Here is a 70257-nt window from a genome sequence, read left to right as displayed (position 1 = left end):
AGAAGTATGCCTGCCTACGTCCGGCGTACCCCGTCCCAGAATATGGGGGCGTCGCGAACCCGGCTGGATGCGGAGTTTGGTGTCGAGGAGATCCGGCGGCGCTGCACGATTTAAACGGAAGGTCTGCCCCTGGTCCGGATTAGAGTTACAAACAGGCACTGAGGAACTTGGACGACAAGTCGGTGGAGTACCTGACGGACGTTATCAACCAGATGTGGAACGATGTAAATACCGGAGATGTGGAGGTGGGCTGCCACCATCCTCATCCCCAAGCCGGGCAAGCCCCCTAGTCTCGATAACCCCGACCGATTTCACTCACTTCGTGCATTGGCAAGGTCGCCGAACATGCTATCTTAAACTGGGTCTCGCGATACTTGGAAGACCGGGATATTTACCCACACAATATGATAGGCTTCAGGTAAGGACTGTCAACGCAGGATGCCATGAAGCTGATCAAATATCAAGTCATTGACCGTAACACGAGGGACACAAGAGCCATACTTGGATTAGACCTGAAGGCCTTTGATAGCGTCGTGCATTCCTTTGTCTTGAGCCAGATATCTAGCCTCGGGTTGGGCAAGCACTTCCACGACTACACACGATCATTCCTTGCGGACAGAGAAGCCACTCTCAGGGCGGACCTCGTTTCGCGCTCGGTTAGGCTGGGTTTCAGAGGGACTCCACAAGGTCTGTCATATCCCGACCCTGTTTAACCTAACCATGATCGGTCTGTCGAGGAGACTCTCCGAAGTCGAGGGTATTAATCACACATATATGCAGACGACGTCACCATTTGGTGTACCGGAGGCAGTGATGGACGGTGGAGGCTGCGTTGCAGGAAGCCATCGAGATCACGGAGGAATATCTTAAGCCGACCGGCCTCCGGTGTTCCCTCGGAAATCAGAACTGCTCATTTACAGGCCCAGGCGAGGGGAGCCCAAACCGAAGGGTTGGAAGCCTGTAGAGTACGTCGACATCACTCTACGGACAAGTGAGGACGGTGTCATCCCCAGGGTGGACTCCCTGCGGGTCCTAGGTATGACTATCGAATCAAACGGCTCCAATAACCTGACGGTGTCTAAACTAGCCAAGAAACGGACAATGCCATCAGACTCATACGGAGAGTTGCCAACCGGCAGCAGGGTCTTGGAGAGGATAATCTTGTGAGACTGGTGCACGCCTTTGTGATGTGTCATTTTACCTACGTGGTGGCCATGCACAATTGGCAAAGGTCGGAGAGGGACAAGCTCAACACGTTGATCAGGAAGACTATCAAGAGGGCCCTCGGCCTCCCCATGCACAACACGGCATGTGTCTCGGCATGCACAACACGGCATGTGTCTCGGCATGCACAACACGCTGGAAGAGATCGCGGAAGCACAGGAGAGGGCGCAGTACGCCAGGCTGTCCACCACCCAAACGGGTAGGAGCATCCTGCGGGAGCTGGGGATTCCTCCGGCGGAAATCGAGTCCCGCTTCTGCAGTCTCCCTCGGGAACAGCGGGAACGCATTGTCGTCGCTCCAATTTCACGCAACGTTCATCCCGAACACAACGTAGGCCGGAGACGAGCTAGGGCCAAGGCTCTCCTGGTCAAGGCTCGGGAAGAGGCTTCCGATTGCTGTTTTGTTGATGCTGCCCGGTACCCCGACGGGACGGCGTTCGTAGCGGTGGGCATCGATCACGATGGGAAAATCACGAACTCTGCGACTGTTCGAACGAAGTCGGCCGAGGTGGCGGAGCAGGTGCCATAGCCCTGACCCTGCTGGACGACAAAAGGACCACGATCTACACCGACTCGCGGACGGCTGTCCGAGCTTTCACCAAGGGCACCGTTTCGGAGCAGGTTCTGCGCATTCTGCGGGACAAGGACATAAAGTCCCACACGATCATTTGGTTCCCTGCACACATGGGGCAGATCGAGGGCGCCCCGCCCAACCTCAACGAGTCGGCCCACAGAGCTGCGCGAGGAGTCGTTGACCGCGTAGCTACCGGGTGGCGCGACGCTGAGGTTATGGACAATCCGGACCCTCCATCCTCATATAACGAACTTACCAAACATTTTTACATGGCACCGAGACGATATCCTCCGTCACATAAGAAACTAGACAGACCACAGGCGTTGACACTCAGATTACTCCAGTTCGGGGCATACCCTAACCCCACACTGTTACACAGAATATATCCAGAGATACAATCGACCAATGCTTGCGAGCTATCCTCAGACCTAGCTGACTTGAAACATATGCTCTGGCGGTGCCCCGCGTTACACGACGGCGACGATGTCACGTCTACCAAATAGGAGGCTGCCCTAAGCAGCCCCGATCTTGAAGCACAGCTATGGGCTGTCCATCGGGCCCGCGACGCAGCAGAGAGGCTCGGCCTTTCTGTACCGACGTGGAGCGGCCCGCTACGTGCTCACGCGCGTTCCGAGGATCGTAATAAAGCTTTACCATACCATACCATAACAACGTCGAGATATTGATTTTCTAACTAATGCATTGGCGTGCCAGTCACTTTCTTAACAAAACGTCGTTTTATGCATCGAAACACAAAAGTATGAATAGATATATCAATTATGGAGTTTACGTGCCAAACTACGATCTGATTATGAGGCACGCCCGTGTTGGAGGACTCTGGATTAATTTTAGACCACCTTTGGTTCTTTAACGTGCACCTAAATCTAATGGCGAATTCCATGGGAGAACAGGAGCACTCAAAAGCACGCTGAAAGTGCTCGTTCCAGAGGCGACGTGTTTCAGTGGTCGAACAGGAGTGGGAGCGCCGTCATCCAGTGGTAGAACAAGAGCAGTTTCGCGGCGCCGAGAGCAGCTGGGAGCAGTCCGGACTGCTCTCGCTTGAAAAGCGGAGTACGGAGGAAGTCACGTGGCTTAAACCGTCATATCCTCCTCATTTCGTTTTATTTTGCTTCAGCCGGCGCGCGCGGCGGCAATGGCGGCAGCCTAGCGTGGTTTGTGTTGTGACACTGCTGATTTTGACGTCGGTGATACGAGCGAGCTTCGCAGCGATTTAGCGACAGAGCCTGGCATTTCTAGTCCGCCTTGCTTCTCGTCGGATGCGCGGGGGACAGCGCCAGCAAAGCGTCTTCGCCTTGCTGAAGTGCTTGAGACACTCCATGGTGACAGCAGCGAAAGCTGCTAGAGCTCAACTTGAGATGATCTTCGCAGGCGGAAACGTTGAGGAATGCGTCGGCGCTGCACAAAAGTATGTAGTACGTGGCCGCAAACGGTGACAGCGTTAAGCCCGACAGATTACAAGATGATCAGGCGTGTTTTGCCGCTCACCTGCAGAGAATGGTGGGACGTCGATTGCTTTAGTCACATGGTACATTTCTCCTCACAAGTCTCCCTCCCACCTGCTCTCCGAATGCACGCCGTATTCCAGTGGCGGGTCGAGTGTGCCTGCTCTCACTGCGCTGTCACCCGACTCCGCACTGCGCGGCGCCCTGCTCCTCTTCTCCAATGGAATTCGCCATAAGTATACGGGTGTTCTAGCATTTCGTCCCCATCGAAATGTAGCCGCCGTGGCCGTGATTTGATCCCGCGAACTCATGCTTAGTAGTCCAACACCATAGCCACTAAGCAACCACGGCCGTTTAGCACAAAAGTAACTGGAACGCCAGTGCATGTCTCGGCAATGTTCGGGAATGAATATCTCGAAACTGGTGCCATCCTGATAATTAGTTCTTAGTGCATCCGCCTTGCGAACTCCACGGCTTGCAAATTGCAACATTGGCCATAAGTTAATATGTTAAAAACCTCATTGGTGAATTTTTGTTAATTAGTCGATTATGCATTTGAATTTTTTGTGCAAGTAATGTCCGCCTCTGCATTGCGCTGTGGCGCCACCTTAGCGGACTCCGCGAGAAGCGAAATGCACGGTGTCGGGGCACCGCGGCATGCAGAGAGGCACGCTTCATGAAGCGAGCTAAAATTGTTTCGTGTATTTGTCAGTGGTTGTAATTTTCGCTTTGTGTCACTGGACGCTTCCTGGGTAGTACACCGAGGCCGGCAACGACTCTGGCGCGATTTACAACCGCAAGTCGTCGAAATATGATGACGGGCTTTCGTGCAGCTGCGCCGACAAAACCAGTCACCTTGCGATGTGCCTCTGAACGAATACATCGCACCGTAACGCAATTGCCACAGCGTTTTACGCTTGTATTCTTATTTAGTCGTACTCAATATCAACCCAAACATGCTTCGGGAGTTGAAATGCACGAAAATGAGCACTCGCCAGCCGCTCACATAAAGTTCGAGCTGGGGTCGATACCGCTCAGCGGAGATTAGCCGCATCGCAGCAGCCGAGTTGATGCATTTGCCATTGTTCACTAAACGTACGCCAATAGGATAATAAAAACTGCTTTTACAGCTCAGTTTTGACCATAGCTCTTTAAAGCAGAGTATTTATACAACACAAGAACGGCGCATTTTTTTACACCGGCACGTGTATGGTCATCACTCGGTTGAAGTACTGTAGAAACCATGCACCGCTGACACGAAATAATGACGAAGTGCTCAAAACATATTTGAACTTTTCTCATGCGCATATCAGAAGTGTTGTATCACACTGAGACGACAAGGCATGAGCGTCCCGGGCACTTCGGACACAGCGACGAGGTGGTCATGTCGCCATTTTGGGGAGGGCAGTGACTGCTGATAGTGAAAGTCCTCGCTTTTCGTGTTCTTCATCAGCCATACAGTTTGTGTGTTCGATAGCGTATTGCTAGAGTAAACTCTACGCTCATAAGCGCTCATTTAGACAGCGCGCACATACATATATATCTATCAAGCGCAATTACCGATGCCTGCCGTACTCTCGGGGCAACGAGCGATGTTGTTTACGCTGCAGTATCGAAAGAACCATCACTTGTTGCCTGATAGGCATAAGAGGCAAATTTGGCAGCATGACAATACACACAGCTTTACCACTCTACGTAGTTGCACTTTGTTATGGAAGCGCCGGCGAGTGCGACCGATCGACAGCCTTCGATCAAATACGGTCGACTTCCGCGCTGTTCGCACTGCGCCGTGTGGCCGCTTCCCACTTTTTGTGTGTGTGCATCCTACTATGATAAGAGTGTTTCACTGCAAGTCGGCATGGCTAGGACCGAACTATAAAAGCAATTTCCTTCGTCGTACTTGCTTGCCCTATATTTCAGGTCCGCCGGTAGTGGACGAACTCGTAGGCTGTGTTAATTAGGCCTAATGAATCTGCGCTTAACGAGATCGACGCCGCCTCAAATTCGATCTGTGGACGGCTGGGCAGGGTTTCAAATTGTGAATTTCAACTTCGGCAGTACGTTTCGCCTCAATTTGACCGTCAATAAATACATACATAAGCACAGTTGCTGCGAAATTGGCGTTGTCGGTGCGATGTTCTCGCTTGGCGGCGGATCGCAAGGCGATCGGCACACTGGTTGTGTCGGCGTCGTTGGCACAGAAGCACGTCACGCTACGATGACTTACTGTCGTCGGCCGCGTCGTCGGTCACGCCTTGGTCATACTAATATGATAACATATGTCTCCCGCTGACAGTCTGCCAACTAGTCACGGCCAAATGTTCGCGTCGGCTTCAGGTCGACTTATATCGATGTCGGTGTCGTGTCGGCCTATATTGCAACGTACCGCACGTTAACCGAATATCGTAGTGAACAGCTGAAATCTCTACCGAAACACAGCGTAAGTACCACGTCGTCGGCACTGCTGCGCCGACAATATACGAGTTCGTGTCCTCGTCGACAATGCTGCAGGCTGACCGCACTATTGCTATTAGCGCTGAGAGCCTGAGAAGTTGGAGTGGCGCCCTCTATGAGTGACCTCGCGGCCAGGTCGGCGCTCGCTCGGCTGCTGCGCGCGCTCGTTCCCTTCGGGCATGCTTGGGGTATTGCTGGCTCGAGCCGTACTTATTGAATGATATGCGGGCTTCTTTTTTTTTTTACTGTCATGCCTGAACGGCAGTTTCTTCATCAAAACCGCGAGTCACGAAAATTTGCGGCGTGGATATCGCAAGCTATGTAGCATTGAAGGCGTCTACTGGTTTTGCAAGGCGTATATGCGCAGTGTCTGTCCATAAACTTTGCGTAAAAAGAATGTCTGCAATTTCAACACACGAAGTTGTGTATGATGCTCCGGAACATACTTAACATTCCCTTAGTGCTTAGCTATGAAAGACATTGCATTTTACAAGGAAGAAAAATCTTGGTATTGGTATTTGATGTCAATATTATAAATGCGTGTTAGAAGGAAGCTGCACAGCGAATCTTTTATGATGATTCTTATTATTACGGTGAGTTGTTCTAGTGAAATACGGCTACATTAATAATGTGTAAAAGGAAGAGTTAAGCACGCATTTTGCATGAAAACATTTGCTAATATTTTCACCGTTCTCTGAAACAGGCACCCAGAAAACGCATTCCTCATGGCTGTTAACACGACGGCCCATCACGTATAGTATGTATATACTTCACGAATACCATAAACAACAGTTTCGTGGTTAAGATCGAGAGCCTATCAATTGCACACTAGAAAATGTTTCATAGTGACCTTTATGACAACAATTAAAACGGACACCGACCACAAAAGTTGAAAAAATATAATAAGACGTTTCGGCTCCCGCACGGGAGCCTTATTCACAATGAAGGTGAAAGCGGAAAACATTTCCGCTTTCACCTTTATTGTGAATAAGGCTCCCGTGCGGGAGCCGAAACGTCTTATTATATTTTTTCAACTTTCGTGGTCGGTGTCCGTTTTAATTGTTGTCATGCATATTCCCGACCAGACGGGTTTCCGTCCAACTCTTGACTTCAGTGACCTTTATTCATGATGCCTTTATCGACATCATGGCAGAGCCCTTACACAACTAAATCTACCGACTGTGGTTATGGCGAGGCACGCATTTTTCTCGAAACCCATCAGTTCACTACAACTTCGAATTGAAACCATGAAGCAGTTCTTTAAGCGCCAATTACATTGCCTAAGGTGTACTGGAGACTATACAGCGCAGCTTAGGCTGCACTGAAGAGGAAAATTCAAACGCCTTCTGCCTCACCATGTCTCGATCCTGCGTTGCCTAACTACACCAAACTGATGATTCGCTTGGTGAGTACATGGAAGAGAACCTCACATACCCACCTCATACAGAAGACACCACAAGCCTCAAATGAATTCACTTGATTTTTGACCTCCACAGGGGAATAATGATATCTTCAATAAGTCTCATATTGCTAATGAATGAGGCTTCGGCTTCTTTCTAGCTGCAGTCATCCGGTCCAAAATGCATATTTCGCACAAAATTTAGGCCGAGCAGCCTGTGTCAGTTCGCCAAACAGATTCGTGATGTCTGTTCCTCAAGAAACAAGCAGCAGTAAATTGCACAAGTGAGTTGAACGTGTAGCACGGAACAGTGAATAAACATTGGTACATTCCTTAGCCTATTCTGCAAATAGCTGTAAGCTAAATTAGCTTTACTTCAAATTACCGGCACTTGAAATTAAGCGGTGAAGAAAGGCCTAATTTTGAGAAGCAGTTAAATGAACAAGTGGTGCTGTTTGAATCTACACTGCACTGTCAGGTCCTCGAGTTACTGCCGAGCGTTTCTGTGAAAAAAAATGAAAAAGAAGATATTATACCATGGGAGCTACTCGTCATGAGCAAACACGTTTTATTCGGTTAAAATCGAGGTAAATGTACCAGTCATCAGTGGCGTAGCCAGAAATTTTGTTCGGGGGGGGCTCAGGTTGCAGAGCGGCCTCCTCCTTATAGAATTTGTCGAGGGATCAAATGCATGAATAATAACTGCATTGCCAATTCCATTGTATATTAGATGGTGCAAACGAAATATTGAACGCTATGCACTGTCCATTAAAACATGTATGTTGTCATAAAAGAATAAATTCGTATACCCCAAAAATTGTGGCAGGAATAACTGATATCAATGCTTCCGGTTTTTTTTTTTGTCTAATTAATAAGTAAAGAAAACATCACATGAACTTTAGAACTATTGACCCTTTTCGCGGAGCAGTTTGTTTTAGAGAAACGAGATGGCGCTCACGCCGGCGCGCCATACCTCTCCTCAGCGACCACGCACGAATACGAAACCATTACCGCTTCTACCTTGCTTCTATGCGATCAGCTGTCGAAAATGCAACTGAGTTTTCGCTAACACACTGTGCTCCAATCATGCTAGATTGAATAATGTGGATTGAAGACGTGTGCAGTAGTTGGCTGCAAGAATAGTGACTGGCATGTTAAGGAATAGAATGAATCTGTGTGGCGAAGTTCGCGGACCGCTGCTGCAACTGTCCGAACGTGTTACCGGCACTTCGTGATGTACGGCTTTCCTCGAGCATGCAGAAATTTGCTCATCCGCCAGCCTTGTATCGCTAACCTTCAAAGAAAGGGCTTCATCCCCAGAACGTCGGCAAGAATGAGTACCACTCGTTAAACAATGACAAAGGGAGTAGCGCCGCTTCCTGTCATAGTAAGGTTCGCGCACGTTATCTATACACATCTGTCCAAATGGCAGGAAAACTTACGCCCACTCTATCGCCGACGTATCAAGAATAAGTGAATGGACTCACACTTGAATATATGGGCACTGTATACACACAATAAATGGCGGACTACACCTATGGCGAACCAATGGTCGAAGCTGAATGTTTCGTGATGGTCCGCAAGAGTAAGCAAGTTACTAGCTGTAATATATATTTGCTACAAGGTATTACAATCTACAAAACAGCTACGTTTCAAGCCTTCTGCGCAGCAAGAACAAATCTATCGGATTCGGAACTGAGCACACCCGCGAGTGATTAGGCAGAAAATAATCAGATAGTGGCCCAGTAGCGCACCCAGGATCTTTGCCAGGGGGGGCGGGGGCGGGGGGCGGGGGTCGACAGTTTGCCAATACCATCTAAACAACACTAATTTCGATTTCTTCACGGGAAATTGTAAAAAAATGCGCTTTTTGCGAGTGTGCAGACGATTGCGCGTCTTACATCTTAGTTGCAGCACTCAAATGCGTAAGGAAATAAAAGTGGTTAAACAAAAGTGGGGGTTAAGTCGACCTCAGGGGGGGGGGGGGGTTACAACCCCCGAATCTCCCCCCGTCGGTGCGCCACTGTAGTGGCCGCACCGAGGAACTTCACTGAGTCAGAAACTGACAAGCCACTGCTTCAAAATATTTGCCGAATAAAGAACAAAGAGCAAAACACGCTAATCTTCACTGAATTCATAATCGGACAGCTTGGAATACATATTTAGCCCCGCTTTTAGAACAAGCACCGTATACGTTGCTTATGCCATATGGACATAGCTTAATCAGCTCCGGAAGCGCTTTTGCATGTTCTCTGAAGCTGTGATCAAAGCTTCGTGTCGTCCATCTAGTCACCGTCTATGATATCTCCGAAAACAGAGGTTTTCTAAGCCGCGCCGGCGTCATACACTTCCATTGTAAACAAGGAGGCAACGGAGGCATTTGAGGCAAGCAATGGACGCGTCACCACGTGATCAAATATGGCAGCGCCCACGGGATCGCCGCGAAAAGGGTCAATATCAGTTCGAAACCAGCAAAGCAGTACATGCAGCTTATATGAAAAACGTAAAGGCCATAAAATGAATAAGTTGAGGACAAATATTTTGATGAATCTTTGTCATTCAATAACCTTGTTTAGATTTTTCTACATATGCAACTCCCAGGAAGAAACCTCAATGACGCTATCCCTCGTTGCAATCGATTGCGCAGGAGCAGCTGTAACTAGTCGTGTATTGTAATTACACCGAGATAATACACGCAGCAGTGAGTACAAATAAAAAGTGGGAGTTCTGCAAATTATATATTACAAATTGCGAAGGTTGAATGGAACATACAAATGCGAAGATACAATTCGCTAGAGGGCAAAAAAAAAGAGTCGCTGGAAACAAAGTTCACTGCTTGTATACACAAAACCTCGCAATAAGATATTTAAAAATACGTATGAGTCTCCAATAAATCTACGTATTTAAGCAAACGTCAGTGTATATAATGCGTCAAAGAAGACAAATAAACATGTTGCTCAATCACAGATAGTAAACTTTGCGCACAGAAAGACAGATTATCTAGGCAAGAACATAACTATAATCGCAGAAATCGTGATAAGTACTTGGGCCATGCAGCGGTCGCGACAGCGCCATGTGGGTAGAATAATAGAGGAATAATGCATAAATCAGTACGAAAATGTGTAATTTCACTGCCTGCACAACGCCAACAATTATTCTGCACCCAAAATTAAAGGAGGGTATTCCTTCGTTTCAATAAAGAAATAAAAGCAGGTAGCTGAAAATGAAAGAAAAGGACAAACGAAGGCCACAGATGATGCGGTAAGTGGAACTACCCAATATCCGAGTGTGTTTTTGGCGAACGCCGCGTGGGCCGGGCTTTCAATGAGCAAGGTCGGTCAAAATTGGTTATTGGTATTCTCGTAATTTTTGTATTCGCGTGATAATTGTGATCATGATAGAATAAACGGCGAAAATTTCTGCGGTTTTAAAAGCTAATGAACGGTCATGCGTTTTCATAATTATGAACTTATGGACCTGAAGGAACAGTGCTTTTTACTTGTATTGATTTTTGCTGCTTCGCTATCTAAAGAACAAACTTCTCTCGGCGGGAAAGTTGAGCGAGGCGGTCAATGACTTCGGACACGTTGATGCCGACGTTTCTGTGGCTGTATAGAAGCGCCAGCCTAACCATGCGTTCCACAGACATTGTAGAGCGCAAGTAGTTCTTTAGTAAACTCTTGTTTAAAAAATATTCTCTCTGCGCTAGCAGTGGTCACTGGAGGGGTGACTAGAAGCTACAGCAGTATTTACACATTTACATATAACCTGCAGTCGCAATGAGAAAGAGCATTCCGGTTCTAAAACCTAAAACACTTCCTCGATGTCATTGGCATCCTTGTTTAGGTACCTTGCACAAACAGTAGGCTATTCGATTCCAGCGATGTCCGTCGTTTCGTCAGGAGGTATGGAGAAGCAGCCTGCTTTTGAATCTAGGCTTTCTTTGATAATGTCACCACAAATTTCTATAATTTGGTTTTGTGCGTCTGGGCTTAAATACGAGGCATTACTGGGGCAACTGTCCAAATGGTTCTTCAGATATGTATCTCCACAATCAGCTCGCACTCGAAGAAGCACTCTGAAAATGCCTGTGTTTTCAGCAGGGGCATTGCTTAAATCCATAGGGCCCCTGTCCCTGTGGCCACGGAGAGCCAGACCTTGTCACCCGCAAAAAAAATCTCAATAATAGGCCGTTTACTTTCTTCTGTTTTCTCATATTTTACTTTGTCTGCCCTGGTCCAGCTGATCAATCACATTAGGCACGCTTCCTGAAAATGTTTGGAGACAATTATCAGCTGCTAGCTGACAGTCACGGTGATATTTAGTATTTTCGTGTGTGTGGGAGATTGCGAGCGCGCGCTTCCATTTATGGAACGGCTTGGACACGAGCGTTGCTGTGCGCGCATGTTGGCCCAAGTTTATAAGAACATTAACCCCATAAAGTTCTATAATTGAAAATCTTTTAAAGCATGGCTTTGGAAATGTCAGCGCACCTTTCGCGTCAAATGTTTATGAGAACTTTATACCCATGAAGTTTCGTAATTGAAATCCATGCGCTCCGTACATTCCGCGGCCGCTGCCAGATGCTGCAACGCGCCCGCTCGCTATCGAAAAGCCGTTCAAAGTTTGTGCTCGGATGGGGCTCTTTGCGTTACGTGACTCCAGGTGCAAAGGCGTTGTCACGAAATCCAGCCCCAGTTCGCAATGTTCGTGCCGAAATGTCTTTTCGAGCGTGAAAAAGACATTGTAGACAAAATCCAGAATGATTGCCGGCGTCGGTGGTGGTTTTGGTCGGTGGTGCATGCCCGCACGAAAAAATTTCGGGAGGGGCTGAAGCCCCATCAGCCCCCCCCCCCCCCCCCCCCCCCTGGCTACGCGCCTGCCAGTCATATGTAGGAGATAGTGACATGCTAGTTGCACCACTGCAGGTATGGTAACCTAAATGAATTCTTATGTGCTATCTTTATGCGTTTACGCTTTTATTAGTCATGTGCTATTTATGCTTCCTATTAGTCCCTCAATCTGAAAAGTCTAGATCCGCGCATGAAAAACACGCAATGGGCTGGTCTGAGCTCCTTCGGCTGGCACTGCAGCGTTGCCCTTGAGAAATAAATTGTCGTCTAGGAAATAAGCTCTTTGAATAAGTTTGCATGAATGAAGACGTCGTAAAATGTATTTGAGATGACCGTCATAAGTATACAAGCACAGGGAACGACAGCGAACAAACGGAAACACTGCAGAAGGCGCCCGGACAGAGATGTTTTTAAAAAAATGTTGAAGTGAGGAAACACAGATGAGGTATATAGCTGCCGCTGGTGCTTCTAATGCGCTTGTCCTCCTATTGTCAGGATTTGCCGAAATAAAGCGAAAGTATGAATTAAAAGCCGTGTACGTCTTCGCCAACAATGATGCCGTAAGCTTTTAGGTACAACAAAAGTAAAAACGTACAGGCAACGCAAAAGAATCCTCAAATTATGTGGGTAAGAAACCTCCGGTAATGACAATTTAGGGACGGGGAGGAGGGCTCGCCCCCCCCCCCCCCCCCCGGAATAACTTCGGAGGGGGCTCGAGCCCCGGAGCCCCTCCCGTAGTCGGCTCCTATGCTCTTCCCTCCTTCTAATGCTGACGACCTCAAGCTATTTAATACTGTCAACAGTGTTCACGACTACACTGACCTCGAAAAAGACATTTTTTTCACTCTCAAACTGGTGCAGAGACAAATAGCTACTCTAAGTGCTTCCAAAACTATAGTATTAAGTTATACGCGGAAAACACACCACGTGCAATTTCCATACAACCTTCGGGATGCTCCACTGCCCAGGGTCGATGAAATGAGAGATCTAGGTGTGTACTTGAACAAAACGCTAAGCTTCTCTTCACACGCTAAATATGAAAAGCAACGTGCCCTTCGCGCTCTTGGTATGGTTTGTCGTGTATCGCATGACTTCCACCCCCCTGTTACCTTTCTGAATTGCATTCAACTGCGTGCCTTCCACTACTAGAGGATGCCTCTGTAGTTTGGGGAGGAACGTGCAAATCTAATTCTGACCTCACTGAACGCGTCCAAGAAAAAAAACTGATATTGATTTTCAAGCACCGCTTTTGCCATTCTGGCGACAATAGTCAAGTCCTCTCAAATATACCTCAACTCACACCTCTAAAATAAAGACGTATGAAGTCAGACCTTTTGCTCATCTATGAGCTGGTCCATGGCATTATACATTGCCTTAAGCTTCTTCATGATGTGCAATGTTCCGTGCCGCAAAGTGTACCAGGCAAGATTCCCCACGTTTTGTCCGGCCTTGTTACATCACAGACTGTCCATGGCTCGACTTCAAAAAACAAGTATGAAGTATTCTGCCTGTATTGACATATTTCATAGTTCATTTCCTGCGTTTTGATAAACGTCGATAATCATATTGTATGATTAACTCCCTGTTACGCCCGCCTCCTCGTTTTCTGTTTGTTTCTTCATCTCGCATTGTTTTGTCTGCCACATATGTCTTATTTGTATATTTTGTCTTGCGCGTTACTTTTTAAGTGCCCCAATACGAAGGACCGTACCAGTTCCTGGGCACTATAATAAACATTTGGTTGATTAATTGATTGATGGACTGGTTGATTGATTGATATTGTTACGAGACTGCGCACAATGGGACAAAGATGACGTTGACCATTTGGGTGAACAAGACGACGATTGAAGAGATTGTCTTTCCGCCATCTTGGCAGTACTACAGCTCGCTGTAAATATTTTGTAAATATATTTTCAGTTATACCGTTTCCCGTGACATTTTGGTGGAAGTGCTGGGGTACTACTCAAGACGGAACTCCGTAGCGGACGTGTCCTGGCAAGTTCCACCATGCAACAGGCGGGGATATTGCGTCAAGCGCACCACCGGCACCACAGCTAGTGATCTTGATCCAACACCGCGACCCAGGATCTTTTTGCGGCACCGACAACGTCGAAGTTGATGACTGGATAAGGAATTATGAGCACGTCGCAACCAACAATCGGTGGGACCCGACAGTGACACTCGCTAATGTGGGTTTCTACCTGAGTGGGACAGCACGCGTCTGGTTTGACACTCATGAAACGGAGCTGACCAGCTGGGATCTATGTAAGCAGAAGCTTCGTGACCTATTTGGCAAACCAATTGGCCGCCTGAGCGCCGCTTCGAAAGATCTCTCCTGTCGCGCCCAATCTCACACGGAGTCGTACGTGTCGTACATCCTTGAAGTTATCGCCCTTTGCCGCCGAGTTGATGCCACCATGTCCGAGGCGGACAAAGTAAGTCACGTGATTGGCTTCAAAAGGCATTGCTGATGATGCTTTCAGCTTGCTGGTCTTTAAGAACTGCTCGACCGTTGAAGACATTATCAAAGAATGTCGGCGTTTTGAAACACTCAAGAGTCGCCGCATCGCCCAACAATTCATGCGGCTTCCAAACACGGCCGCTACATCGTCCTGCGCGGATGTTCAGCCGCCCAATCAGCAACCGACCACCGATAGCCTTGTCCGCATCGTTCGTCGTGAGATTCAGGCGGCGTCGCCACCTTCCTATTTCTCACGCGCTTCCGACGACTCCCGACCGACACTCTCTTTATTACAAGCCGTCGTGAGGGAAGAGCTGGCTAACGCAGGACTCCAGCCTGTTGCATCCCTTCCTCACCCTCGGGTTAGCTCTGTTCTTCTGGCTTGCAGAAATACAGCAACGTTGCGCCCAGTAGCGCACCCAGGATCTCTGCCAGGGGGGGGTTGACAGTTTGCCAATACCATCTAAACAGCACTAATTTCGATTTTTTTCACGGGAAATTGTAAAAAAATGCGCTTTTTGCGAGTGTGCAGACGATTGCGCGTCTTACATCTTAGTTGCAGTACGGAAATGCGTAAGGAAAGAAAATGGGTTAAACAAAAGGGGGGGTTAAGTCGGCCTCAGGGGGGGGGGGGGGGGTTACAACCCCCGAATCCCCCCCGTCGGTGCGCCACTGGTTGCGCCGCTATCGGGATCCAGCCCAGTGGAGAACCCAGGACGATAAGCCCATATGTTTTCATTGCCACGGCGTTGGACATATTTCCCGTCACTTCCGGTATCGCCAACCTTCCTCCCCTCGCTCATTTTTTGACATTCGCCGTGACGACAATTGACCCCTGCAGTTTCCCGCTCGTAACAACTCACCGCTCCGAGACGCTCCTGTACCAACCCGCAGCTCCAGCCGTTCACCTTTTCCGCACGATCGTCGTTCCCGGTCCCCTCTGCCTCGCCGCTATTCATCGCCGCACCCCTCTGGCCGCTCTTCCCAGAAAAACTGAGCAATGTAGCTCCCGGAGGTGACGCTGTATTAGACCCACGACCTGAAAAGCCTCTTTTGACCTTACCCACGCACGAGAACCAACTTGCCGTATATAAGTGGATGGCCTACCCGTTACTGCCCTTATCGACACCGGTGCACATATTTGTATCATGAGCTCTGATCTTCGTGAACGCTTACATAAAGTGCTCACACCTGCCAAGTCCCGCGCTGTGCGTGTCGCTGACGGTGAAACTCCAGCCGTGCTTGGAATGTGCACCGCACGCGTGAGCGTCGCTGGCCGCCACACGTCCGTGTTGTTTCATGTTCTTCGCCAATGCCCTCATGACGTAATCCTTGGACTTGATTTCTTGACTGACCACTCCGCTGTAATTGACTGCTCGGCCGGTGTCGTTGAACTTGACTTCCCCGCTTCACTAGATGCTCCTGACGTAGTCCAGAGCCAGCTCTCTTGTGCCGAGTTTGTTCATTTGCCACCCCAAGCACTCACCTGTATTGGCGCTGTACCTTGCCCCAGTGTACCGGATGGTAACTATGTGGTTACTCCGTCTACCAGTGTCCTTTTGTCGCACAACATTTCCTTTCCCCACACTGTTGTGACTGTTGCGACAAACCAGACTTGCCTGCCCCTCTTGAACTTCGGACTCTGTCCTCAAGTTCTTCCCGAAGGCATAGTTTTGGCCACCCTGTCACCATCAGATGAGTGCCAGATTTCATCACTGTCATCTGATCCTACGCCAGCAATTTTGTCCACCGACGCGCCCACTTCTCCGTCGGTACAGAGTGCTATCACAAAGATGATTGCCCCGGACCTTCTGCCCTCCCAAGTCGATGACCTCCGTCATTTGCTCGTCACATACTCCGACATCTTCGACTTTGACGGCCGTTCCTTAGGTCAAACCTCTCTCGTCAAACATCGCATATATACTGGCGATGCGCCTCCGATTCACCGGCGACCTTATCGCGTGTCACCATCCAAGCGCCAAGTTATTCAACAAGAGGTTGACAAGATGCTTTCAAAAGCCATTATTGAGCCGTCCGCGAGCCCATGGGCTTCCCCTGTTGCCTTAGTTAAAAAGAAAGACAACAGTTGGCGATTTTGCGTTGATTATCGGCATCTCAATAAGATCACCAAGAAGGATGTATATCCTCTTCCACGAATTGATGACGCTTTGGATTGCCTTCACGGCGCGACCTATTTTTCATCCATCGACCTGCGCTCTGGTTACTGGCAGATCGCCGTGGACGACAGGGACCGTGAAAAGACAGCCTTTGTTACAGCTGACGGCCTCTATCAGTTCAAAGTTAAGCCATTTGGCTTGTGCAATGCCCCGGCCACATTCGAGCGAATGATGGACACGCTGTTGCACAGCTTTAAATGGTCTATCTGCCTGTGCTACCTGGACGACGTGATCGTGTTCTCCTCGACATTTCCCACACACTTCACACGTCTTTCATCCATCCTATCGGTGTTTCGTGCGGCTGGGCTACAACTTAATTCTTCTAAATGCCACTTCGGTCACCGCCAAATTACCATCCTCGGGCATCTCGCCGGTTCAACTGGCGTCCGTCCCGACCCCGCTAAGGTTCGTGCTGTCATCGAGTTCCCTGTACCAACTTGTGCCAAGGATGTTCGGAGCTTTGTGGGCTTGTGCTCGTATTTCCGACGATTTGTCAAAAATTTTGCAGACATAGCCCGTCCACTAACAGATCTCAGGAAAGACGCTCCGTTTTCGTGGGGTTTCGCTCAAGCCATAGCCTTTTCAAACCTTATCACGCTACTCACTACCCCGCCGATTCTCGCCTACTTTGATCCCAATGCTCCAACTGAAGTACGCACAGACGCGAGTGGCTATGGTATTGGCGCTGTTTTAGCCCAATGCCAACGTCGTGGTTGTGATCGAGTTATTGCGTACGCCAGCCGGCTTCTTTCCCCTGCCGAGCGCAATTATTCCATTACCGAGCGCGAGTGCCTCGCTCTTGTTTGGGTAGTTAGCAAATTTCGCCCCTACTTATACGGGCGGCCTTTTAATGTTACCACTGACCACCACGCTCTGTGCTGGCTTTCGAGCCTCAAGGACCCAACTGGGCGTCTAGGTCGCTGGGCTCTACGTCTCCAGGAATTCACGTACACTGTGGTGTACAAGTCTGGCCGACTACACCAGGATGCCGACTGCTTGTCTCGGCACCCCGTTGATGCCCCCGAAGCTACCACGGAGGATACACCACCTGGCCTTTTCTTGCTCTCCTGTTTCAGCCACATTGGTGACGAGCAACGGCGGGACACGTCTCTAAATGATCTCATCAATGGCCTGCGGTCTGGCTCGTCGGACCGGTCACTTCGCCTGTTTGTCATTGTAAATGGCACATTATATCGCCGTATTATGCACCCCGAGGGACCGGAACTACTACTCGTCGTTCCCGCACACCTTCGGGCGACCGTACTCGAGCAACTGCATGATGTCCCAACAGCCGGCCACCTTGGTGTTTCCAGGACGTATGACCGTGTACGGCGACGCTTTTTCTGGCCCGGTCTCTACCGTTCTGTTCAACGTTATGTCGCTGCCTGCGCGTCGTGCCAACGCCGGAAGAGGCCATCTCTTCCTCCAGCTGGGCTCCTCCAGCCTATTGACATACCCGCCGAGCCATTTTTTCGTGTTGGCCTCGACCTTCTCGGCCCCTTCCCTCTCTCCAGCGCTGGCAATAAATGGATTGCCGGTGCTACGTATTATGCGACCCGTTACGCTATCACAAGACCTCTCCCGACCAGTGGCGCTACAGACGTCGCTGACTTCTTGATGCAAGACGTAATTTTACATCACGGCGCTCCTCGTCAGCTTCTCACCGACCGGGGTCGCTACTTCTTATCTAAAGTCATTGAAGACTTACTTCGTTCTTGTGCCTGTGCCACCAAACATAAACTTACGACTGCATACCACCCCCAAACGAACAGTCTTACTGAACGTCTGAATCGCAGTATCACTGATATGCTCTCTATGTATGTTTCGTCTCATCACCATGACTGGGACACTGCGCTACCTTTTGTCACCTTTGCATATAACTCCTCACGCCATGACACCGCCGGCTACTCTCCCTTCTATCTTCTATACGGACGAGAACCAACACTCCCTTTTGACACACTTATTTCGACCCCTGCCGCACTGCCTACTGAATACGCGCGCGACGCCATTGCTACAGCAGAAAAGGCACGTCACATTGCCCGTCTTCCCCTCTCTGCGTCGCAGTCACAGCAGAAGTTGTACGATGCCCACCACCGGGACGCCCGCTTCAGTGCGGGTGATCTTGTCCTTGTCTGATCCCCGTCTGGGCACGTTGGCCTTTCCGAAAAACTACTTTGGAGATACTCTGGCCCCTATCGCGTCCTGCGACAATTGACAGATGTCACTTACGAAATAGCCCCGCTCGATTCTACCACGTCTTCTCCTTCCTCAGACGTCGTGCACGTGGCCCGCCTCAAGCCATACCTCGCGCCCATCTTAGGCGCCGGTTCGGCGCTTTTCCGGCCGGAGGTTAATGTTACGAGACTGCGCACAATGGGACAAAGATGACGTTGACCATTTGGGTGAACAAGACGACGATTGAAGAGATTGTCTTTCCGCCATCTTGGCAGTACTCCAGCTCGCTGTAAATATTTTGTAAATATATTTTCAGTTATACCATTTCCTGTGACAATATATTTAAAAGCGTGTGGTCTCTTTCTTCCCAGCTTCTGACTTCTTCAAGAGCCTCCTTTCTAGCTTCACTCCTCTCCTGTTTAATCGTAGTTTTCCTTTTTGTCCGTACATTCAATCCGTCTCTCACTTGCGTCTTTATTGCGGCATTGATACTCTTTATGTGGCTGTTTATCAAGTTCTTAATTTTTTTCTTGTGATATTTTTAACCCATAACCTAATTCTGCTGATAGCTGTTTTACATTTCTTCTTCTGTTTTTCTTTCTCTGTGCACTTACACTCACAGCTCACTATTGTTCCTGAGCATGTTAAACAAATTATTGATTGATTTATTCCTTCAGAACCCGCTCAAGCAGCCGTGATGGCAAAGATGATTCTTCGTGGGCGCTGCTTTCGCCTTCCCTCTCCCTATGCAGAGTAGCATGTGAGCGGTCATATGCGCGCCGGTAAAAAATATCTGCTGTCCTGTAAAGAGCTTCTCTCTCTCTCTTGGTGGACAGGCATCTTCTCGTTCAGTAAAAACAAGTAAAAGGGAGACCTTCAGCAGCTGTGATGTTGGACTACTTCGTACATGATATTTATAACGAAAAAAACGACAAAAAAAAAACACGAAAGAAAAAACGTGCATATATTTTGCACCACATCAATTAAATAGTCATTTGCAAGTAAGCGCCGTGTCTCTGTTTCATTTCCCGTCTTTTTCTTCCCTTCTTTTTTTTTCTTATTTTGTTTTGACAACGAAGGCTACCGCCCGGAATCTGTGCATCGGAAGGGGTCAAGGTGAGAGCTCGTCTGAAGCGCTGAATGTGGGGCGAAGAGCTCTGCGACGTTGCGGGCAGGCTCAGGGCCTTTCTTTAGTGCAGCGTGGCTGTCGATGACTGTCAACATGACAGGCGCAACGGGGCTTTCACTGCTACTGTGCTGACTATAAGTCGTACCTTGATGATATAGTAAATATTCATTGTTATCTTAATAAAATTCATTACTATTTCAATAAACTCGAATTGGTATAAAGAAGTTATAACACCGTATCAACTTTTCTAATAATACGACACACTTTCCTTTTTTCCCTTTTTTTATCGCAAATTCAACCAGTGAAAATTTGTTTTAGCTCTCGGGCAGCGTTTCAAGAGACGCTTACAACGGACTAATGCGCGTGCGCAGTCTATACGTCGAAAATAGCACAAATACAAAACGTGGTCGCCGAGCGCGAATTTGAACCTTCCGCCACACCAGACATCGCTACAGAATATGGCGATTAGCTTCTTATTTTTCTCGAGAGATGCCGGGACCGGCGCTCCAGATTTAGGGTCCCGCGATAAAACGAGTTTGCTGCTCGCTTCTACCGGAAGCGAGACGCCCCTACGTTGCCGTTGTGCAGTGTGGTTCTTTATTCCACGGTGCACTCGGTGGTGTAAGCCCTGCACTTCGAGTAGTTTCTTTTCTCTCGTGCAAAGTACTTCAGCCACAGGTGCATACAGCATCTACAGCTAGACACAGCGCTGACCGTATTCCGCCGGCGAGTCGTAAACGAGGTCGCAGCTGCGGAGACCCGGCACTTCGACGCGCTCTGTCGCCGTTGGCTGCGTTTTGGTACATTGGTCGCTTCGCCACCCGTATTTCACTTTCGGCCTGGATAGAAGCCAAACCGCACTGGCACAGACGGCTTCGATTGCCCCGCTACGCTTGCGTCGCCTATCATCTTCTAATCAATCGAGTGCACCGCCTTTGGCAGGGTCGTCTGCTTCCGACTCCGCCACACAACACCGCCGACTATTCGAGCGCAACAAGTGGAAGTCTCGGAGCTCACGTGTGCACACAGCTACTTTCTCGCTCTTTCGCTCAGCGCACATAGGTAGCCGTGGCTGCAAACGTGCGTCTGTTCTCCAGCTCATTTGTGAACGGGCACAGAGCGTTGCCATTGCGACATGGAGCGAAGGCTTCGCCGCGTCTTCGACTGCCTTGTGGTAGCGTGCATCTCTTGCATCGGACTCCTGCTTCTGCCGCTGCTGCTGTTGAGCCTGCGAGCGCGCCAGTGGTTCTTTGTGCGAATCATGGCCGTGGCTGGCCGGCTGTGGCGAGACTACTTCCAAGACACTCGACGCGAAACGATCGCGGCGCTGGACGAGATCGAGTCTAGCGACCCCGAACTGCGCGCCGACGGTGCGATTCGAGTGCTCGAGGTTGGCGCAGGCTCGGGTGCCAACTTGGGGTTCATGCGGAGGAAGATCAAGTACTGGAACGTCGACCCCAACACCGAGTTCCAGAATTTCTTCCTCGAGACGGTCAAAAAGTATCCCAAGGTTTGTGCGCTTCGGATCCATTTTATGTAGAATAGTATTTGCTATTCGTTTCGAGTGTACACTACCCGAACTTGTGAAATACTCGTTTCGCCTCCAGTATAAAGGGCAACAACACTTATTGATGTTTTGAAGGAGAGAAATTGATGCTAGGCAGGACGGGCCGACTAATTCTGCTGCTGGGCATCGGATAACAGAAAGGAAGCGTTTTTTACATTCAAGCTCATCAAATGAGAGGACTTCCTGTTGTGAGTGGTATTAAATACAAGTATGAAATATAGTAAATAAAGTTTAGTTTTTACCAAGCCAACTCCGAAGTTTATATTTGGCTTTGTTTAGAAATGACAATGTATATTGGATATGCAAAGGTAATATTTCTGGAATATTCGTTTTCGATTCGAAAATTTCACTATTCTAACACCCCTAATTTTGAGATCTAAAGCGCCGTCTTACGCCTGCGGTTATCTTGCTTTCGACAAAATGTTTACGCAATAGCACTGGTTTTAGAACGATATTAGTAATAAGCACGACGCGAAGCCATGAAAGGTGCCTGCGTTGGTGCTCTCGCCTTTGCGCCACTGAAAACTAGCTGTCCCTGTAACGGTCATTATTTTATCGTTTTTGGCAGGCAATCGTCGTCATTGCAACAAGGCGTTTCCGTCGTCGTGAACAAGGAGAGAAGGAAAACTAACGAATACCACTTTTTGAAAAGGAAAAGATCGCTCGTGATAATAACGCGATTAGATTGGCTGCCGTGTGCCGCATATATGTCGTGCTGTGCGCCTTACAAAATATCGGCCCGCCGTCATTTTGAGCGATAAATAGTCGGAAATAGAGATGCCAAGATATTTTGCATCATTTACTGCAACAATTTTTACAGTGTATTCCATTCAATGCGGCAGCTTGCCGCGCATTTCTTTACGCATTGATTATACAGACAAAAAATAATAATAAATAAAAAACGGCTGCCGGCCTTCCTTCCCTGTACTACATTCTTCTCTCTTGTCTCCGACTGGAGGGCACATGTCATGACTTGAAGTGTCACGACTTGTCACGAAATGTCAAAGCAGCTCTCCTCGAAGAACAAAATGAACAGCCCGGAGTTGACGCAGGCAGTGTGCTCACTCTGCAAGGCGACGGCGTCCTCAGTTCGACTTCTCCTATCTAAATACATGAAAACGGAGAAATCGTTTTTCTCGGCAATTACTACACCGATTTTGATGAAGTTTTCTGGCATTTAAAATAAACGAAAAAATGATCTAGTGACTATAGGAAGCACAATTTTATTCAAGCCGTCAAGTTCTTTTGGAAGAGCTTTTTTTATATTTTCTAAATTAAAAAAAAAGACTGAATCATCAAGTTTAAACTGTGTAATCAGCAAGGAAAAACGATATCACAATTCTGCAATATATAAAGCGGACAAAATTGATGTCTTTAACACCGCTCTAATTCTTCAGTAGAACTTTTGCAACAACTTCGTAAACATTGTAGCAATTGTACGCGGTCTGTGAATTAATATGTAAAATTTACCCGCTTGAGAAGCTTTACCAGATGCGGTTTACGCGAAGGATTTAGGGATTTTTAGTGGCCTAGCGAGATGTGTTTTTGGTGTGGTGCTACGGATTTGGAAATTTCGCTGTCTTCCTTGAATGATCGGCTGAGAAGGGCCTAGGTGCTCATGCACCCATCATTTTCACGGAACACGACTGCTCAGACGGCTCTGGAGGCAGGCCGATAAGGAAATATGGGATGCGTTATGGATCTAAAACGCGGCTGATGGGTCCGTGAACACTCCATCGCTGCGTCTCAGTACAAAAGAGTGTCCTTACCTTGATTATAACTGCGTATTGACTTTCGTATCTCGATAATAGCTGCGTTTCGATACGTTCTGTGTTAAAGAAAAACAAAAAGATTCCTTTTGTCCGGGTACTGCGCATCCCAAGGATTCTACGTTTCAGCAAAGTAAAGATTCAGTTGAAGTCCAGCGTCGTGTCCTCCGTGTACTTCTTGTCCTACGTCTTTCCAGCGCTAGTTGAATATGTCTCAGTTCCAATCGGGGGCACGTTATCGAGAGTACGCAGCGACAGGGTTTACCAGGGGCGTAGCCAGAAATTTTTTTCGGGGGGGGGGGTTCATCGGCCCGACCGGGGGGGGGGGGGGGGGAAGCGTCTGCTTTCCACTACGTGACGTGATCGATAATAAGTATCGGTAGTTTAAGCACACTCTATGCATGTATATCAAAGACATGGGACCCCCCCCCCCCCCCCTCGCGTGTGTGTGCGGCACTGTGTGCTTGTGAAGACATTAAGAAAAACGTAATGTAAGCTCAGTAACATACAGTAAGTACGACAGGTACAGTGGGCGTTTGGAGCAACCGTCTCTCATCGCGCCACTGAATGGACCAGTCTTCGAAAACGCATCATTGAGACGACCCGCCCGATCGGAGAAGACATCATTAATGGTTAATCTCCGTTAAGCGTAGATGGCGTCGTCCTCGTCGGGGCGAAGTGCGTTTCACAGGTCAAGGACGGCTATACATGTGAAAATGCACGTGTTACCAGGCTATACCTACTCCCATAGCAATAGCTTGTTCGCTGCGTCTTTGCGCTAGAAAACTTAAATACGCGCAAAAACGAGTAATGCTTTTTTTTACGAAGCTTTCGTCGCCTTGCATTTCCTGCGGCAAGTGCATGGGCCGCTGTGTCTTCCGCTGTGTGCGAGCGTGCAGCCGTCATTTGCCTTTACGTCAACAGATTCAGAATTGTACAGAATATTTCACCGCACTGCATAGTTATGGCATGTGTACGCATTTTAAGTAGTGCGTGCGAGTCATTTCTGCTTCACTTAGGCCGGTGCAAACAGGAAGTGGCCTTGTACCTCACAGAATCTCGACTGATTGGTGTACTAGTGATGCAGGAATGAACTCCGGTCTTGTTCAGTGCATAGTGCACATAATCAATTTCTCAGGACGCGTGAACTCCGACGAGAACTGTCAGCGTCTGCAACAAGAGTTTACTTACGCTGTACTGCGCACAGCAGTGATACATGCTTGTCGGCTGTCTGTTTCGTGCATTCTGTTGCGAGTCGGTGGAATTTCACTGCTGGCATCAACCCTTTCGTGTGTACATTGCTGGTTTGGGATTCCACAACACAACAGCAACTACCAGCCTTTCGTAATTGCTGGTTTGGGATTCAGCAACACAACAGTAACTACCAGCCTTCCGTAGGGGCGCAATCGCAAACGAGAGACGTTTTGCGCTGCAGACTATGGCTACGTTCACATTTGGGAAGCGGCAAGCGAGTGGAGAGGCCAAAGCGGCCGGAAAATCTTTTCCGCGCATGTCCAAGTTCACATTTGTTTTGCTACCACCGCGGCCGCGCTGCCGCTTTCGTCCACATCCATCTAGTCTGCGTACGTTTGTCGGCGTGGTGGCGCTCATTATCGCATTATTTCGAGCGGTATGTTCATTCACTGACCCACCCGTCATCAAAAGTGATCATCTTGCGCAATTTCGCGTGTCATCTGCGACCTTCGGTAAGTTCCTCGTTGGCGTTCTGTAATTCTCCTCACACGGGCGCGGTAGCGCTGTGTCACAGGTTGCTGCCTATAGGCGTGATTATATTTCTTTAATAGCTTTTATTTACAAGTTGTAATAACATTTCATCATTTCGTATTATTTTCGGCGCCTCCAGGACACGAAAGCGGCAACGGGAACGCCAAAGCTAAAACCCGGGCTGGCCCTTGTGTTGAGGCTCGCCGAAGCCTGCGCGTCCTACGTGAGACCTACGCTCCTAATCTAATCGTCGCGACGAGAAAAGCACCCCGCGACTTCTGCAACATACCGTGCACGTGCGAGGAGAATTATGGAGCGCCAACGAGGAATCTGCCTAACTATTGTCTTCCATGGAAGTGGAAGAAGAAATGGCTTTTATACTTCTACCTACTTGTTTTCTAGAAATGGACAATGAATAAACGGAAGACAAGAAAACCTCGGAAACGGCAGTGGTGGGTTCGCCTGGCTTTGCAAAAGTGTAAGAAGTTACACTTTTACACGCCAAGGCTTCGATGCCGCACCTCCTGTCGCGCGACGTTGAATACTATCGCTGACAGTACGTTTGAGTGCCACTCTTGTCGTAGAGCAAGGGGTGGTTCTTGATCGCGTCGATCAGCATTACAGCGTACACTATTGGTGCCATGTTCAATGTTACAACCGGAAGTTTACATGCTAGTGTAGCTTCTGGTCGAGCAGAACGACTTTCCGCCGCGTTTCCGCTTCGCCATGGCGAAAAAATTGGTCCCAGACCAATTTGGCTCGCCGCCTGTTTTTCTGCCTGTTTTGCCGCCTAGGCGGGCGGATTTTTGCAAGATTTTGCCGCTTCCGACAGCTTCGAGACCAAGATCCTACGCGAACGCGGCCTAACCGGCACCTAAAGGGAAGCGGCGGAAATGTATACCGGAAATTTCGACCACCTGCGGACTTTAACGTGCACCTAAATCTAAGTAAACGGGCCTCGAGCATTTTCGCCTTCATCTAAAATGCGGCTGCCGCATTTGTTGCTTCATTTGTTGCGCATTTGTTGTTTCAGAATGCGGCCGCCACATTCGCGTCCAAAACCTCACAGAGTGTCAAGGCCTTGACAAACACCGTGACAGTTTTTTTCCATATGCAGACATGATTCGCTGTAAATTACCAACCCAAACGGAAGCGCCCAGGAATGAAAATGTGAAAGTAGCACCGGTTCCTTGAACTATGTCAGCGCGAAGCGACGAGAGAAAAGGGTGGGTTAGCGGGGGGGGGGGGGGCAAAAAATTTCGGGGGGGGTTTGAACCCCCCCAACCCCCCCCTTGGCTACGCCACTGGGGTTTACTATCGTCAACAAACCATCACAGCTTGCAAACTGCAGAGAATGAACCCCGTCCTTCAGAGCAAAGAGAGAGAGAAACATGTATTTACAGAAAGGCAGGGAGGTCGGCCTGAGCTGTAACTTGCTCTGGCCTGCTACTCTACACTGGGGAAAAGGGACGGCGAGGAACAGGGTTAATGAATGATGATGATAAGAGGAGGAGGTGTGTATATACAAGTTTACAACGTTGTGGCATCTCTAAAGCCGTGTGTCCAGCCCAGTGGCTTGTAGAAGGAGTAAAGCGGCACTGGTTATCAGGGCTGCGCAGCTTGCATTGGGCCAAGGACCTAAAAGAAACTCGTCTGATAGGGGCCTCTTGTCGACTTTTGCAATTGAAGAGACCAGTCTCTGTCGTTCTTGCGCGTACGCGGGAAAAACGCAAAATATATGATCAAGTGTTTCTGATACCTGGCAGTAATTACAATTGGGGCTAGTGTCACTGCAACCAGTCATATGTCTATAACGATTCGTGAATGCGACACCAAGGCGAATCCGGTGCACCATGCTTGTTTGGCTTCTTTTGGGCTTGTGAGGAATACGGTATTTCATTTATGGGCCCCATTTATGCACTCGCTTGTGTTGACGATCTGGTTGTGTCCAGTGCTCCAACGTAAAATTGCGTATTACGCAACCATCCGTCTGGTTGCATTTGTGTCTGTTCGTGAGAATGGAATGCGTACTTCAATCGCATTATTTAAAGAAGATTTCGCTTCAGCGTCTGCCAGTTCGTTCCCTCTCACACCACAGTGTGAAGGTATCCACTGAAAAGTGATAATATGGCCATTTCTATTTGCGTGGTCGAGAAGCTCTGCGGTTTCTATAGCCATTGAATAACACGAGCCCCGCCTGAGGACAGAGTCAATTGTTTGAAGAGCGGGCTTGGAATAGCAGAATATCATCCATGCGCGAGGAGGCTCCTTGGAGAGCAAAGAGATTATCAAAGAAGCCGTGGACGTGGCATCGATTTACCGCACGTGGCAGTACTCGCACACTTACTATCGAAAGGCAAGCTGAACGGACGCCTCAAATATGACATACGCGCTGTTGCCTGTAAAACAGCCGCGTCTATACGAAATGAAAACTGTCCTAAGTGGTGCGGGCCGGCTATTTTGCTTTGGCAGTGGTCGCTGCAAAGTTTTCGCTCGGTGGTTGTCTGTCCGTGCAGTGGTCCTAGCGTGTCGTCAGCGCCAGCTTCCACCGCGGGTTCGAGCTCAGAGAATGCTAACAAGTGACTGAGTGGACAGCGAAAGCCTCGTTAGTGAGAGCGTTATGACTTGGGCTTGGTTGTAATGCTATGCATTACGAAGAACTAGCAGCGCAAAGCTAGACGGCATCGCCGCCTCGCGGAAGTGCCGGCGGCAACCCCGACAGCCCGCAATCAACGGCGCGAGGGACGCGGTATATGGGTGCACGAGACAGGCGACCGCAAGCTCGCGTTATACCTTGAGTGGTAACGCGCAGGAATAAGGACATTCAGTGACAAAAACGGACCGAGGCGGTGACATCCTTCGATGCAGTTGAGGGCTCAGATTATAAAGCGACAATTCGCTGTGACGCTTCGCACGTGAAGTTTCTGCAGCTTCCGCACCCTTGGCCCTACTGACTTCCCGAGATAAGCCCCAGCCACCACTTCAATATTATTGCTGCCGTCAGCTGCTCCACGCATCGCGCCTACGTTAAATACTGCATTCAAAGTATACTCTCTGGCGCAAGGTAGAAACACGCAAGAAAAAAAGGAGACAGAAAGAGCGACAACTTTCAACTAATATTAGAGGACGCTTAAGCTTCGCCTTTAAGAGTAGAACGCAATAGCGTTATCGGGAACCGTTCGCATACGGAAAGTAGGCTTCACTTTTAAACTGATATGCATTGCTGGAAAGACGTTTTTTCAGGGGCAATATAATTTGTCTTATGTTAAAATGTGAAGGCCTTATCACCTTTTTTATTACTGTATTAATTGTTTGCTATTGCCCCGACGCGCGCAGGGCTGGTAGAAATGCTGGAAAAGGGGTTTGTGTTTGAGTTTCCTTGTAGCAGAATTAGGTTTTCTCGTACATTCAAATTACAATCCGACGCCGACTTGTAAAGTCGTGCTTTACCATTTTTCTGGCGGATTTCACTGTGAGAAATTCAATTTTTGTTCACCAAAACCTTGCACCACGCCGAGGTCCTGCGCGGTCGATGTGGTTGGATGATTTCCTCCGCCACCCGCGCTCACACGCCGGTGGCCGACACCGGATTTTCTGCGACACGGGGCCCTAAACACTATCGCGTTAAAATTGTATCGGGAGCCAACATCAAATTATAAGCTCAATAGAGATACGCAGAATAACGTTAAATTATTGAGAACGATAAATTTAGTTGCAAATTGGCAAGCTTTCCGTCTATTTTTTTTTACTGTGTTTTTACCCTGCGCCACACTACCCCGAATCGGTATGTAGCAACTCGCCCAACATAGTGCGTGTATAAATAATGCATTGGGCTCTGGTTCAACAATGTGTCTTAGGATTCCGCCATAGAAGTTACAGGCTTTTGGTTTCAAGCAAACAGAGCAACTACTGAGAGGTATGGTATGGTATGGAGAACTTTATTGAGTCCTGAAGGTCAACGCTGGGTTGACGCGGGCCGCTCCCACGTTGGGACTGTCAGGCCGAGCCCTTCAGCCACATCGCGGGCCTTCTGGACTGCCCGTAATTGGTCAGAGAGTGATTCACTTCGTAGCATTTGCCGCCACCATTCTTGTTCCTTGTCACAGTCTGCGAAGACCGCAGGGCACTGCCAAAGCATGTGGTCAAGAGTAATGATGCCATTGCACTTATTACAATTGGTTTGAATTTCCCTCTCCGGATAGATCCTGTTAATAAAATCTGGACTTGGGTATGTCCTTGTCTGTAGCAAACGTAATGTGACCGCTTGGGCTCTGCAAAGCTTACCGTGTGGCATGGGTATTGCCATTTTCTTAAATAATAATGTTTCGTGATTTCGTTATATGTTAATAATCGATTCCTGTGTTCCCCATGTGAAGTGTAAGCTGCTCGGTCTTGAAGAGCACGGCTAGAAAGTCCTCGTGCTGCTTCATTTGCCACCTCATTGAGGTTTCTCCGAGTTCCGTCCACCACCCCCAGATGTGCAGGAAACCAGCGAATTTCGATCCTCTCACTGTTGACCTTGTCTAGTAACTTGGTTGCTATCCGTGTCACATATCCGTTAGTAAAGTTGCGTATGGCTGTTCTAGAGTCGCTGTAAATATGTGTCCACCGATTTGCCCGGATGGCTAAGGCGATGGCTACTCGTTCTGCTACTGTTGGGTCCTTTGTATAGACGGTGATGGCATCCCGTATGTTATCTTCAGTGTCTACAACAACGGAGGTATACGCATCCTTATTTTTAACCCAGGCAGCGTCAACGAACACCGCCTGCTGCTTATGTTGATCTATGTCTTGAAGGAGTGCCTTGGCCCTTGCCTTCCGTCTCTCGAGGTTATGTGTCGGGTGCATGTTCCTAGGGAACGGGGTCGTCTTAATTTTTCCTTGTAGTCCCGCTTGCAATTCTGTTAATTCTCCTTTGTTGGTTTGGTTGTTACTTTCTACGCCTATTTCTTCAAGTAGCGCCCTTCCAGGTCGTGTCCTCATTAGTCTCTCTTGGTGGGCCACCTGTTGAGCCTCAGCTATCTCTTCTAGTGTGTTATGTAGCCCTAGGCGCAATAATCTATCATTGGCAGTGCTGATAGGAAGTCCTAGTGTAGCCTTTATAAGTCGTCTGATTAAAGCGTTTAGCTTGTTCTTATCAGCCTGTGTCCATTGTAGCATGCCTGCCACGTACGAGAAGTAGCAAAATGCGAATGCATGTACCAATCTTATGGCACTGTCTTCTCCTAGCCCCTTATGCTTATTTGTAATTCTACGCAGAAGTCTAATGACTTCTTCTGACTTCTTAGAGATATGTTGTATCATCCTGCGATTAGATCCATTCGCTTCCAGGAGAAGGCCTAGCACCCTAATAGCACCCCTGCCTGATTGGCTCTCCATTCTTGGCGTATATGTCAATGCGGGGTTCTTCCTCTGGGATATATCCGTTCGGCTTGCGCCCACGCTTACTGCTCCGTAGTACCAATAGTTCTGATTTTGTAGCAGAGCAGTTCAGTCTCATACCCTCAAGTATGGTTTCCACCACATAAATGCTTTCCTGTAGTTTGGTCTCTGTTTGTCCCATATTACCTTCAGCACTCCAGATTGTTACATCATCTGCATATATTGCAAAGTGGATACCTTCAATCTGCGCGAGACCCGCACAGATCGCGAGACCCGCGAGACCCGCACAAACAGGGCTGCGCGAACTTCGCTTTCTGTGAAGTCTTAGCTACTGAGAGGTATGAGTGGCGCTGCTGTGATGTTTTACACGGGGAAGCAGCAGCAGTAAAATAACCAAGTGCGTAGGAACTGACGAGCAACTAAAGAAGGAACATATAAATGTAGGTGTACGTTGTTACAGATGATGACCTTAAAAATCTGGGAAACTCATCACATGGAGACTGTCACACGTGGGAACGTTGGAACAGAAAAAAAAAATCTGAAAAGAAGGGGCGTGGTGTGGGGCATGCTTGTTTCTACAAAGTAATATTGCCGAAACATTATTAAAGATGCCCACTTGTAGAGCATCTCTCGCTGACAGAAAAAATCACGGGCAGTGGTGTCATTTAGGAGTAGGTTACGTGAGGGCAAGCTGTGACTTCGGAAATAAAAAGAAAATAATTGATGCAGGTGTTTGCATGGTAATATCACGCGCACTTCCAGTGAAGTTTTAATTTCTAGTCTTGGCTGCACCGTCAGTGTTTTCGCCCTGTCTGCTAACAAAGCTCAATTTTACCTCCCGTTATTATAAAGCTACAACGCCTGTAATTTTTCACAGTGACATTACTGTTATTGATGCGAAAGCGTCAACTGGCCCAATTGAGCGAAAAAGCTGGCGTCTGTCGTCTGTAGCAGCGAAACGGCACCTAAAATCCCATTGGCTGCGACGCCACGTCACGAGTTCGCCTCGACGGAGAAGAGCAGGCGAAAAGGAACACACCTGCAGCGCTAGCGGGCCAAGCATTGCGTGAGAGGAGAGGGCATCGCCGCGTCGGTGGCACGCGGCGTTGGCACCGCAGGATGCTTGCCGGCTCGGGCAGCACGTACCGCTGTGGTACACTACTCGCAGCTCAAAACTGAAAGGACAGCTCAGCGCCGTTAATGCTTTCGCATTCACAACTCACAAGACGTGCTTAGGTGTCCTCGGATTTTTCGTTACCTGATGTATGCGATGCAGGTAGCATATTCTCATATTCGGGAATCGTAGTGACCCCCGCCAGTTGAGTCACTTCCTATAGGATGACGTTCTGTAACGAAGCGGCTGATTGCAAGAAGCTTCATTGAATTCAACCACAGACAATCGTGCTGTCAGCATCGCCACTATCGCCGAAGATGCGTACCTCAGTTATCTGGCGCAAGATCGTGCAGTAAATAGTTTGTCATATTCATCGTCAACCGAGAGGTTTCCAGTGGTCGTCACTGCAACGTGATTAATAAAGCCTCACATTGCTGTGATGTTGTACGCGGCCACTTGGAACAGAACAACGGGAAGCTATCGGTTACTAAGACTGCAATGGCGCACCTTAGGCGTGTGTCCTTAGTTGATCTATGCGGACAGCATAATCCGGGAAGTGTGAATAGCGAACATAAATATGAAGGCAAAATGACTCGGGAATACAAAAACGGGTGGTTGTTTGATTACAGCCTCATGACGATGGAAATCTGCATATGCAAATATGTGATGATAGAACTAGAAGTTAAGGAGTAGCAGTAAACTTAGCCTGTATGTAGCTCTTGGGACAACAGGCGGCCAATAAAGAAATGTATTATGACTTCAATTGTAAAATATTTAGGTTAGGACTGACACAAGCTCGAACTCGCAAGAACCAGGCTATGCCGGACTTAGTGAGGCTCAAACTCCTTGTTGCGGGAGCTCTCGCTAAACGAGTGGCGGAGAGGGGCGGGAAGGAGGAGGACTGTCGCTCGCTCGTTTGTTTGTTCCAGCAGTTAGCTTACATTGGCAATCGTCGTGGATAGTTTCTGCATATTGTTTCGCTATCTTGAAGCGAGCCGAGTTATAGCTGAGGTTAGGTTTGCTTTCTTTCGTTTTTCTCTTTGATTGTGGGAGCTGTAAGTCAAACAGAGTAAAATGTCGTTGAACCTAATACGGGAACGTAGAAATTGCACTCTACACGCATTTCACGAATGAGCTTCAGTCCCCTTACACGCATTATGAACGGCTAGAACACAATGCCTGCCACGGACAACCCCTTTTAGTAAAATAAGAAAATCGTGTACATATCCAAAATCTTATCAACAAAAATACTGACAACGCATTCCTGAACCCGCTAGTCAAATTTTAAAGGTCAGTTACAAGAGGAGCGATACGTGAGCCTACGCACACGCCTTCCCTTTGTGCAAAGACGTCACTGTTATCTTGATGTTTCAAAAAACGCGGGTGATAGGTGTGTAAGCAGCCCGTCGCTGGCTCTCATCCTAAAATAGCGTTTTCTGGAAAATAGCCCGCGTATCGATTTCTTTCAATACCTTCAGTGATAAAGAAAAAAACTACACCATCTCCCCGTAGGGGAACCCTGCGTAGTATGCGAAACAGCCATGGGGTCGACTCAAGTTCGCATTACTTTTCAGATCGGCCTGTCGCCGTTGCCGTTTCATGGCAGCGGCTCGAGCCCTCTTCTCTGCGGCGCTGACACTGGCGTTGACGCTGGCGCTGTCCGTGGCACTCATCGCGGCGTTGCGACAGGAGAACATAGAATAAAGACCAATAAAGACCAAATGAGAGGAGCGGAGCGCGCGCGCGCGTCATTATACCGCGAGCTACAGTCGCGCCCCCCAGCGGAGCATGCAGCGCCTACTGTCGCGCCTCTAACTAGAGTGCACTAGATAATGGTCGAGTGGGCCGAACGGCGCTGTGCCGCTGAGGCGCCGCGTGTGGAAAAATTGTGCGAGGGCGCTGCGAGCGAACTGGATTGGGGCGGAGACGCGCTCCGCGGCATATTCAACGTACTTTCGCTGCGGGCGCCGAGGCCGATTGCTCATAGTAAGCTCTTAAAATAGTGCTTTATTTCAACTGCAAATTTATGTTTACACCATTTTACCAAGCATATATATTTGAGGCATGAATTATATAACGCAACGTCTTCAATTTTGCTGTCGTTGTCAAGCGCGTCGTCTGCTAGCGAGCGCGCGTTCGCAACGCGGACGCTGGCGGACGCCCAGCTTTTCTCGCAGAACGTCTGTGCAGTAAATTTTTTTTATGTTTTAGTTGCTTTGGTACGCCCATGACTCTTGACGGCCGGTGCTAAATGTAGTTTTATCCAGGTGAACTGCTGTTTTTACCACTGTCTTCTAAATGTAACTGGTATCTCTGTAACATGAAGCTACGTAAGAACATTCTATTATTGATGTCGTGTCATTTTGCGAGCGCTTCTGGATATTGATCAGGGACAATGATCGAAGAAAACAATATTAGAGTGAAATAAACCAGGTTTATTAACTGCGTGGCGCGAAGAATGGCGAATGTATTTCTAGGCAATTAAATCACAGGGTACATAGACTTATATATTCACGATATATGTGTAAGGGAACAAATAACAAATATTCTAAATGCACTAATAAAGAACTCCCAACCGGAATAAGCGCACGTGGTTGCAGTAGCAAAGACACTTATTAGTGAATACTGCACATAAAACTCTCATTCGCAGAAATAATATGCTAAACAGGCAAAACCATCTTATATATATATATATATATATATATATATATATATATATATATATCAGTGAAGTAAAGAGTAACCGGAGCCGGCACAGAAGTAGTTCAAAACATAGAAGCACGTAGGAAAAACATAACAAGACTTTACTGACGTTTCGGCCGGGGTCCGGCCTTAATCAAGAGAGAGTCTTGATGAAGGCCGGACCCCGGCCGCAACGTCAGTAAAGTCTTGTTATGTTTTTCCTACGTGCTTCTATTTTTTGAACTATATATATATATATATATATAAGCAAGTGTTATTGATATACTGTACGACGCCGAATAGTCGTTTCCGTTCGAATGTAACGCATAACAACATCATTGAAGTCTCAAAGGTGAGTAACCGCATGCAAGTGAGGACTGTTATTCCGAATGACTGTGCTGCGGGGGAGCCGTGGCTGTTGTGCAGAGGCACAATTCCTGAGAGAATTAACGCACGGGTGTTAATAAGTCCTGATTAACAAGTTCCTAGCTGTCATTCAATATAAACGCCCCCGTTTGGGGTCAGCCTGCAAATCTGCTTACTTGATTCAGGCGAGGAAAACGTTTTTTGACAGTCTCACCATGTTTGCAACCCATTAAACCTGGGTGTCTCATGTGGTACCACACTTATCTTCAACGAACGCAACAGATCTGCACATATCTCTATGTGTATGTGAGGAATTCCGTTCCTTTAATCGTTTCATTATGGTCGTTATGGTAGTGCACCGGATAACTGAAAGCAGTCGTTTATAATATACAAGCTGCTGAGTTGAGCGGTCATACATTTGGGAACGGCATTACAGTTATGTATGAAATATAGGATAAGCATAACATGTTTTTCACGGAAATCAGACTCGAGAATAATGTACAACTATTTTGTTTACACCCCTAGAAAAAAGCCGAAGAACGCAGCCACATGCTTCTCTCTCTTCTTTAAATTAAATAAATTCTTGGGTCTACGTAGCAAAACCACGATATGATTATGAGGTTTAGTTTCCACCACCTGAGCTTCTTTAGCGCGCACATAAATGTGCTTGAGTGTTTTGCGATTTCACTCCCGTCGAAATCCGTGACCTGGATTGAACCCGCGAGTTCCATGGTGTTTAGCAGCCCAACGCCGTATCCACCACCACTACTAGATTATTTTGCCAGGTAATCTAGTAACGTTGGTATCCACTATATAGCCACTAATTAGGCTACCGCGCCAGCTTTCCTTCTTTCCTTGTTTTTTTGAAGTATTGACAGGGGGGAAAATTCCACGTACGGCTTATACGGCCAAAGATGAGCATATAGAATGACTAACTAAAACTGTTTTCGGCGCTCAAGGTCCTACTGCAATAAATGACCCCGTGCCGATTACTCCGCATTCTGTTACGCGAGGAAGGCGGAAACTTGAATGGAATGTTGCGCTGCAGTTTACTCTTTTTCTTATCTATAACAATGCTTCCCGTAAATCTGAGTACAAGGGGCCGGATGGGGCAGATATGCTGTATACTTGTTTGAAGCGGGAAGCAGGAGGGTTACATGTGCTTCTCCGTCTGCGTTTCGCAAGACCTACTGATGGAAAATTATATGTGCATGTCACAGACCCCGTGAACGAGGCGCAATCACCGGACCAAATTCCAAAGCCGACTTATCAGCTTCCGAAAATAATGCCACGAAAGCAAGGACAATGAAGTATGGGCCCTCTGGTGCGCCAGCGAACGCCGGTTGCTGTCCAAAGACCGAGTCAGAGCCCAGAGTTGCCAAAACACAACAAAATATATTCTCCACACAAGGCAGTTACACACACACGTGCACACTTAGGCTAGATACAACACAATACAATTCAGATGGGTATTAACAAACACAGGAAAATAATTAACGACAAGCACTAAGAGTCCAACACGTAAAGTACAAAATGAAAAAGAACACTAAGTGTCCGATCGTATTCACTAGTGTTGGTCTTGGAGTCAGACGATCTCGGCGTAGCTCGGGGCAAATCTCGAAGAAGGAACTTCTTCCGGAAATGCAGACGCTCGATGAACTCGTCGACCAGCTTGCCGGGGAATCCCCTTCTTCCGCAGACGCTCGGTCTTCACGTTACATCACTTCATCGGTGCGGACTGAACTGTTTGCTGATTCTCGCACGGCGGTGATATAGCTTCCACAGGCGTTCTCTCGAACCTTCCTATCGGAGTCGTGATCTCGTAGCATGGCCAAAGCCTGGGAATCTTCGAGGCTTTTCTCGTACCTTCGACCGTCGCTGTCGGTGCTTTGTCGAGGGGGGGGGGGGGTGATGACTCATGCTGTTGTCGCACGCTCACGCTGTAGTTATCTCTCTCGACTCGCCGGGTGAGAAGGTGCCCCGGCGCGCGCGTGTGCTCTCTCTCTCTCTCTCTCCGGTTAACGTCGCTTCGTCGATGCTCTTCTAGACGTCCAGGCGCCGTTGTTCGCGTTGTTGTTGGAGGCGTATGCGCTCTCCCCCTCTGTTAAAGTTGCCGCGGGGCCGGCGTGTTCTTTCGCTGGCTTGCGTGTCACGCGGCGCGCGCTTGGATTACGCGCTCTTTTGTGACAGCGCAACAATACACACGAGAGATACATGCTGCTTGAAGAACGAGAAAAATATTTGTTCTCGAAAAGGAACCGTACAATAACATAGAATGAAAGCCGACACTGCGGCCGCACTGCACGCGCATCACCGAGCGGCATTAAAAATAAAATAAAATAAAATAAAGAAGAGAAAGCAAGAAATTCTTAAGGCATAAATACATGTCATATGCAATTATAAACACCATTTGAGCGGTCTGAACGCAAATATCAGCGCGCGAAGTAGTACGAATGACCCTGCCGAGCTGTATCGCCAGCAGTTTTCAACAGCACGACCTTGATGCGGCCCAATCCACTTCGATCGCAGCGCCGCCACAGTATTTTTCCACATCGGGCGTCTCACTACAAAGCATGCGCCGCCCCAGCCGCTCGGCCCACTCTACCTTTAACCTAAGCTGCTTCGCATTTTCGCGCGCGGAGCCGCAGGTGTTGCCATTCGTTGCGCAATCCGGATAGGAGAGGAGGAATGCCGAGAGGAGAGATGAGACAAGGAGAGGAGGGGGAGGAGGATGCGCATGCGCACTGCCGGTGTGGACGCCGCACGGCGGATGGAGGGACGGGCAGAGCCGCCTGCAAGAAATGCTTCGCATTTAAAAAATGAACGTTGTTTCCTTGTGTCCGCGTTCTATGCGTCCTAGGAAATCAATGTTTCGGCGAAAATTCAGTTGAAGCCTGGCGTCCTGTCCGGTGGGCTTATCGTTCTTGTCCTACGTCTCTAGGGCTAAAAATGTCAGTTTCGCCCTAAGGGCGAAGCAATGAATGCGATAGCAACACAGCAATGCCATACGAAGTAAGATGAGCGGCTTTGGTAGCAATATGAATTGTAGTAAACATGAGCTGATTAAGTAAGCAGGTGTGCTGCGCCGTAAGTAGACCGACATGAAGAGAGACTCGATGACCACGAGAAGGCGCCTGTGAAACGGTGGTGTTGATGAGAAGCGCTTCCCGTGGGCAGCGCGTGCGAAGGGACACACCTGTAGCGCTGCACTGCCGATCCGGGCAGCATTGTATGTGTAGCGTGCGTTGGAAAATGTGGCCCGACTATTACTAACTGAATGAACAAGCGTGGTGTGAGCGCGCACAAACAAACATGAATAGATCACACTGAATGACTGCAGACAACGACTGTCAAAACGCTGGCAGCAAGCAGCGGGCGAAGGTACGTGCGGTCTATCGCTTCAACGGAAACTGAGCGGCGAATGCACGGCGCATAAAGGTCAGAGCCGTGTGGAGATAAGCGAAGGTGCGAGCGAGCGACGAGCGCGGTTGCTGGCAGAGTAGAATGGCGCCCCCGCCTCCCCCCCCCCCCCCCAGCTCCCTCCGGCGCTGGCTTCCCGCTTCCTTGCTTGCGCGTGGGAGATTGAGTGCGTTCGCTCTCCGTGATAGCGCGCGTCCCCGCACGCTTCCGCTCGGGCATACGGCGCGCGGCGAAGATTTTATCTATAGGGAACCTGACGGCGACGGCGACGACGACGCCGACGGCAGAAATCCGGTTGAAGTGTCCATATAATTGCTATCGCAATAATAAATATGCCTGAGTTGTAGAATACGCACCGAAATAGCCCAACTTTCTTCTCTAATCGTGCTGACTGCCTTTTCCGCCGACGTCTCTATGTTTGCCTTGTCATCAACCACTCTGTTGCTTTGCAAAGTTGATACATTTTATAGCCAATGCCTTCACGACATCTGCTGCTTCTTGGGCACTTTTGGGCGACCCCACATGTTGTTCGCTGTGCCAAGGTATAGGGTTCAAGGAGCGACCTTCAGTCCTCGCTTCGCGGGCTTGTACGGTGGCCTGCGCTTATGCAACACGGGCACCGATTTCCTTTCAGGTCTCGCGACTTGCATTAGGGCTAGCCTCTCCGTGGGGCACCACACGAGGCGAGACGCTGATGCGTTTCCGGGCGAAGGTAACTCGCTATAGGAAACTCGAAGGTTAATTTTTGACTGGTGATTGTACGGCTCTTTCAAACCCAGCCACTGATCAATGACTTGTGATGATATACTGTTCTTTCAAACCAGTTACTGTATACTGAATTACAATAGGTATTGTACTTAGCTATTGTTTACTTTTGTGTTTTACTCGTCTTGATACATTGCTCTCTTGTCCTCCCGCTGTGTGATTTTATGTTACTGCTCGTCGCTGTATTGTTGTACCCACTCCCCCGCTATAATGCTTCGGCGCTGTAGGGTCCACTGTAAATAAATAAAATAAATAATCGTTGTGACGATTGTGCTCCTTGATGAACGCTGATTACCACTCAGACGCTGACACACACGCTCGTCACGGCTGCCGCGCAAGGAACCCCTGGGCTCGCTTTGAAGGCCCGCTTTCGCCTTGTGGCTACATGACACTTGACAATTGACTTACGTCGCAGCCACGGTGACATCGTTTGTGTAAAGCTCGCTCGCAAAACTACAGTTGTATCAAACATCAATGAACTAGGAGCTCCAAGCTTTCAGTAGAGTACGGATCGCTGCCGGCTGTGGTTCTACGAACGGGCTGTCGTTCGGCAAGCTACTCCGCCGCGCGGTGCTACCTATCTCCATAATATGGCGTGGACTTATTTAAAGTCTGCTTCAAAATCTAAATGTTTTCTGAGTCTGTTATCTTTTTTGAGCACCAGCAAACTATTCAATGAATGTTAAGGTATCCTTCCGGCTACCTTCAACTTGTAGTATGATCCCCGCATTTTTATTGGGAAGCTGTCTTTGCCTCATTCTTCGTACTTTGCGGTAGGTAGGTAGGTAGGTAGGTAGGTAGGTAGGTAGGTAGGTAGGTAGGTAGGTAGGTAGGTAGGTAGGTAGGTAGGTAGGTAGGTAGGTAGGTAGGTAGGTAGGTAGGTAGGTAGGTAGGTAGGTAGGTAGGTAGGTAGGTAGGTAGGTAGGTAGGTAGGTAGGTAGGTAGGTAGGTAGGTAGGTAGGTAGGTAGGTAGGTAGGTAGGTAGGTAGGTAGGTAGGTAGGTAGGTAGGTAGGTAGGTAGGTAGGTAGGTAGGTAGGTAGGTAGGTAGGTAGGTAGGTAGGTAGGTAGGTAGGTAGGTAGGTAGGTAGGTAGGTAGGTAGGTAGGTAGGTAGGTAGGTAGGTAGGTAGGTAGGTAGGTAGGTAGGTAGGTAGGTAGGTAGGTAGGTAGGTAGGTAGGTAGGTAGGTAGGTAGGTAGGTAGGTAGGTAGGTAGGTAGGTAGGTAGGTAGGTAGGTAGGTAGGTAGGTAGGTAGGTAGGTAGGTAGGTAGGTAGGTAGGTAGGTAGGTAGGTAGGTAGGTAGGTAGGTAGGTAGGTAGGTAGGTAGGTAGGTAGGTAGGTAGGTAGGTAGGTAGGTAGGTAGGTAGGTAGGTAGGTAGGTAGGTAGGTAGGTAGGTAGGTAGGTAGGTAGGTAGGTAGGTAGGTAGGTAGGTAGGTAGGTAGGTAGGTAGGTAGGTAGGTAGGTAGGTAGGTAGGTAGGTAGGTAGGTTCCTGTCTCGCCTCGTTTTAATAGAAAACAAATAACGTGTGACCGATGGTAGAATTGAACTTCTGCCCGAGGCTCTAACCAATCACTAGGCCAAGATGGCACACATAGTTCTCTCGTTTTGAATGCCGCCAGTTCTTCGAAACACTGGGTGCGTGCCCCGCGTGGCTTCTTTGTTCGTGGCAGCTCGTGCCTAGGCGCCGTGTCAGACTGCGCTATCTCCGGGAACGGCCCACTCTTCTCGTAGCAGCTTACGCTACGCCGAAACAGTACAACATTCTGCCAACTTCATGGCAGCCCAAATTAATCATGTTTTTACATTTCCTTGCTGGTAATCATGGTGATGATTATCATCATATCAGCCTTTTTTTTAATGTCCACTGCAGGATGAAGGCCTCTCCCCACATCTCCAATTACCCCTGTATTGCACTAGCTGATCCCAACCTGCGCCTGCATATTTCCTAATTTCATCACCGAACCAAATTTTATGCCGTCCTTGACTGCGCTTCTGTTCCCTTGACACCCATTCTCAAACTGTAATGGCCCACCGGTTATCGGCTCTACGCGTTGCATGGCCTGCCCAGCCCCATTTTTTTTCTCTCTTAATGTCAGTTTGAATATCAGCTATCCCCGTTTGCACTCTGACGCAAACCTCTCTCTTCCTCTCTCTTAGCGTTGCGTCTAACATTTTTCGTTCCATCGCTCTTTGCGATGACTTGTTCTCGAGCTTCTTTCTTAACCTCCAAGTTCCGGCCCCATACTTTTGCACCGGTAAAACGCAATGATTGTGCACTTCCCTTTATACCGACAGTGGTAAGCTAACAGTCAGGATTTGGTAATGTCTGCCGTATATGCGCTCCGACCCATTTTCCCTGCACGCATCAGCAGCCCTCAATACAGGGCTGCTGATGCTCGCCTGAAGCTCCGGAGCCAAGGAAAGTGTACACGACTGCTACTCTCAGGAGCTGCAGCGCGCCGCGGCCGCTGCGAGGCAGTTTCAGGTACGCACGCGATATGTCTTTAATTCTGTTGCACGGCCTGCAGCTCCTCAGATACGTACTTACCATATATACTACCATATATGCCGCCTATTGGAATACATGTAAAGCGTATAAATACTTTTCTAAAATAACCCCTCTGCCATTTTTAATCAAATTCGTTGCATTTGAGCGACAAAGATAAGTTGTAGTGAATGTAGGAAGCGGAATTATGACTTATGACCTGAATGTTTTGCAAGAATTGCAGAAATTTGGTAAGATTAAAACAAATAGAAGTACCACGTTTGCAAATAATTTTCAACTCGGCACGAAGAACAGATATCGCAGTCCTGTAAACTGCGCCCGTTAGAACATCCAAAGCGGACAAATTTGTCATAATTTATATATGACCTGAATTTGTTACAATGTCTACACGGGTGTTGCAAAGCTCCCATTCACAAATTCTTTAAGGGCCATGTATAATGCATTAGTTTTGTCCGCTTTAGTTGTACTAGTATATGAAATCTACAGGATTGTGATGTCGCTTTTCCCTGCTGAGTTAGAGTTGTAAACATGACAGTTTCGTTTTCTGAAAATGTTTAAATTTTCAACAATTTTTATAACAAAATGTACTGCCTGAATCAAAATTCCGCTTTCAGCAGTCACTAGATTTTTACTTTCTTTTCTTTTAAATGCAACAAACTTACGCAAATTTGGAGTGGTGGTTGGAGAGAAAAATTATTTAGATATAAGAGCCCCCCCCCCCCCCCCGAGCTAAACCTTATCAACTAGAATATCGGCTGCGCCCCCGTTTGCTCGCTAATCCACACCACTGTCCGCGGAATACCCCCAAGTTTCTAAAACAAATACCGTGCGCGTGACCTGCCGCGTGGCGCCGCTGCGCATGCCGCAATGCGCAGCGCTGATAAAGAGCACCGTGCACGCATGATGGCTGCGCGCCACGATGTAGGTACGTGGTCCGTTTGCGCGTGCGTCCTTTCGCCGGTCGCGAGGAGCGTCAGTGCTCCCTTTATCCTTGCGTGCTTGGTTTGTGTTATCGCCGGCGTATTTGGCTTATGGCCGAAGAAGTGTCCGGAAACAGCGAGACCCTAATCCCAGAGCCAGCCATGCAGACATAGAATTCACGATAAAAACATCCCACGGATTTTTGCCCAGGTATGTGGCCAGATGAAGCGACGTACCTTGAGGCTCTAAAGACGACGTTGTCAACGAGTCGAACTCCAAATTAATCCTATGTCGAAAAAAAACTAGGAAAACAAGAAAATAATGATTAAGAAAAGTGTAAATTTTTGGTCAACCCCGATGTGGTGGAGTAGTGGTTTTGGCATTGCGCTGCTGAGCCCCAGGGATGGAATGAAATCCGCCCGCAGCGGCCGCATTATATATATATATATATATATATATATATATATATATATATAGATAGATAGATGTTAGGGCAGAAACGCCCGTGTACCGCGCATTGGGGGCACGGTCCCTGGTGGTCATAATCGATCCCCCACTACGGCGTGCCTCATAATCAAATCGTGCCTGTGGCACGTAAAACCAAGAATATTCTTAATTATGTTTTCCTCAAAACTAAACCTTGCAATATACCGTCCAACATTTCTCCAAAGGAGATGCCGCGGAACATCTTTCTCGCCTGTGTATCACGGTGGTTTGGGTTCGCTGTCGGTGTTTCGTGAAATGAATCTGGAGGCTGTGTGAACTTTGCAACTTAAATTGGGGCGAAATATTTCTCGAGTGGCTATAAAGGTACGCGGTGCTTGCACTGTGTATGCGTGATTCAGTGTAGGTAGCGCACGATAAGACTACGAAAGAGGGGAGACACGCATGGCGCTGCCGTTACACTTTTTCGTCCTATCTTTTTCGTGCGCTATACCTACGTTCAATCACGCCATACCAACTCGCCCGAACTGCTACGGTGGTGGTAGTTCGGAAATATGATGAACACGAGAGGTCAGTATTTGAAGTAATAAGATCGTATGCGCTCCAACCCGTGTTTATTCTTCTGTAAACTTATTCTTCGGTCTTCGGGGTCCCGTGTTAGTAATTGACCTAGTAAACGTACTCCACAGATTCTAGAGGCTGACTGCCGTTCACCAATTCTTGTTCCCTTGCCGTGCTGTTGAACATTACCTTTCTCTTCTGCATATTAATCTCCAACTCTACTCTTACATTTTGTCGTTTAAGATCCTCAATCATTTTCTGCAATTCGTCCGCAGTGTTGCTGAACAGGACAATGTCATCTGCAAACCGAACGTTAGAGATATTCGGCGTTGAACCGTACTTCTAAGCATGTAGTGAATAGCATTTTAGAGGTTGTCTCCCTGCCTGACGCATATAAATGTATATAAAGTTCACGTGTTACGGCACGCCATCTGGCAACAAAAGATGGTGACCATGACTTTGAGTGGCGCTGGCGAACACTCCCAGGGCTAGATCTAGTAAACATAAATACCCAAGTTAATGGAAGGATTAATAGCCCTCGCCGTAGCACATTTGGTAGTGCAACGCACGCGCAATGCGAAGATTTTGGGTTCGGCTTCCACCGGCGGCAAGTTATCTTTTCGCCCACATTTATTTCCCTTTCCTTTAATATTTTCGGCATTTCAATTTCAGCCACAGCTAATTTCCCGGTGCTTTCTTTGGCTTCATCGTCTGTTGGCTTTATGTGGTTATGATGGGAGAAGCTGGGAGTAAAGATACATTTGAACGTACCTATATAAACAACGGCGCAATCTTGACGAACGGAACCTTTTGAGAGCGATTACAAATACGAACGCGGCCCTTACCGTAGCTTGCCCACCAATAGAGAAAATAACTTCAGCACATCTGTATGAGATGTTTACCCCGCACCAACACCGTCAATTGATATCGAAGCTCGAAAAGCCTGCAATTATTCCTGATGCAATCTTAATTGATGGATTCTTCACAGGCATCATCTAAGTCTGCTGAAGAAGCACGCATTGATTAAACGGAGCTCTTTCACAGTACAACGCGCTCTTTGGGGTTCTTAGCAGTGCATATGGACACTGTATATACTGCAATTTTCTAAGTGCCTGCAAAGTATCGCCTCTATTGTCTGCCTGTGTGGTTCGCTGAAAACCAACCGCACAACACTGGAGCTAAATGGCGACACGCCATTAAAGAAATACGTTCTGGGGTTTTCCGAGCCTGTACTACGATTTGATTATGAGGCACGCCGTAGTAAAGCATTATATAACGGACACCTAAATTTAAGCACTCGCGCAGTTTTGCATTTCGCACTCAGCAGCGCAACGTCATAGCCAAAAGCTACCGGGGCGCATGGTACCCCATTAAGATTTAGGCCGCAGAAGGCACTTTTTAGCTCACCCTGCCGCAACACGTGCATGGTAGACGCCGTCGCAACGGACAGGGGTGGCCTGCAGGAAGTCGCTTTAACTGCGCGCCCCGCAGTCCGTCCGCGGTGCACGACGTTTAGATGCGCGTCTGAAGCAGAGTTTCGCTATGGAGAACTGAGCAGGACGGGGACTCATTTCATCGTTGACACTCGTTCGGCACACTGTGAAGTGTCCTGTTTGCAGCTTATTATTGAAGTGAAATCAGTTCTTCGAAGCGGCGCTTTTGTGTTACGTTCTAGTGTACCGCGGTCGCCCCTCGTGCGTTGTAACTTCGCGTGTCTACCTTCCGATTTTCTCCAACGGACTCAGATCCGCGACTCGCGGTCTATACATGCGGTCGGTAGGGCCGAACAAATCGATGCCCTATGCTTTTTCAGCATTGTCCAAGCTTTATTGGAATATTCCTAGAATAAGCAACATCTAGGTCGCGGGCGTCTGGATGTGACATCCGACTGAGGCCTGACATACATTTGAGACCGCTCTTTTTCCTTTCACTCTCCTGCGTGCAACCTACGTCAAAGCTCCCACGCCATTTTGCTCCCATTGCAATGCGGACGCTCTTAAGATAGTGAACGTAGCTTAGAGATATCGAATAGAGCAATGTAAACTATTTCCGTGCTACCGACATGAAAGCTTCTGCACCATGCAGTCGAAAACGTCGCGAAGAGGACACAAAATAACGTGCCGTCGTCCCCGCTCGCGCGATTGTTTATAGCGCGCTAAGGCTTTCACGCGTTCAATTGGTAAGCCTGCTTGTAAACGTCTCTTCTCGTTCCGTTCCTACAGGTGGAGATGGAACGCTGGGTCGTCGGCTACGGCGAGGACATGCACGACGTTCCCGACCAGCACTTCGACGCGGTGATCGTGACGCACCTGCTCTGCTCTGTCCACTGCGCCGAGAAGGTGCTGCGAGAGTGCCGACGAGTACTGGTCAAGGTCACCACTTCTTCTCACACTTCCTCATGTTCGATACCCGAAGTCAGGGCACTTGTTGGACAGTCTTATGTGGGGCACATCGAACGCGGGATGCACTTTAGTACGAGGCACCTAACTTTGGCCATCTTCGCTCACGACGAACGACGAAGTCATTCGTTGACGAAGCTCACGACGCTCACGACGAAGTCATGGCGTTCGCCATGACTTTCACTGCAGCTAGTTGAATTTCTTGCACCTTTAGAGAAGACATTTGGGCTAGTTTGTGCGTGTTCCAGAGTTCACACATGCTTTACTACCGCTGACAGACGCGGGACTCGAACGAAAAGCAAACTGGGCTAAGGAGTCGTCTCTTGTGTGCCTCTCGTTCTAGTCCTACATCTTTTAGCGCTAATTCAGTGTGCCTGAATTCTTTGTACCATGGCGCCCGGCGCAGAGGGATACCATCTTGCGATTCGTGCTGCTCTACTATGAACGTGACGAAAATCAGCTGTTGAACTAAGTACCACTGTCAGTCAGTCTAAATAGTTGAGCATACGCTCACAAGTAGATATGAAAGGCTTTGGTGTCAGCTTATGAGTGATGCGTCAAATTTTAGTCCGGCAATATGGGGGCCGCGATCGCTTTGACTTCGAACCTGGCTCACTATACACTTCAGAAGGACTAACTGGCTAGTTGTTCTAGCGCTTGACCTCGTCTGCTCCACGTGTCCTTGTGTAATTGATACGCGCTTAGTTTTCCAGTCAACATCACTCTACAGCTCTTAATACCGCAGATAGGGCCGGGCACTAGACCTTTCTCTTCGATTTGGTATCCCGGCAGAATGCGTAAAAATTTAGTTGTTGCTGTTCGCACGAAGTTTTTATCAGTGCCCTACCCATAAGAACGAGTACGGCGTGAGCTATCATTGTGGCATAGACTTCACACCGAAGGCCAGGCGGCGCTCCTGCGCCTTGGGTTCAGACCAGGCATGGGCTCACACCAGACAGACACCAAGAGGATAATATTGTTACGGAAAACAACACAAGGCGGGACTCTCTACTCTATATTTACACAACGTGGGAGACACAGTAGCCAAGATGGTGGACAGCCACCAGCACCCGACAGAACAGTCTTCGTTGTCATCTGCCCCAGGCAGAATGTCTCTCTCGTAGCCTTAACCCCGGCGGTAGAAGCGCCGTCTGGGCACACTTCAAACATTGTCGGCAGAAGGAGAGTGGTATGCTTTCAGTATGCTGACGTGAACTATGTCACTGGGAGCGATCGCAGGCGGCAAAGTCAGAGAGACAGGAACAATCTCGTAGGTGACGTCTGTGACCTGGCGGATGATTCGTTAAGGACCCGTGTACCGACATAACAAGATGGACACCACAGGAGAACTAAGGCACCGGGTGAGAACCGAACGTCGTGATGCCGGTTGTCATGGAGGCGCTTCTGGGTCGCTTGCGAGGCTGACAGCCTAGAGCGGGTGATCTGTCGCGCGTGATCGGCACGAGTGATGGCATCACGTGCATATTCGCTAGGCGGTGCGGCAGCAACCGGAAGTAGGGTGTCCATTGGTAACGTCGGTTCATGGCCAAAGAGCATATAAAAGGGCGAACAACCGGTGGTATCGTGACGCGATGAATTGTAGTCGAAGGTCACGTAAGGTAGCGCCAGGTCGCAGTCACGGTGGTCAGATGAAACATACATTGAGAGCATGTCCGTGAGCGTGCGATTTAGGCGCTCGGTGAGGCAATTTGTCTGGGGATGGTAGGCAGTGGTCAACTTGTGCTGTGTTGAGGAGGAGCGCAAAAGATCGTCGATTACTCGGGATAAAAATGCACGGCCTCGATCTGTGAGCAATTGGCTAGAAGCGCCATGGTGTAGAATAACATCGCGGAGCAACAAATCGGCAACGTCAGTAGCAGTGCTGGCAGGGAGCGCTCGAATGATTGTATACCTGGTCGCATACCCACTTGTTGCCGGATCTTGACTCAGGAAAAGGACTGAGAAGGTCTAAACCAACACGGAAGAATGGTTCGGTCGGGATGGAGAGCGGCTGAAGCAGTCCAGTCGAGGGTGTGGCAGGACGTTTCCGACGTTGGCATTTGTCGCAGGAGGTCACGTAACGTCGAACAGACCGGGCAAGACCGCGTCAGAAGAAGCGGCGTTGGACACGGTCGTACGTGCGGGATACGCCAAGGTGACCAGCAGTTGGTTCGTCGTGAAGCTCATGCAGGACCGTTGAACGCAAATGTTTAGGCACAACGAGAAGCAGCTCAAGGCCATCGGACTGGACGTTACGACGGTAAAGTGTTCCATTCACGAGGACGAACATGCGCAGTGAGGCGTCATTAGGTGCGGATTCTAGCCGGTCAATCAGCGATCGTAAAGAAGCATCACGACGTTTGTTCGGCACCAATCTAGACAAACTGAGACATGGACATAACGCAGGGGCTAGGTTCGATCTCCGATCCGTCTGGTTGGTCAACAAGGTAGCGGGACAAGCAGTCCGCGTCCAGATGGAGGCGGCCAGATTTGTAGGCAACTGAGTGAGAGTACACCTGAAGGCGCAGCGCCCAACGACCAAGTCGTCCAGTAGGGTCCTTCAGTGAGGAAAGCCAACAGAGAGCGTGATGATCAGTGACAACACCGAAAGGGCGGCCATACAAGTAAGGACGGAATTTCGAAACTGCCCAGACAAGGGCAAGACATTCCCGTTCCGTAATCGAGTAAGTGCGTTCAGATTTGGAAAGGAGACGACTTGCTGCCTCGTTGGTTTTGGGCTAAAATCGCACCGATGATATGACCACTAGCGTCTGTGCGCACTTCTGTGGGAGCAGCTGGGTCAAAATGGGCAAGAATAGGTGGAGTCGTTAGGGCGGCGATGAGCTCAGAGAAGGCGTCAGCTTGTAGACGACCCCAACACAACGGGATGGCTTGTTTGAGAAGGTCAGTGAGTGGACGTGCGATCGCCGCAAAGTTTTGCATGAAACGGCGAAAGTAGGAACACAGCCCCACGAAACTACGAACGTCATATGTACAGACCATGGAACGGGAACGTTTGTGACAGCGCGTACATTCGCTGGGTCTGGTCGGACACCGGAAGCGTCAATTAGGTGGCCCAGCACAGTAATTTGACGAAGAGCGAAGTGACACTTCGAGGAATTTAGCTGGAGGCCAGCTCGTCGGAAAATCGCTAGAATGGTCAAAAGCCGCTCAAGGTGTGTTGCGAAAGTGGGGAGAAAATTATCATGTCGTCTAGGTAACACGTCGACCATTTAAATCCTTGAAGTAGTGTGTCCATCATTCTCTCAAATGTGGCTGGTGCGTTGGAGAGACCGAACGTCATGACCTTGAATTGGTAAAAGCCGTCAGGGGTCACGAAGGCAGTCTTCTCGCGATCCAGGTCGTCTACAGCGATTTGCCAGCAGCCAGATCGAAGGTCCAGGGATGAAAAGGTGGCACCATGCAGGCAGTCGAGGGCGTCGTCAATACGTGGAAGAAGGTACACATCCTTCTCGGTGATTTTGTTGAGGTGCGGATAATCAATGCCGAAATGCCAGGAGCCATCTTTTTTCTTTACTAATACGACGGGAGAGGCCCAAAGACTAGATGATGGTTCGATGATGTCCTTCGCACGAATTTTAGCCAGTTCTTTTTGAATCACTTCGCGCTCTGATGCGGACACACGGTAAGGTCGACGGTGAATGGGCAGAGTCGCCGGTGTTGATTCGGTGGGTCACAATCTTAGTATGGCCCAGGGGTCGATCACGAATGTCGAAAATGTCGCTTTATGAGGCCAAAACAAGGCAGAGAGCATCGGCTTGGTCAGGCGAAAGGTCTGATGAAATCATGTTGCGAAAAATGCTGTCGTCGGAACTTGGTGACAGGGAAACTTCAGCTTCTTCAGGAGTAGTTATGGCGACAATCTTGACGTCATGGTCTGTTATAGCGGTGAGGTGGGCAAGCGACATCTTGTGGGGCAAGATTTGGGGGGTCAGACCAAAGTTGAGTAGCCGGAGGAACACACCGTTATCAGCTAATGTGGCGATGGTATGTGGTACAGTAACATTGCGCGTCAGGCGTACGTCAGTAATCGGAGTGACGGTATAGTCGCCTACAGGAACGGGAGGGGTCGATGACAAACACACGTACGTGATGGCTCGAGGTGGTAGGCGAACAAAAGCAGTGGCGCTTAAGCGGCTGACGGGCGTTTCACAGGCATCGGATACAAGTGGAACATCGAGCAGAGTGTTTCGGAAGAACAATCAAGGCCGAGTGTGCCGAAAGAAAGTCAAGGCCAAGGATAAGGTCATGGGGGCAGTGGGCAAGGACGGCAAAAAGGACAACAGTGTGACGACCGGCAATGCTGACACGGGCGGTGCACATTCCGATCACTTGAACAGCACCACTATCGGCAACACGTATTGCCTGTGTCGTAGACGGCCTCATAATCTTCTGCAGGCGGCGGAGTAAATGGGCGTTCATAATAGACAAGTGTGCGCCAGTGTCGATGAGGGTGGTCACAGGAGCATTGTCGACTTCGACTTCTAGGAGGCTATGGGGAGTGGGGAGAGTCAGTAGAGGATTTGCAGGGGACGATGGCGTTGCAGCTTCACCTCCATAAGCTGCACTATCTAGTTTTCCTGCGGCGATCGTCCAGAGAAGGACGGCGAGCAAAAGCGGCGAAGATGCGTAGAGCGGGATTTGCGGCGTTGCGGCGACGGGGAGCGGGAGAAGCGGTGAACAAGAGCAGTGACGTCAGATGGAAGAGGCTCGTGGGAGGACGACGAGTAGTAAGTACGGGAACCAGCGGCTGAACGACTAGAATGAGTAGGGTGCATGGAGGTCTGGCGAGATGCATAGGTCCAACGGCGACGGCAATAACGAGTAATGTGCCTGGCCTGATGCCCGGCCTGGTGCAGGACAGGCAGCTTCAATTTCGCGACGAACAATGCGCGCAACGTGGTCACAGGTGGGCGGCTGGCGTACGGCATCACACGGTGAAGTTGCAGCCGTATTAGGCAGCCGGGTGAATCTATGGGTTATACGGCGACTCTTGGCGTGTTCAAACTGCCGGCACTCTTTGATGATTATGTCGATAGTATCAACGTTGGTGTGCACGTGCAAGTTAAAAGCATCGTCGGTGACACCTTATAGCGCATGAGAAACCCTCTCGGACTCAAGCATGTGCTCGTCAACCTGGCGGCAAAGAGCGATAACGTCCTGATTGTAAGAGACGTATGACTCGGATGATGTCTGTGCACGAGTCGCAAGTTCATTCCACACAGCAAGCTGTCGGCCAGTGCTGTCACCGAAAAGGTCGCGGATCTTCTCTTTGAAAGAGTCTCAGCTTGGAATGTCCGCCTCGTGCGTCTCGAACCACACCCGCGGTAGGCCATCGAGGTAAAGAAGCACGTTGGTGCGCATAAGGGTCGGGTCCCACCTGTAGCTGGCGCTGATCCGTTCGTAAAGGTTGAGCCATTTGTCGACGTCAACCCCATCCTGGCCGGAAAATACGCCAGGATCACTAGCAGGAGGCAGAACGATGCAGGGGGAGCCACGGGAGGGGCAGGGGGTGAAGACGATGTGCCTGCTCTGACTGACATGGTCGGAAGCGTGATGAGGCGGCCGTTGCGGAGCTCCGTGATGGAAACAGAGAACTACCCAGCACTTCTCCACCACAAAGATGTTACGTAAAACAACACAAGGCGGGACTATTTACACTGCATTTACACAACGTGGTAGACACAGTAGCCAAGATGGCAGATGTAGATGTAGATGTCTTGGTGTTAGTGGCACATACCCACTCTGGGAGATTGGCCAAGAACCGGGTAGTTCGATATAACAATGAGAAAGGAGATTTATAAAATACTGCAAACACAAATTTGGGAATACGTACGCATATGAGAATGAATACGTAGAATATATCACATGTTACTTGAATAGAATAAAGGAATAAATGAAGACTAAAAAAGAAATAAACATCTAGTCATCAAGTTTGTAAAAATAGGTTGGCACCCTAAGCCCTGATTTTTTTTTTATTTTTTTATTTAAAAATACCTTACAGGCCTCAATTGAGGCATTGAGTAAGCGGGGCAGTACACAGAAAACACACAGAAATACGTAGAATATTTTACATAGATAAAACAGTAGCAACTGACATAACACAACCGGACCCTCAACCGGAGTACAACGCGACATAGTGATATAGCAGTAAACACAGCGACATAACGGCGCCATCGCTACAATAAGGTGCATGAACGTAGTGTAAATACAAGAATGCGTGGTGCGACAATCATAAAATTTCACATTTTATTAGACATATAATCTGTCAAGGCGTCACGGAAAGAATCATGGTTGGACAGGCATGCGATGGTATCCGGGAGAGAATTCCAAAACCTGACGGCACGAGGAAGGGCAGAGTATTGGAATGCTTGAGTAGAACCGTAAATGCGGGCATAGCTGAAATGATTATCAAGCCTGTGTGATTTATCATCTAAATCTCTCTGACCCTGCAATGTAATCCTGGATGGCATCGACCACCTTCCTGTCGCTGTGCCCAAGGGTAGAGGCCCCCAATTATAGTAAATTTGGAACATTTAATTCAAATCTAAGAAGGCAGAACGGTGTTTCTAAGGTTCTTTTTCGAAATTCAGAATATCTTTGACAGACGAATGAGAAAATGATCTAATGTTTCATGCTGTCCACAATAGGGACAGTTCGGTGAGGGAACCAGACCAGCTCTGTGTAGGTAAAAATTAAAAAATGGAATTCTGCAGCGTAGTCTAGTGATTGCGACTTCAAGTGATCGCGTTTGACAGAGTTTGCTATTCCAATAATGCGACAAGTGCTGAAAATCTGAGGAGTTTGTTAAAGAAGGGGCATGAAATTCACGCAGCGTCAGTTTTCTCCGAAATCTAGCCCCTATGATGAAAGCTGAAACCGGTACGATTTGAATTACCCCGCCATTCAGGGACGCTTTCGCCAACAAATCTGCCATTTCGTTTAGAAATAGGCCCGTATGCCCTGGTACCCACACCAATTTAATCAAAGCTAAGTGAGGGGGCACTAACAATCTGAAAGTTCGCAAAACCGGGGAATTATCGGAAACTGTGAATGAGGAGCACAGAGATAAAGAATCCGTCACGACCACTGTGGTGTCACGTCACGACCAACGTGTTCATGTATTGAGTTTACGGAGCGCTAGAAGGACAGCTAAAAATTCCGCCAGAAAGATAGGCACGAAGTCTGGGAGGTGAAGAGAGAACGACCAATCAAGAATAGGAGAAAATATTTCAATTCCACACTTTTCTTTATTTAGGGACGCGTCAGTGGCAATAACTCTCAATCGTAACATGCAAAAAGTAATCATTTAAGATTGAGCTTAGCATGCGGTAAGATAATGCCTTTGTATTTTTGGGAAAATTACATCATACTGAATTTTAATGGAATTGGTGTTGTAAACAACGGGACTCACATCACGAATTTGTATGTTTAATAGAACTAGGAGAGTTTTAATAAATCTAATTTGCGGTGTGTGGAATCGCGGCCAGTACAAGCCGAAAAACAAGTGCGGCTGGGAGATAAAAACTGTTTGTGAACTCCTTATAGGGGCTTCATATAGTCTTAAATATGATGGACATCCACCAGCACCCGACGGAACCGTCTTCTTTGTCGTCTGCCCCAGGCAGAATGTCTCTCTCGTAGCAATATATATCGCCTAATACAGTGCATAGTGATTTCAGCAGCTCAGAATAGACCTTTATCGATTGCATATCTAGATATTAAAGGAGCCTACGACAACGTAGACAGGGAATTGTTATGGGATATTCTCAAACACGAAGGCATAGATGACGATTTCCTGGAGCTGCTGAGGGACATATATAGAGACAACCGAGTACAAATTGTATGAGAAGACCTAAAATGTAATTAAGTGGTTGAAATTTAGCGAGGCCTGACGCTAGGATGTTTCCATTGTTGTTCACGCTTTATGTTAAGGGCATAGAAATACGACTAGCAAACAGCGAATGGTGCAGCAGAAGGTCCCCGAACTGATATATGCGGACGATATAGTGCTGGCTAGAGGACAAAACAAGAGATTTACAGACAGTTGTAAATATGTGTATCAACGCAGCGACAAATCTAGGCCTTAAGTTTAGCACGGAAAATTCGAGAATCATGATCTTTAATGAAAAGGCGAGTAATAACGTGCTGTCAATTCAACAGCAGTCATACCCATAGTCAAGCAATATAAGTACCTCTGCCTATAAATTAACGAAGGAAACACTTACTCAAGCAACCACCAAGATAATCTGAAAATAAAGGGGAAGCGGAATGCAGCAATAATAAAACATAGACCGCTTATCTGGAAAGAGGTAATGGTGCCAGCGTTAACGTTCGCAAATGCTATACTGTGTTTAAAATCGGATATTTTGTCGGGATTGCAATTTCGGTAGGCATGTTGGCATTGAGAGCCCACGGTAAAACCACAAATGAGGCAGTGCAGGGTGTCATGGGTTGGGCCTTTTTTGAAGTAGGCATCATCATCAGCCTATATTTATGTCCACTGCAGCCCGAAGGCCTCTCCCTGCGATCTCCAATTACCCCCGTCTTGCGCTAGCTGATTCCAATATGCGCCTGCGAATTTCCTAACTTCATCACTCCACCTAGTTTTCTGCCGTCGTAGAGTTCACTTCCCTTCTCTTGGTATCCATTCTGTAACCCTAATGGTCAACCGGTCATTCATCCTACGCATTACATGGCCTGCCCAGCTCCATTTCTTCCGCCTAATGCCAACTATAATATCGGCTATCCCAGTTTGTTCTCTGATCCACACCGCTATCTTCCTGTCTCTTAACGTTACTCCTAAGATTTTTCGTTCCATCGCTCTTTGTGCGGTCCTCAACTTGTTCTCGAGCTTCTTTGTTAACCTCCAAGTTTCTGCCCCATATGTAATGCCCATATGCCCCGGTAGAATACAATGATTGTACACTTTTCTTTTCAACGACAGTGGTCCCAGTGAGGACTTGGTAATCCCCGCCGTATGCATTCCAGGCCAATTTTATTCTTCCATAAATTTATTTCTCGGGATCAGGGTCCCCTGTGAGTAATTGACCTAGGTAAACGTACTCCTTTGCAGACTCTAGAGGCTGACTGACAATCCTGAATTCTTGTTCCCTTGCCAGGTTATTGAACATTATCTTTGTTTTCTGCATATTAATCTTCAATTCCACTTTTACACTTTCTCGGTTAAGGTCCTCAATCATTTGCTGTAATTCGTCCCCATTGTTGCTGAACAGGACAATGTCATCTGCAAACCGAAGGTTGCTAAGATATTCACCGTTGATCCTCACTCCTAAGCCTTCCTAGTCTGAGAGCTTGAATACTTCTAAGCATGCAGTGAACAGCATTGGGGAGATTGCGTCTCCTTGCCTGACCCCTTTCTTGATAGATAACTTTCTACTTTTCTTGAGGAGAACCAATATAGCTGTGAACTATTTGTCGATATTTCCCAAGAGATTCACGTATGCCTCCTGTACTCCTGGTTGCATAATGCCTCTATGACTGCTGGTATCTCTACTCAATCAAATGCTTTTTCATAATCTATGAAAGCCATATAGAGAGGTTGATTGCACTCCGAAGATTTCTCTATTACCTTATTGATGACATGGATATGATCCATCATAGAATATCCCTTCCTGAAGCCAGCCTGTTCTCTTGGTTGGCTGAACTCAAGTGTTGCCCTGATTCTATTTGAAATTAGCTTGGTGAATCTTTTATACAATACTGAAAGCAAGCTGATGGGTGTATAATTCTTCAATTCTTTAACGTCTCCCTTTTTATGGATGAGTATAATGTTGGCGTTCTTCCAGCTTTCTGGTACACTTGAAGTCGTGAGGCATGGCGTATAAAGGGCCGCAAGCTTTTCAAGTATGATATCTCCTCCATCCTTCATTAAATCGAGTGTTGTTCTATCTTCTTCATCAGCTTTTCCCCTGGTCATGTCTTTCAATGCCCTTCTAACTTCATCGCTAGTTATAGAAGGGACCTGTGTATCCTGTTCATCACTACTTCGAATGAAAGTAGCTTGGCTGCTCTGGGAACTGTACAGGTCAGTATAGAATTCTTCCGCTGCTTTTACTATGTCATCAAAATTGCCGATAATATTACCCTGCTTATCTTTAGGTGCATACATTTTGCCATGTCGTATGCCTAGTTTTCTTCTCACTGATTTCATGCTGTGTCCATACTTTAATGTTTCCTCAATCTTTTCCACGTTATAATTTCCGATATCCCTTACTATCTTCTTGTTGATCAGTTTCGACAGTTCAGCGAATTCTATCCGACCTCTCGAGTTTGACACTTTCATGTTTTGCCATTTCTTTATTAGGTCCTTTGTTCCTTAGGAGGGCTTACCTACCGGTTGCCTTGGTGCCTTACCTCGCACTTCAATTCCTGCTTCTGACATCAACCTAGTTACGGTTTCATTCATTACCTCTATGTTGTCTTTATCTTCCTGTTCTAAGGCTGCATATTTGTTTGCGAGAACCAGCCTGAATTGGTCGGCTTTTACCCTTACTGTGTCTAGGTTGGCCTGTTTCTTCATGACGAACTTTATTCTTTCTCTCGTCAAATTGAGAGAAATCCTAGACCTCACTAACCTATGATCACTGCACTTTACCCTACCTAACACTTCTACATCTTGCACTATGCTGGGATCGGCAGAGAGTATGAAACCTATTTCATTCCTTGTTTCTCCATTAGCGCTTTTCCTGATCCACTTCCTGTTGCTGCGCTTCCTGAAGAAGGTATTCATTATTCGGACCCTATTCCTTTCCGCGAATTTACTAACATCTCTCCTCTAGTGTTCCTAGAATCGATGACATAGTTGCCAATTGCTTGCTCGCCAGCCTGCTTTTTTCCCCACTTTTGCATTGAAGTCGCCCATGACTACAGTATACTGAGTTTGCACCTTTCTCATTGCTAATTCAACATCTTCATAAAGTTCCTCTTTTTCTTCATCATCGTGACTGGAGGTTGGGGCGTAGGCGTGTACAACCTTCATTCTATACCTCCTACTCAGCTTTATTACGACGACTGCTACCCTCTCATTGATGCTGTAGAATTCATCAATGTTGCCCGCTATGTCCTTATGGACTAGAAATCCTACTCTAAATTCTCTCCTATCTGGAAGACCTCTGTAGCAGAGGAGGTGGCCGTTAGTCAGCACTGTATAAGCCTCACCAGTTCTTCTCACCTCACTAAGGCCAATAATATCCCCGGCAATATCCCAGGCACCGTGTCCACAAACGTGGACACCAACTTTGCATTCGCGTAGTTCCAAACACAGATTGGAAAATGGAATTTGAAAAGCGCGGGCGAACGCGCGGCAAAACGGCCAGTTCAAGCTTCTACGGCGCGAGCCGTAAGTAGCTCTTGGTTTTTATTTGTTTTCCTAGTACTAACGCTATTAAAAACCCCAAAAGCTATTTATTTGTAAAAAGCAATGTTTTGTGATTGTCAAATACTATCTTTTCTTGGAGTACCAAGTGTAAGAGTGCCGCATGCAACTACCGAAAGGGAGTGTCCGCGTTTGTGGACAGGGCACCTCAAAGCCGCCTTTCCGAGCGAACGGCCTATTATAGCAAAATATGCCCCTTGGCCAAAATAATCAAAACCTCTTATTCTTTTCTTGCATTTCTAAGCATGCGGTACAAAGATGAAAGGTCTATGAACAGATTGTCGACGAACTTTTCGCGAAAATTAAAAATGACGACGCATCCGATGCAGGGGAGGTATTCTGTAAGAGTCCACCTAGTGGACTGTTACGTCTGCTGCTGAAGTGCTGATTGACTGCGGCGCCTGCCCCCTGCGGACAGCTCTGCCAATCAGAAGTTCAACAGCCGATGAAATGAACAAGTCTACTAGCTTACCTACTGGACTCTTACAGAATACCTCCGCAGACCTCTCGGATGATGAATGCAGGTAGCAAGACTTGGCGCATACGGTGGCCCGTGAGGATGATTTCACATTTTCTGGGTTTTGCACTGAGCAACAGCTGGTTAGAGTACCTCAGGAAGGCAAGCGCTGAGAAGCTCCTACAGAGAAACACCATGTACATGATGGCGTTCCAAGCACACATTGCGAGCAGCCTGATCAGTTGCAACATAAATGCTCCGAAAAGTGCAGTAGGCCACGCAATGAGAGCTCTAAACCCGTTGTCAAGAAGGCCACATCGCAGTCACTTCCAACTGCTGCCATTAGGTATGACAGGTACCGATCGCTGCACGTGCGCACACCAAATGCACAGCGTTTCCGCCGTGAGGGATGCGCAGCGAAGAAACGAATTTTCTGCTGAAAATATCACGTGTTCTTGTGCCTGTCGGCTCAGAATCATTGCTTTCCTGTTTACTACACAAACTAGATTGCAAATGTTTAGAAAATCAAGGAAGAATCACAGGGAAAATGTTTTGCCCCACTTACCTAGCTAAGCGAGCAGTGCAACATTTTTTCCGAGTTAAGGCGCCATGTCCACAAATGTGGACACCACGGAGAACAATGAAAAAATAAAATTTATGTTTCCTGTAGTGAAGAGGAATGACCGGCGCTGCAGCCACATCGCCAGTCGTCCGGGAGGCGCGAGCTCGAGATTGCCTGAGGTGCTCTGGTTGAGACACGCTGCCTGCTGTTCTCTTGTCCTGTATTCATATTAGATTCTGGCGGAGGTGCTGCGGTTTTCTCCCAACCTGGAATTACGCACCCGAACTCTGCCGTCCGCTATGCCCGACGACCCCAGCCCGACATCCCCACCGGTTACTCCAGCCATCGTATGTGCCGGTGCCCAGCGTCAGCGGGATCCTGACATCTTCAGCGGCACCGATGAGAAAGACGTTGAAGATTGGCTGGAATCGTATGAACGCGCCAGCAACACCAACAACCGGGACGATCCCTTCAAGCTAGCCAACGCGATATTCTATTTATCGGGCGTCGCCAAGCTCTGGTTCAAAAACCACGAAGCCGATCTCCGCACGTGGGCTAGCTTCAAAACCATCATCACAGACGTTTTCGGCCGCCCTGGCGTGCGCAAACTTCGCGCTGAACAACGCCTACGAAGCCGATCCCAGCAAACGTCGACCTCTGCCGGCGTGTCAACCCGACGATGGCGGAGGCGGACAAGGTACGCCACATCATGAAGGGCATTTCCGACGATGCCTTTCATAAGCTGCTGTCTAAAAACCCAGACACTGTTTCTCAGGTCATTGAGCTTTGCCAGAGTTTCGACGAGCTCTGCAGACAGCGTCTTTTCACGCGGCGCCCACCTGTGTCCGACTAAACCCTCGCGAGCATGACCGCGGCTCCTGAGATGGACTCCCTGCTTGGCCAGATAAAGGAGTTCGTCCGTGCTGAGGTCGCTTGTCAGCTTTCGCTGCTGTCCTCAACCACGCCACCACCCTCGCCTTTGCCGGCCAACCTTCGCCAGGTCATCCACGAGCAAGTTTGCGCAGCTCTCCCTTCTGCCCGCGAGACTCCGCTGGTGCCTACTCCCGTTGCTTTTCCCGAGGTGACTGCACCTCTCAGCTACGCCGAGGCTCACGCGCGGCCACCACCTCAGGCCTTTGAGCCATGCCCATCAGCCGTGCCACTGCGTCCAGCTCCTCAGTTCGTTCAGCCGCGGTACCCACACAGCAGTGGACAATGGCGCACTCCTGACAACCGGCCAATATGTTTTGCGTGTGGTCTACCTGGCCATATTGCACGATTTTGCCGTCGCCGTGCACCATCCTACCGCCGCAGCTTCGACATCGAACCATACCTTTCCCCATACCCGTCATCCTCCGCGTCTCAGAACCCTGCCCCGATGTCTTCCTACTCCGACAACCGCCCTCTTGTTGACCGCCGTTCGCCATCGCCTCGACGCCGCTCGCTTTCGCCGATGCGTCGTCGTCCTTCTACGCCTGAACGGGAAGACTAATTGCCGCAGTTCCAGAGGCAAGAACTGCGTCACCTACGAACAGACCAAGGCCTCTCCCTTCTCCGACTAATGTTCTTGATGTGCAAGTCGACGGCGTCGCGGCACTCACTCTCGTTGACACTGGTGCCGCAGTTTCAGTTATTAGTGCCCATCTTTGCCGTTCGCTCAGAAAGGTTACGACGCCCCTGTCAAATGTATCACTTCGTACTGCAAGCGCCGACCGCGTCACACCTGCAGCTGCGTGTACTGCTCGCGTTGTGATCAATGGCCTCCTCTACACCGTCGAATTTTTGGTGCTGTGTTCTTGTTCGCACGATCTTATTTTGGGCTGGGACTTCCTTTCCGCTAATAAGGCTGCCATCGACTGTTCTCGTGCTGCAGTGGAATTTCAAACGCTGTGTCATGCCCCACTCTTTGACGCTCGTGAACCTGAAGATAAAGTATTTGTTGCCGAAGACGTTACAATTCCACCGCGCTCATCTGCCCTTGCTACGGTGTCATGCAACATTGTTGATGGTGCCAGCGCCCTTTTTACGCCATCTGCAATTTTCGCTCGTCGCAAATGTTCCCCGCTGCCTTTTGCTCTTTTGGACGTTCATGCCGGTGTCAGCAGACTGCTCGTCGCCAACCGATTGTCCTGTCCTCTCACTTTGCTTCGTGGGGAGTGCGTTCGCCGCGTCCAGTGTGTCGACCCTGCTGCCATCATTGACATGCCAACTGGTTCCATCACCACTCATGAGGTCGCCGGAGTGACCTGTAACCCCGCGCAGGAGCCGACTTCGCCCGATGTTTTACATGGCTCCATCGCCGACACGTTGACTGTTTCCCAACGCAACCAGCTTCTACGCCTTCTCGACAAGTTCCGTTCGTCTTTCGACTGCCAGCATGTTCCCTTGGGCCGCACGTCAACTGTTTGTCATCGCATCGACACGGGTACCAGTGCGCCGCTACGACAAAGACCATACCGTGTATCCGCGAGAGAGCGCCGTGTTATCGATGATCAAGTAGCTGACATGCTCACGCGCGGCGTCATTCAGTCTTCGGATAGCCCCTGGGCACCTCCCGTTGTTCTTGTTAAGAAGAAGGATGGATCGATTCGATTCTGTGTCGATTACCGTCGTCTTAAGAAAATAACTCGTAAAGATGTCTACCCTCTTCCGAGAATTGACGACGCCCTTTACTGTCTCCAAGGCGCGTAGTTCTTCTTTTCCATCGACTTACGAAGCGGCTATTGGCATGTCCCCATGGCACCCGAAGACCATCCTAAAACGGCCTTTGTAACACCAGAGGGCCTATATGAATTTCGTGTTATGCCTTTCGGGCTTTGCAACGCCCCCGCAACATTTGAGCGTATGATGGACAACCTTTTGCGTGGTCTCAAGTGGAAAACGTGCCTGTGCTACTTGGATGATGTGGTTATTTTTTCGCCCCACTTTCACCCATCTCTGTAGGCTGGAGGAAGTGTTACGGTGCCTAACTTCGGCCGGCCTTCAGCTCAACCTGAAGAAATGCCACTTTGGCGTAAGTCAGCTCACCATCCTTGGCCATGTAGTGTATAAAGACGGTATTCTTCCTGACGCCGCCAAGCTCCGTGCAGTTGCTCATTTTCCAGAACCTTCGTCCGTAAGAGAACTTCGCAGCTTCCTTGGCCTGTGTTCTTACTTTCGCCGCTTCATTCTGAATTTTGCGTCCATCACCGCCCCCTTGAATCAGCTTCTACGGAGTGACCTGAACGATTACGCCTGGTCGCCCGCTTGTGACGATGCCTTCCAAGATTTGCGTCGTCTACTGACCTCGCCGCCTATACTGCGTCACTTCGATCCGACAGCTCCGACCGAAGTACACACCGACGCCAGCGGTGTCGGACTCGGCGCTCTGCTCGCGCAGCGCAAATCTGGATTCGACGAGTAAGTCGTTGCATACGCAAGCCGCACCCTCACCAAAGCCGAGAATAATTATTCCCTTACGGAGAATTATTCCGTTACGTCATCTTTTAATGGCTCTTTTATTGAAGCATGGAGAGCCGAAAATGATAAGATAATTTTTTGCAATGCCAGATTTAATTCGCACCTGAAGGGGATCCCAGGCAGTACCTGATAATTCTTCAAATAGCCCTGCTAAACTAACCTCACTCGATAGGGGGCACGTGTTAAACGTTACCAGGTTCAGTTTTCATTGGCGGCCTGTCTGGCCCCGGAGATTCTTAGCACCCTCTGCCGCGTAGCAGGTCTGACCGCCGCTTTGGTCAGGTGCTCCGCAGCCGCTGGGGACTGAGGGCCATGGGTAAATTGTTGGAGCCATTATGGAGGTAGCGGCCGAATACTGCACCAGGGAGGCCTATTCCTGTTCTGGTGAGGGAGTGACTTTGTTGAAGCTTAGTGGTCCTTCCTAATTTGGTGGCACCTTGACTAGTATAGCCCCACTAGCTCTCGGCGAAATATATATATATATATATATATATATATATATATATTGTGAGACGTCGACCGATGCGATGCCTTTATTTCCGAGCAGCCGCCCGAGACAGAGACGAAGCACCGCACGAGACAAAAGATGATGATGAGTTGTATATACAGATGACGACGGCGATATGCACAAAATGCGCTCACACTAACTTCCCCTTTTCAGGAAAGCGGTGAGCAGCGACCACAAACTAGAAAGGGTAGGTACGGCGCATGTAGGGTTTCAGGCGAGATACGTGAACGATTACCGTAATGCGGCGGCGGCGATCAGTAGCTGAGCTGACAGGAGTGACGTGGTAGGTAACGGCCGAAGTTCTTTGCAAAACGGTGTAGGGGCCGGGATATCTGTGTAGAAATTTTTCACAGAGCCCCGGTGCGCGAACAGGTGTCCACAAAAGAACTTCGTCGCCTGGGCGGAACGAAGCAACGCGACGCGTCACGTGATAGCGAATTTTCCTTTTGTCCTGAATGGTAGTGGTTTTGGAGCGGGCAATTTCACGGCAGCGGGAGATGCGAGCAGCAAATACTTCAGGAAGGGGCGCGGATGGAGCAGCAGGTGCGAAAAGGAGTGTAGTGTCCAAGACGAAAGACAGTGCACGACCGTACACAAGCAAAAAGGACTGTAATTGGTTGTACGTTGGACAGCAGTTTTATACGCAAACGTCACGAAAGGTAGGATGGTGTGCCAGTTGGTGTGATCGGGTCAAACGTACATTGACATCATGTCGGACAAAGTTCGATGAAAACGCTCTGTAAGACCATTTGTTTGCGGATGGTACACTGATGTGGTCTTATGGGTGGTGTCAGAGGCCTGGAGGACTTCACGAAGGACATGCGATAGGATTGTCTTGCCACGGTCAATCAGGAGGACATGAAGTGCGCCGTGGCGCAAAACGATACTGTGCACGAAAAACTCGGCCACTTCGGAGGCAGTACTAGAGCGAAGAGCAGCAGCTGTCTCAGCCTATCGCGTTAAATGATCGACTGCGGTAACGATCCAGCGGTGACCAGCGGGCGTGAGGGGGAGGGGTGCGTACAAGTCTATGCCCACAATTTCGAAGGGGGTGGACGGGCATGGTAGAGGCTGCAGAGGACCGGCTGGAAGGGATGTCGAGCGTTTTCTGTGTTGGCATGACGCACAAGATCCAACGTATTTGGCGACAGAGGTGGAAAGGCCCGGCCAGAAACAACGCGTTTTGATGCGGTCGTAGGTCTTATGAAAGCCCAAGTGGCCAGCCGTCGCGCCGTTGTGAAATCCTTCTAATACTTGGAGCCGAAGTGAGCGAGATATGACTGGTACCCATCGGTTACCGGAAGGATGGTAGATTGATCGAAATAACGCTCCACCTTGAAGCTTAAAACGCGAAAGTTGTCGTCGTAAGCGACTGTTGGGGGGTCGTGCCAAGCCAGTAAGTCGGTCGATCAGCGTACGGCAGTATGGGTCAGTACGTTGGAGTGAGACGAGGTGAGACTATATATATATATATATATATATATATATATATATATATATATATATATATATTAGCCGGTGTCAGGCGCACTCCATGCCTGAAAATGTAGTGGACTGGAGGGAGGGTCGGACTTATAACTTCCGCTTACTCTACTAAAAAAAACGAGCAGAACATTGCACGTCTACGTATACAACACCATAATCCTCCTACTTAACTGCAGGATGACCCTAAATAAATGGTCATTTAAATATCATGCGCCTTAAACGCCACGATCTGTCTGTTCGTATTAACATATCATCCGTTATTAACGCATAAATGAATATACAAATTACACGTTAAAGACTACAAGAAGATTCGCGCTTATTTATAAGTACTTCCACGCACTAAATGAAACTCAAATGCTGCCGTCATCTAAATACACGTGCGAGACACGCACAGCCTTAGACATACCCTTGCATAATACGTAGAAGAGAAATCTGTAGAGTATACCGTTACTAAAAGCGATCCGCGCACCCCGTTTCTAAGGCGCACGTGTGTGCGTGTGTGCGGGAACAACCATCCGGCAATTTTTAAAATCACCTGAAGTAGACTGCAGAATAACCAGTATCTAACCTGATACAGCGTTATTTTCAGAACTCGCGAAATCTGAAAAGAAAGTCTTAGTTAACGGGGGACGTCCACGCTAACTATCTACATATCTCTGCGAAAAAAAAACCACTGACGCTATCCTTTCTCGAGCGTTCAGCTGTCACGTTTTCCTGAAAGCAAACATCAAATTAACTCGAAAATTTATCTGCCTCTACCCCGAACAGAAGAGACCAACACTGTCCTCTGCCTAACAGTCTGCGAAAGAATGCAGAAATAAAGATGGATAATACAAGTTTTGTTTACGGTTTCACGACGGAGGCCTACATAATGTGTGAGATTTGCCTGTAGTCGGTCAATAAGTGTTTTTAGAAGTAGTCTTATATCATTTTAGCTCTTATGCTGCGACGTACCAGTCATGTTTTCTTTGCAACGGACCCTTTTACGTGTGTTTGCGACACACAAGTCCTTCATCAGCTTTTTTTTTTCAGATATCCCAGTAGTCAATAATTCGCGGAAAGCTTGTTTGCAACAAGGTTCTAAAAATCTTAAGAGGTTATTCATGCTGTTTTAATGGCTATTAGTGACCTTATATTTAAAACTTCTTTGTTCAGCTGTCTTTCCTGGACTTTTCAATGCAGGAATGGTACTTAATTACATAGAAACGAATATTCCTACTGTAAATGCGGTTATTATATTATATTATATTATATTATATTGTGTTTTCAATACTCGCTATCGGTATTCGATTTGTATTTAAAAAGTCAGATTTGCCAACCTGCACGTATTGTAAATACCAATATAGCTGTCATTCGTACGAGATGCAGTCGCCTCGCGGACCGCGGATACAGACCACGGAAAATGCCATAATTTTGTCCTTTTCATTGCCGCCAATACTTCGGTATCACACAGCGCGTAAAAATTACGTCATTGCGCACGTGACCATGACTGAGCGTTGCCGTAATTTCGTCACCGCCTACCCATCGCATCGTCTTCGTACCCATCGCAGCAATTTTTTTAGAAAGACGTTTTCCCTTTTCTGCCGGCTTTTCTTTCACGCAAGACTGTATCGTTGCTTTATAACATCAGGAAGGGGGCGATGGTAGTTACATAAAAGCTTCCTGGCTATTTGGCTAGCTACAATGAATGCTGTTACTTCTGATTGCACTATTTTATCGTTTATTAAGCACCTGTTGCCATAAACTCTATATGCCATCAATTCTCGCGTGGTGCCGTGCAACTCGGAAGTTGCTCTTAATACCTGGCGGTGGGCATTACCAAGTTTCGAAATGACGGCTGTTGTAGGCAGTCCGCTTCCGGGGTTCACGACTGTCGAGCCATAACGGGAAGAAAACCCTCAAAATTATTTACATTTTATAGTGATCCTAACTGGCTCACTATTGTAATCAGCGCAGTGGTTCTGCGTACTATACCTGACTAAATAGTGCTAGCGCTGTTCAGCCAGGATGACTTACTATATCCTTGCTAACCTTTCAACGGCTAAATAGAAATTTTGCAGTGCAGGTAGGTAAATGTGTTATAACACAATTACCTATGTATTTTTCTCTTTTTTCCTCTTCCTGAATCTGGTGGTGTAGCGGTCGTTTCAGATTACGGCAAAGAAATGCCAAAGTCTGCCTGTGTTGTAGTGCAGAGTTGAATCCTCAATGAGAAAACAACATTGAACTTTTATCAACAGGGTGGTAGGCTGGTGTTCATGGAGCACGTGGCCCAGCCCAAGGGAAGCGTGGGCAGGATATTGCAGAACGTGCTGACCCCCCTGTGGTGTATCATCTGCTGCGGCTGCTGCCTGAACCGAGACTCGGGAAACGTCATCAAGAAGGCCGGCTTCGCCGAGGTGCACTTGAACGAGACAAATGTCGACATGCCCGTCATCTTGACACGACATGTGTACGGTTACGCTGTGGCCTAGAAGCGGCCCACGGCGGCCTATGACGTCCAAAGACTGTGCGTTTCAGTGCTGCAGTATTACATGGCAGTCTTTGCCATTCGCGGCGTTTTTCTTTTTTTTTCGGTGCATAATTTAGATATTAAAGCTCTGGAATTTTACCGCCCCATTCAAAACACAATAACTAACCTCTTTATCGTTAATGTACGAGAAATGTAGCTCTGGTTCTCTTATTTATTTGAAATCTGTTTGCGAAGCCTTGCGTCAGGTAAACGCGTTTTTTCTTTTTTTTTTTTTACGGAGGCTATCATAGCTGAGTGCACACAGTGCTGCAATAATCATCTTTTTTTTCTTTTGTCGTCTTATCTTCTTTGGGCTCGTCGCACTATTTTTTTAATGAATAAATCCAAACTTATGCATCAATCGCATACATTGCATTATAAGCCGTCGGTAACGGTAGTGAACGACAAGGTGGGCCGAGATTCTCGATTTTGTTATCACAATCATGTGACGCAAACTTGTCAGTAGCTATAACTTATGTGGGGCTGTTAAACATTGTCGCAGGCAGCGCCTCCATTATGCATGTTAAATAACATGTGCGCGACATACCACATAAATTCTGTTGCCATATATACTCTCGCAGAAAGTGCCTGTCATTTGTAGCACATTTTTATTTTAGAGCAAAAGCTCTACTGCGCCATGTCTCGCAAGGTCATTCATCGCGTCGCAATGAGCTTGAGCCGCCGGACCGCGAGCAGCCGGAGCGCAAGTGTGGCAGGTGTGACGTCACGCCACGTGATCCAGTGCAGAGAGGCGTCGCAGCTGCGCTCGCTCGGAGCCTCGCCGCTGCGGTACCACGAGACTTGGCGAGGGTTTAATGGCTGCTTCGCCGGCGCTTGGTCGCTCAGTCTCGCCATGTATAGCGCGCCGGCTGGACCGTATGTGCGTGCACTTCAGCGCAAGCGACAGGAAGACTCCAGTCATCCAGTAGATATAGCTAGACGGCAGGCTGCGAAATCTCATTAAAAGGAAAGTTGGTTGCTGAAACACCGGAGCAAAGGGGGGCCAGATTATCACGTTATAGAGAAGCTTACCGAGCGCGGAAGCCTGCAATAATGAAACACTGTTTGCATAGTCTTTGCAAAACCAAGCCAAACAGACCGTTCGCTCGTGATAACCAGGTTTACAAGCGTTAAACCTTAGCCATTTTTAAAATTTTTGTCGGGCCAGCTGAAAGTGCATCAGCGCCGTGTAAGAGGGGGAATGCCAGTACTGAAAGGTCGTTCTCTTTATTGCGATAGCAATTATATGGACACTCCAAAGCGGATTTCTGCCGTCGGAGTCGCCGCCGCCGTCATCGTCGCCGTAGCCGTGAGGTCGTGAGGTTCCGTGTGACGTCAACGGCAATGATATCGTCGCCTCGCGCCGTATGCTGTATGTGCGGGTGAAAGCGCGCGAGGGCCGCGCGCTTTCACGGGGAGCGAATTCGCAAGGCGGAGTGCAAACGCGCGTTCTGCGCCGCGCTCCCTGAAGGGCTGCAGAATTAAGCGTCTCTTTCTTCCTTTACAGTCACCATATATATAGAGCAAACGCGACTCCTAGGGACCCGCCCGACCCTCTCCAGGAATAACTAATACAACATATAATTTTCAATAAATGATTTATTCATTCATGCATCAATTCCGTCGCGCGAAAGGCCGTGGTGGGACAGGAGGGAGGGGAGGCAACGTTTATCTGCGGCACCAAATGCCTATTTATATAAAAGCGTTGCGAGGCGACGTGGTAAAGACTTCCGACGCTCCTCGACGAGTGTCTGATACGTCGCGTCTCGACAATAAATAACTACATGGTGACTGTAGAAAATAGAACGTTTATTGCGTGCTCCGCAGTCGTATATATAGGGGTTGATGACGTACACATCACGTGCTCTAGGTTGCCAGCCACAGACGCATCATCTTCCCCCTACAGATGAGGCGGACAGGGGCTCTGCATTAGCGAGTAGACCTTCGGAGTTGAGTCTCTGGGCCAGGGACTTGATCCGCCGGCATACTTTATTTTCTAGACTCTGAGGAGGCCTCGTGTCTTTGCATATCAAGACCTGACGGTCCTGGCATCGTGTTGGAGTTTGTCTGTTGATCTTGTTCTGTCGGTTGTTCCTGCAGTGGTACTTCTTGTCTTCGCACTTGGTCAAAATGCCTTCGTTGAAACCCTTCCTGAGTGTCAACGGTGATCATTCTTGCTCCCTGTTGTTCCCTCACTGTAGCCGGTATTCATTTGGATCTCGTCCAGCTTTGGGTCCAAACACGTTGATCCTGTTGCCAATTCTGTGTACTGTTCTCCTGGCGCTCTGCGTTTCTTGGTTGCTGGTTCGATGTGATACAGTCTATCTTCGTTCTTGTTTTATATCCCAGTAGTAACTCTGTCGAAGACTTGCCTTCTTTGAGAGGGGTTCGACGGTATGTGCGGTAATCTGGAGAGTCTTGTCTGTAATTTGCCCTGTCTCGTTTTCTTTAGTCCTCCCTTGATTGTGCGAACTGCCATTTCTGCCAAACCGTTGGACTGTGGATGATATGGAGCGGTGGTGAGGTGCTCTATTTGATTCCTATCTATGAAGTCCCGGAAAATGCAGTGGTAAACTGCGTCCCATCGTGGTTCTCGGCAGACCTAACCTCTCAAAGATGACTCGTAGGGCGTCCACAGTGGTTTCTGACGTGGCTGACTTCAGAGGCAGCGCTTCGATCAATTTAGTTGTTGTGTCTACTGCGACTAATATCATGTGCCCGTACAGTGTTCCTCGAAATCTTGATGCAGGCGGCTCCATCTTTCGTTCAGGACTGGCCATGGTACTGGCGTATGTCGTGGAGGCATTGGTGCGGCTTCTATACGGACAGCACAGGCTCGTACTATGCGTTCAATTTCTGCATCCACGTTTGGAAACCAGAACAAGGATATTGCTGTCTTTTTGATAGCTGCCATCCCCGAGTGATTCTCGTGTAACACATTTCAGACAGGTTTCATTGCAGCAGTATGTATGATAATTCGATGTCCCCAGAAGATCAAATCCTGTGTGATCGTGAGTTCTTGTCTCTTGTTGAAATATGGACGGTATCGCTGTTGGTACTCCCCTAAAGAATTCAGCTAACCTTGAAGAATCCACTGTTTGACTTGTTGCAAAGTAGGATCCAAGTACGTCAGCTGTACTAGGTCCCGTGCTGTGATAGCTTTGCTTGTTAGGAAGTCTGTGTACAGCACATACTCTGGGTCTTCTTGCAGGCCTTTAGATTCTTCACTGGTCCGAAGTGGCAGCCCGCTCAGTGCATCAGCATTGACGCGGTCTGTACCCTTGCGGTGCTCAAACACGTACTGATAATTGTCCGATAAGAGGGCCCATCTTTGTATCCTGGCTGCCGCCGTGGAAGGAATGGCTTTGTTCGGATTAAAGATACCCGTGAGCGGTTTATGATCCGTCACCAAGACAAATTTGTTTTCGTACAAATAGTCTTTGAACCTGGTCACCCCAAAAACGAGTGCCACCGCTTCCTTTTCCAGTTGCGAATAGTTTCGTTCTGCTTGGTTTAACCTACTGGAACGGAATCCTATGGGGTAGTCAATTCCATTTACCCGGTAAGAGAAAACAGCGCCAACTCCTACTGCCGATGCGTCACATTGCAACCTCAATGGTTTTTTCGGGTCGAAGTGGGCTAGAAATTTCGACGTCTGGATTGCTTCGTTGACGTGCTTCAAGGCTGTCTCTTGTTTGTTCCGCCACTCCCATGTGGCACCCTTCTTCAGCAGGTCGTACAGTGGAGCCAGGTGGGTGGACAAATTAGGCAAAAACTTGGGATAGTATGTATAATCCTAGAATTGCTTTGAGTTCCGTCACCGAAGTCGGCGTCGGGGGCCTTATGACAGCTGTTATGTTGTCATCCTTGGGCTTGAGGCCAGAAGCATCCATGCTGTGACCCAGAAAGGTGACTTCTTTTTGGCGAAATCTGCATTTGCAGCGGTTCAGTCTAAATCCATGCTCGCGTAACCGCTGGAGCACTTGTCTTAGCAGTGTGAGGTCATATTTCTTCTCCGCTATGATGATATCGTCGAGGTAAACTTGGACAGCTGGCAGATTCCTGACTAGCAAGTCCATTCGTCTTTGAAAAATGGCTGGCGCTGAACTTACTCCAAAAGGAAGTCTGTTGAAGCAGAATAGGCCCTTCTGGGTGTTGAGCACAGTCAATTATTTATCCTTGTCGTTCAAGGGAGGTTGATTGTAAGCTTGTGTCAAGTAGAGAGTGGTGAATACTTCGCCGCCGTTTAGCCGTGCGAAAATGTCTTCTACCCGTGGAAGGGGATATTGTTCAGTAACCGTAGCTGTGTTCACCGTGAGACGGAAA

At 48.4% G+C, this 70257-nt stretch overlaps 1 protein-coding gene across 2 annotated transcripts; it reads left to right on the top strand.

The window, feature by feature from the left end:
- Positions 1 to 20472: 20472 nt before the first annotated feature.
- On the top strand, positions 20473 to 66657 carry LOC119461792 (thiol S-methyltransferase METTL7B). 2 transcript variants are annotated; one of them, XM_037723174.2, is made up of 3 exons: positions 20473 to 21418; positions 45353 to 45502; positions 65660 to 66657. In XM_037723174.2, the coding sequence occupies exons 1-3, from the start codon at positions 21044 to 21046 to the stop codon at positions 65891 to 65893; spliced, it is 759 nt and encodes a 252-aa protein (XP_037579102.1). In that variant the 5' UTR covers positions 20473 to 21043; the 3' UTR covers positions 65894 to 66657. The 2 variants fall into 2 exon arrangements, with proteins under 2 accessions (XP_037579102.1, XP_049528162.1); XM_049672205.1 differs by lacking the exon at positions 45353 to 45502.
- Positions 66658 to 70257: the final 3600 nt, after the last annotated feature.

The sequence above is a fragment of the Dermacentor silvarum genome, chromosome 8 (genome assembly GCF_013339745.2).
Source record: "Dermacentor silvarum isolate Dsil-2018 chromosome 8, BIME_Dsil_1.4, whole genome shotgun sequence".
NCBI lineage: Eukaryota > Metazoa > Arthropoda > Arachnida > Ixodida > Ixodidae > Dermacentor > Dermacentor silvarum.
Note: the sequence above shows the minus strand (reverse complement) of the source record. Positions and strands in the feature narration are given on the sequence as shown.

Bases quoted from the DNA above. Each gene is read 5' to 3' on its own strand.
- LOC119461792 (XM_037723174.2), top strand. From the start codon at position 21,044: ATGGAGCGAAGGCTTCGCCGCGTCTTCGACTGCCTTGTGGTAGCGTGC. The intron at 21,419-45,352 runs GTTTGTGCGCTT...CCGTTCCTACAG, and splicing joins CGGTCAAAAAGTATCCCAAG to GTGGAGATGGAACGCTGGGT. The intron at 45,503-65,659 runs GTCACCACTTCT...TTTTATCAACAG, and splicing joins GCCGACGAGTACTGGTCAAG to GGTGGTAGGCTGGTGTTCAT.